Source organism: Poecilia formosa, unplaced genomic scaffold, assembly GCF_000485575.1.
Source record: "Poecilia formosa unplaced genomic scaffold, Poecilia_formosa-5.1.2 Scaffold190, whole genome shotgun sequence".
Taxonomy (NCBI): domain Eukaryota; kingdom Metazoa; phylum Chordata; class Actinopteri; order Cyprinodontiformes; family Poeciliidae; genus Poecilia; species Poecilia formosa.
Genome location: NW_006800129.1, coordinates 937784 through 1007478, shown reverse-complemented (window position 1 = coordinate 1007478; position 69695 = coordinate 937784). Strand labels below are relative to the sequence as shown.

The following is a 69695-nucleotide window of genomic DNA, read 5'->3' as shown; positions in this document are numbered from 1 at the left end:
CAGCTAACAGCTCTGGTGTTTCTTGTGTTTTTAAAAACAATTCCTTGTTAATATGCGTTTACTTGTATTCAGAATAAAACAGATGGACTCCCATGTGAATTAACACACGGATTTCAGATAAAACACACAGAACCAGTTTGTCGAGCAACAGGATGGACTGGTACAGAAAGATTGATATCTTTGAGATTGAGATCATTCTTTAGCTGATTTTGAGTAGAGTTGTACTACATGACAATGTCCGAGTGATTCTTTCAACATCATTCCAATGTCAACTCGAAATAAACAAAACATAAATAAAAAATATTCACCAGTCAGAGTAGTTGGTTAAAAAGGTGTTAAGACTGCCTACCCTACTAAAATAGGTAATACAGACATTTCAAGTATGTATTACCTATTCACAGTCTTTAATAACCATTTTTAGAAAAAACATAGATGGGTTAATTATTTAATAGAATGTGTAAATGAGGCTGGACCAGACCATTCAGAAACATGAACGATAAAAACATAAAATCAGTCTGATCAGATGGGTCAGTGGAGTAATGCCAATTCTGCTGTCCTAAGTAAACGTTTCCCTTTTGTTGAAATACCAGTCTTTCCATAGTAGTCAGTAACTTAATGAATTATTAATTTAGTAAGCCTAACATATCAGGCTTGAGGATGAACAAATGCTTTACTTTTGTCAGTGAAGAGTGTAACGTGAGGCTCTGTGGCAACCTGACACAAGGTCTTGTTGAAGGCCATCTGTTCTTGCAGACATCGGTAGCAAAAACATTTGGTGTGTGTTGACACAGGTAGTTTGTAGTTACCTCTGCTGTGCGATTAAAAAGCTCTAGATTTAAAAATGAGAAGTTTAATGAGATTAGACTCCCACAACTGTGTTGTTAAACATTTCCCGATTGAGTATTTGTCATTACAGCTGCACATTAACACATATTTTGGTTTTCTCCCAGCTGAAGCTCAGTAAAAAATTTTATTTTTTTTTTGTAAGAGATGTGATTTAGATGGAGAAAAACCACTGATGTGACTATTTGGTCCTAATATAAACGATGGCCAGCCCTTCAATAGAGTGAAATATGGTGTTGTAATTAAATCTGTGCACCGTAATTAACCAAAACTTGATTTATGGCACTTACCATGATTGGTTTCATCTGAAATGGCAGATTCCTTGAGTAGGCTTTTCCTGGCTGATGCCAATTTCCAGTTTTATTTAATTTTTTGACCTGCAGGTTGCCAATTTTCTTAGGGTTTTTTTTTCCAGGTTTGTAACACTCAAGAGAAATGTTCTGCAGGTCTTTTGGTAGAAGTTGTGGTTTTGAAATCAAAGAGAATTAAGGCATTGCAACACTATCTGTGTTGATGTAACAAAGCATATGTCGTTTGATGCTTTAATTGAAAATGGTGGAAGTTGTTACAAATCAGTTTTTATTTTAGTATTTAGCCGGTTATTTAACAGTCCGAGTCAATTCAGATAACTGATTAGTGCATCTTTGCCTCTTGCTTCTCATTGAATAGTTATAAGAAGTCTTAACCTTCTGTATGTGTATTCTTATTCTTTCAGGCTTCCAGCACTTACTAAGTGGTACGACAGGAGGGATTTTGTTTGTGTAGAGTTCTGTGTGGCCGACACCAAAGATGTCAAAGTTAACTTTGATAAAACAAAGCTCGGATTCAGGTATGTGACCATATAGTTGGGTGTAGCAATATTATTGTTAAATTCATGCACAAAGCTAAAATTTAACACTTTATCCTTGCAAATTTCTCCCACAGCTGTGTTGGACCTGATGATGATATATTCGAGAACAAAATAGATCTTTATCTCAATATTGATGAAAATGTAAGTTACAGCTTTATTCAATAAATAGACACAGCGCTGAAAAGTTTCATGAAAAGTTTTTTTTCCCTTTCTCTCTTCGATTCTCTTGATGCAGGACTCCAAACATAAACGCACAGATCGTTCGGTCTTGTGCTTTCTACGAAAAGCAGAAGTGGGAATAACGTGGCCAAGACTAACAAAAGAGAAGACTAAGGTTAGTCAAGTGTGCATGAAACGTTGAGAATAAAGCAGGTTCATTCTTACGGAAAAACCTGAGCACTGGTGATTTTCAACTTGCTGAAATTTCTGCACAGTTATCAACCTGAAATTCATAATACCATTACAGCAGTTACTATATAAAAAAAAATTCCTGTCTGAGGATAAGATTGGTTTGAGATGTTGAATAAAAGAAACATCGATTTTATTACTTATATATTTATATGCATCTTTTTAAACAGGCTTAGGGCAAAGATAATAATCCTGGTCTTATTTGTTCACAGTTGTGTTGGCTCTGTGTCGACTTCAACAACTGGAAGGACTGGGATGATGACTCGGATGAGGAGCTGACCAACTTTGATCAACTCTCAAATGTAAGCGCTTTGAGATTACTGCTATTGAGTTGGAACATAAAAGAAAATTCCTCTATTTGGGCTTGTGGGTGCCTTCATATGAATTAGTCCCATTAAGTTGATTTTTTTTAAGCAATTCAGTTTGAATAATAAAACTCTTTCACAGTCTTATATTAAATACCTCAAATGTTGACCTTCAATTTTGATGACATACAGTACAAACCTGTTATTAAACAAATGCATTTCAGCATGGCTGCGTTTTTGGTTATACTTGGTATATACAAATATACTTGGTATATTTTTCTTGCAAACAATTGTACCAGAAATCCTGATCTTGGTGTTATGACAGTATTAAGTTAGCTTTTAAGTTGGTAGCATTAGCTTGTTTGAACAAAAATTAAAAAATGAATGTAATATTGACTTTATTGTTGCAGATGATGGACAACATGAAAAGAGAGGATGATGGTAATGATGATTATACAGATGATGTAAGACTTTATGAATTTTTATTTTACTTTTTATGCTTTATTAGGTTTTCAATCTTTGGTGTACATAAATAAACTTGCTTATCAAAACTCAAACTCAATAAACCTGTGCAATCTGAGTATTTTTGTTGTATTTCTTCAGGTCCAGTAACAGCAAGATTTTCAGACTTTATTTCCTCTTTCTCATTTTCAAATAAAATATCTAGATTTCTAAAAAAAGTAGTTACGGAAAACATTTTCCTTTCATAATCGTACCGATTACGTATACCTATCAAAGCACCAATCCTAAAGATGACATTTGAACCAATATTTTTGTATGACTGGAATTTAAAAAATGCTTATTCAAGGGGGTGGTAGCAAGATTGAAGACATAGTCTGCCATCTGGAAGCATAAAGAAGAGAAATGCTGAGCTTTACCATTAATGAAGATAAATTTATGGCTCCATTTCAACACTTACCAACTTAGCTGCATTATTTAACCATCTTTTTTCCTAAAAAGCAACTAGTGACAAATCTAGAAGTATTTTTCCTGTTATGGACATTTGTGTTGAGTAAATCTGACACTGTATGGCAACCCCTCCCACTGTGCCATTTGCTTAAGCTAACAGTCAAGTTTATGTCTTTAACCTGATCTTTCCGTTTTTGTTTGTCTTTAAACTGTAGGAGGACACTTTTGATAGCGACGACGATGGTAAGTATTAATGAGTACTTCTACAGAGCGCAACCAGAGCGGTGATTTTCTTTGCATGGATTCAGCGACACCTATTTTTCACTTTCAGAAATGCCGGACTTGGAGTAAAGCGTTGTAAAGAAGATGGAAGAACGGAGGATGAGGGAGAAATCTTAACAAAAGTAAATCTTGAAACTGAAGACGGTGACAACTGTTCATATGAGTCGGTAGCCATATTTAAATCCATAGCCTCAGCTCCAAACTCTTTGACCAGACAGTCTACCTGAGATTAATTTGCATGGTATTGTACAGAGCAGCTATCTCCATGTCCATTTGCTGCACTGCACCTTTTTTGGGGTACCTTGTTTTAATGTTAAATATTACAACTAAGCACACATTTTATTTGTTGGGGAAAAACTGCATAGTTGTACCTAACTGAGCAATACATGTTAAAAGTTGCAGTTTTTCAAATGAGTTGCTTGAAAATGATTGGACTCCCCCTGTTGGCTATGTTGTGATTTTATAGGTAGTCAATCAGTGTAGTGTATCTCATGATTTAAGAATTAGATGCATTGACTGATTGGGTCCTCTAAAGACTTCCATGTGCTGTAATTTAGTTATCCAGGAAGCCTGTATCTGCAGCTTACATGTCCCTCTTCCACCTGTTAAATGTCTGTAAACCTGGATCAATCTGAAACAATTGCAGGATGATTTGCTTTTCTCCAGTTGTCAATTGAAACCAAGCAACAACAGCTTGGTTTCCATTAATTGGATGGATTTGTTTAAAGCTCCTCTCTTACTCTGTCATCTAGCTTTCACATATATCTGAGAAGAGGCAAATTAAAGTGTTTTGCAGCTGTTAAAATTAGTTAAGCCTCAGAATTCTGTGGTTTGTTGCTCTTCTACAGTTTTTTTTAACCTGTACTCTCTCATGGTTTTGGACATTGTTGGAACTATAATAAGTAATGACCAAATCATATTTGCACTGCTGAAAATGTAACGAGAAGCAAGTACTGTTCAATTACAGTGAAAATGTTTTTGTTTTTTACTGTCTACATCTTTCTAATAAACAGTTTAAGAATCGATGTCTTTCTTTTTCAGTTTTAGGTTTTGACTTTACACAAGACATTTGATCTAATTAGTTTTGCCTGATGTAAAACCAATTTCTAGCTATGAAATAAAATCTCAGATTATGTTGGGACCTTTTTTTAATTAATTTAAAAAACTTAAGTTGTCAACGAAAGCCCTTTTTCTCTGTAAGTCGGATGCATTATAACCACAAATGTTAATGTATTTCATTGGGATATTACGATGGAGAAAAAAGGTTGTGGAGTGATAAAAAAGATAACTTGTTTACCATTTTGAAAAATTTCCCAAAAGGTCTGGGAAACAACTTTTTTTAATTTATGGATTTATAACATTAAATGGTATTTGTAGAATGGCTCAAATGGCTGGTTGTGAATACGGAAAAGCAGTGGGTCAGCTGAACTGTACAGATTCATTGAAGAATCTCCTGTCTAAATCCAGACATATTCAGCTGAAAATATGTTCAGAGATGCTTTCTATACACCTCTATCTACCTTTAAAGTTAGATTTAAATTTTAAAACCAAATGACAACCTCAATGCTATAAGTACACCTGACCAAATTTGTACTTTGAGAACATTTGGGTAGCACATGTAGGTTCATGTGCACAATAAAATATTTTAGGAACGCAAATCTAGACCAACTTTATTAAATTGAACTAAATGTATTCTACTTGCAGTGCTAATTACCTGAAAATTATTTTTAGTACTCATAATAAAATATGCTTTCTGAGTCGTAGCGCATCGGCGCTAGGACCCAGAAAGCACCTGGATTTAAGGCCTAGAATAATATATTAGCATACTTCCTCTTTAGGCCCGATTTCCTCACAGATTGCCATTTATGAGAAAATTGCCACAAGATGCAATAATGTAGCTTCCTGTTTACACACCCGACTGCAATAAAATAAAAGTTTAGAGCTTCAATAATCAATTTAATATTAAAAACACAACTATTACGTCTTTTTGAAGTGTAAATATTTTAAATAGGAAATATTAAATGAAAGAATTGCTCATTAATACGTGTGTTAGTCGCTAGAAATAATTATGTCAACTGTATTTTACAAATGTATTCTATATTCACAATTATTTTACTTGCTGAATCAAATAAAAATGTTTTTTACTAAGTGATGAAATAGTTTGTGCCGTTGGCTATAATTTAAAAGGATATGTTTTTTGGCTTTATTTCCCTGCTCTGTGTGTATAAACGCGTCTTGAACTTTGTTGAAGTACTTTTACCGGATGTGTGTGCGCCTCATTGTTGGGACGTTAACGCGGCTCCAGCTTCACTCCGTTCTGTGATCATGGCTGCACCGGACCTCAACAGCCATGTTTGCTAATTTAAAACCCAAAGGTTAGGGAATAGTTGTTTATAATTTATCGCTGTGTCATCTTCACCTACGCTTACCCGTTAACACGGAGGGGGTTTAACGCCGTCGGCGCCTCCGGAACCCAAGGACTAAACAGAAAAAAGGTTGGCCTGTTTTGAGTGGAATATCGGTGAAACTTTGGATGGTGGCGGTGTAGGAGGATGATGCTCTGCAGAAATTGTCTGTGTGCGTAAACAATGTAACTTCATCTGGCTGCTAGCTAACGTTAGCCCGTCATCAAATGGGAGTACGCCTCCGTTTATTAATCCGCGAGTCTGTTTTTTGTGAGTTCGTTTTTATTTTTAATAAACCGGCTTGATTTTTTTTGCATTCACCACGGGATGAACCAGCGTGGTTATGGTACCTGCTAACGTCGCAGCCTACTTACTCCGGATAAGGATGCTATTAGTTAGCTTTATCTGTTAGCTTTGTTCTTTTGTGATGATGTAGCTAAATAACCTTGGGGGGTGCTAGGTTGATATTCTCTGTTACATATTCCGGGCATGAAAAGTTGCTGGGAACCTTTCGGACTCGCACTTTAATCTAAGATTAAGGATAAAATGGCCAGCACAGCCGTCTGGCAGCGCTTTAAAGTAGTGGCTGGTTCATTTGAGGGCGCTAAGCTAACGCGGCGCCTGCTGTTGCAACGGCCTCGTTGAATTAGGAAATCAAGATCCCGGAGGACTATCGAAAACTGGTAAACAGCCAGTGCTGTTGTCAACGGTTCTTTAAAATATCAATACATTATTAGTTTATCCCCTCGCCTTCCTCCACTGCCGCCCTGATGATGTTTCGTGCTTGTGTTTGTACCTGTAATGAACATTTTTAGTCTGTGCCCGTATTAGCAGCGCCTCATCAGCGGTAATGATGAGCTCCTACCGTAATATTCGGCTTGTCCATTACACTCGCTCGGGCCTGGCATCTGCTGCTGCTGGCTGCGACATTTTAACGGCTGCTGCCGTTGGTCCCAAAATGCTGTCACAAAATCATTTAAACAGGCTGTATGAAACAAAACAGAAGTTGGTTATTTGTGATTTCTTGAATTTTAATGGAGACTAACGACAGACTAGTGTTGTGATTCTATTTTATTTTATTATTATTATTTATTTTAGATGGACTCGAATAACCATTTCAACTATGGCACCTCAACAAACTCAGGACTGAAACTCTCCTCAGGGGATTCTCTTTATACTAACGGGTCCTCCATGAGTTTTCCTCAACAGGGGAAGAGTGAGTATAACATCATTTAATACACATGTTTCAAACTTAAGGTCTGGGGGCCAAATCTGGTCCGCCCTGTAGACTCTAGAGGGTCACATAAAATCTTCAACATAACAGTTGTGTGCTTAAATATTATTTTGTATTCATCAAATTAAAGCATTTTTATCTGTATTCTGCTACATTGGAAAGATGTTGAACATTATTTTAATAAGTACTCATCGAATGCAGAGGTAGTGACACAAGACTGTGTTGCTCCAAGAATAGGTTGTGATGGTCATATGCGTTTGCCGTTGGAGAGGGGTCAGCATTTGCATCCTGACTTGTCTGCAATTGCAAAAACTGTGACACGTTTGATTTGTTAACTGCTTAACAATTGTATTAAAATTGGGTTCAAAACCTTCCAGAAACTGTCAAGCATGGAAAGTTCATTTGTGCAGCATGTTTCAGCAACAAGGCAATTCAAAGTGCTTTGCAGTAGCTTAACAGGCTGCACCAGTGAGTCTTTAAAATAATTGCTGATGCCCTCCACAATCACATTTAGATAACTGTTGCGAAAAAGGCAAATTAGTATGTATTTTTTACCAAAGCACCAATATAAAAATTTGGCCTAACATTTGATATAAATACTGCAGGTATGGCTGATAACCATTATTTGCCAGTACTGTACATATTACATATATGTCATTGTTCTATTGACACCTTCAAAAAAAAAAAAAACTTCACCCCCTACTTCAGTTAAGCTTCCCAGAATCCTGCACTTCATCACTGTCACATGACCAAACAAATATCACATGACCAACTCCTCCCCCTGCCCTCCGTAGAAACGAATGGCAATAAGACAGAAATCGATATCAGTTGCTGATACCGGCTCAGTTTTATTTATCAGACTGATCTCTCTCTCTCTCTGTGTCTCTCTCTCTCTCTCTCTCTCTCTCTCTCTCTCTCTCTCTCTCTCTCTCTATATATATATATATATATATATATATATATATATATATATATATATATATACACACACACACACTGTGTAGGAAAGCTTAACAAGGGACAAGTGCTGCAAATTACACCATACGAATCATGTGTCTGTCTATATCAAATAAACCTAATGAATAAATGTTTTAAAAAAAATACTAAAATTGTCTGATATCGATGTTGGCGTTAATATTGTGGATCCCTAATTTTTAAAATCTTGGCGCCTTTGTTTGTTGGTCAGTTTATGTATTGTAAAATATAGAACTTCTGGTTAATCAACTACCATGTAAAATTAAATAATTGTCACAACACAGAGAATCATTGCACACATTTCCTGAACTGAACTCCTCTTAATTTATTTCATGGTTTTAGGAATAAACATGTCTTTCTGTTTGAACAGTTTTTTTAAAGCTGTTTCTGCTCTCTAACAGATCTGAATGGCGAAATGAATGTGAATGGCGTCACTACTGTACACGGGTCGAACGTGTCTGGTTCCCACCCCCCGTCAGCTCCTTACCCGCACATGAGCGGCCACCACCAGGGCGGCGTTGGCTACGAATACCTGTGGGGGGGGCTCCCTCAGTATGGCCCCGGCATGGGCTCGTCGTCAGGGCAGGGGGTCCACCAGAAGCAGCCGGCGCCTGGGATTACTCAGTCTCAGTCACAGCACCACTTCCAAAGCCACAGCCAGTACCAACTGAATGGTGGCGTGGAAGCGTCCCACCAGCCCCCCATCGCAGGCCAAACAAACGTCCCTCTAACAGGCAACAGCCAGTATTGGAACAGGAGCAACCCCACCCAACAACAGATGAGTTATAATTCCCCCAGCATGTATGGGAGCTTCCATAGTCAGTCTCATCCTGGCGTTACGCCGTCCCCACATCACCAGCAGCAGACCTTACAACCGCCCGCCCATCAACCGTCTCAGCAGCCCCTCCTCTCCCACCATCAGTCTCACCATCACCACCAGCAGCAGCAGCAGCAGCAGCAGCATTACAGTATGATGACAAATGGGATGCCCTTCTACCAGCCCCCCCAGCAGCAGCTGCCACAGCAATCTCAGTCCCAGACTCGCATAATGCCCCCAGCTGCCCAGAACTTCACCCCACCCCGCGGCAGCCCGCAGCACCACAGCTTGGGCAGAGGGAGCAGCAGCAGTCCTCTGCCGGTGGGGATGTCGCCAACACCAGTTGTGTCACCACCAATACAGGACTGTGGGTCACCCAAAGGTCTCAGCAGGGATCGCAGCCCCCACACTAGCAGTGCAGGGATGTCCTCTCCACTGCAAGGTGACTTTTTCTGATTATGATGGTCATGTTCTCGCTGTTTCCTCAGATCTTCATTTTGATATGTTGCACTGCTGCATGTTGTCATCGCCGCCTTAAGGTTGAAGACATTTTGTGTCTTTGATTTTGATGACAAGTCATACGTTCCTAGTCTACAATCTTATTTCCTCCTTCTAATGTCTGGACATGAGTCATGCTCGTCATATGGTTTTATTTCTGCTTTGCCATTACTGACGTCGTCACCTCTGCTGAAAACTTGCACTTCCTTGTTAACAGAAGCTATAATGGTGATTGTGAAGTCTCCAAAGGAAAAACGGGCTAATTTGTAACTTTAATTGTGCTTCTACTGCATTATTAGGTTAGTTTCAGCTTTTACAGTCTGGCATTGGGGTAGTACCAACATACCACCAGCAGGTGTCACTGTTTTACTTTTGGAAAATAATGTCATCCAGAAGATTTGTTTTTAGGAAGAAGCCTTTTTATTTACAGGAGGGGTGGGCGAATACGGACTTAAAATTTTAACATAACATCTTGTGGTACTATTATGATAACAGCAAAAGTGACAATAAGAGCTGTTTTTGGCTTTTTTAGGGAAACTGTGTTGCGCTACAAGCACAACAACTGCTCTTGAGAAACATTTCTGTTGATAATATGCTTCATTAAAAGTGTGATTTGTATCATTAAGTTGCACAAATTAATTTAATTTAATAATATATTGAAATATATCGGTATTTATTGATGCTCTCATTGAAAAAACATTGAAGAGAAAAAGTAAAAATAACAAACCTGAGCATGCGGGCATTTTTTGCATTGATTAGAATTTATTGTGACAATGATGCATCAAAATTCTTATAAAAAATTTATCATGATAAACAAAATAATGAATACCCATCACTAATTTAGAGTGATATTTAGTTATATTTCTTATAAAGATGTGAAAATCCTTCTGTAAAGGTTGAAAAATCACACTCTAAAATTTTTAGAAAATTAAGAGATAATGAGAAGAGTCTCTCTTCTCCTATGATTACAAATATAAACATGTACAATTTGCTAATCTTCACTAATACCATCAAAAGACTAATTCGAAAATGTTCAACAACAAACCTGCCAAGGAGATTTGCTGATAAAAGATGAAAATGCGGAAAAGCCCCTCATCCCCACTGTTGTTTGATAGAGTATGTAGACGACCTAAGACTTGCTTATGTTTGAAGGACCCTGGCAACCTTGTAAAACTTCAAATTTTAAAACACCAGGACAGTTGTAATAAAAAGCTAAGTGGAGAAAAAAATTAAATTGGGTCATCATGTGATCTTCCAACAGAGAAATTGTTCATGAGGCACAAAGTCAACCTTCTTTCATGACTGTCTCAGTCCAAATACCTAAAACTTGAAGCACAAACCCGAGAAGAGTATGGAGCATAAGAGGCAAACAAGACTTTGACGTCTGTTAAACATTTTAGGAGACTAAATGACGTCCCTTTTTCCTCTCATTGAATAAATGCAACCAAATTATATTATAGATTGAACTTTTGTCTAAATCTTTCAACAAATTTGTCTGCGTCTGCATAATAGGATGTTGTTCATACAGAGATGAAGTACCAAATGTACCATTTATAAATACTTTTGATTGAGTCAACTAATAAGTCAACTAATAATTTTGACATTGTGATTCTCTTCTCCTTTAGGGTTTTCACGTGAAGCTGCTAAGGAAGTTGATGCAAGCCACGCTGGCGGTGAAAAACCACCTATTGTCCTGAGGTCACCAAAGACTGACAGCTACCAACTTAAACCTTCTGCTCCTCATGCGAGTCCTAAAAGCGATTATCGTCAATATTCCGATCAACCAGCAGCTCCGTATCCAGAAGTTACTGCCCCTGTCAGAGATGCAGTCGTTTCCTCACATCTCCAGCATGTGACCTCTCCACTTTCAGCATCAAGTTCAGGGGCCTCGATGTCTCTTATGAAGGCTTCGACTCCACCAGGGGTCTCCACTTCATCTGGATCTCCGTCATCTGCCTCCGGACCTCCTGGAGTGTTAACCGGTGATGTGGACGTGCCCTTCTCTTTGTCTTCTGCTGCTTCTTCAAGAATTTCCTCACCTCCTGTTGTAGTCCAAGGCCTGAGGTCTTCTACTTCGCGAGCGTCGGAAACATCGGCCCTAGGATTCAAGCTTCTGCCACAGGGGCACTCTTCCTCTCTGATTCATTCGAGTGAGAGCATATCTGTTGGCACAGTTTCTTCGGGCCCTCCTGCCTCGTCTTCATCCGAGTTTTTAATTGATCAAACCAAGTCTGTACTTCCTCCTACATCCTCTAAACCTACTTGTGTTTCTTCTTCTGACGTCGTCTCCATCACTTCCCAATCGGCAACCGTCGCATCTCCAGGGTTGCCGATGTCTCACGGGTCCAAGCCAGTTTTGCCGCCATCTATCGCCAATGCATTTGGAGGTCAGCATGACATACCTGCTCCCCCGAGGTTGATATCTGCTCCTTCATCTTTGAGTACAAATTCCTCATCTCCCAGTGTGGCGTCTTTGAAGATTCCAGCGTCTTCACCTTCAACGTTACCTGTCCCCAGCTTATCAGTGTCTGCAGCAGGAACCCCTTCAGTTGGCAGTAAACTTTCTGAACCAACTTCAGCAACATCCCAGTATCGCAAACACACTCCTCCAGCTGTCGACACAAGTCTTTCCACTGCTTTTGCAGCATTGACGCCACCAAGATTGGTGAAAGCGCCTTCTGTCACAGCCCAAACCGGCTCTCCAGTCCGACCTCCATTCACCCTACCTCTAACCACTCAAGCCTCCAGGACTGCACCATTGTCCAGCCCTCCTGCCTTGGTTTACATGCCTCCGCCGATGGGGACGTCTTCTAAAGCTGTCGGAAACTCTGACTCTCCAAACCTCGCAGCTTCTTCTCTGACGTCAGAGCGTCATGCTCCCGGTGAGGAGAAGAGGGAAGTGGAAAATAAAAGGAACAGAAAACCAGAGGAGAGCCTATCCCAGTTGGATTCAGACCTGGTAAGGACTGAATCTCATGTGGCTGCGGTTGAAACCAAGAAGCCGGAAGTCTGCCAGTATAAATCTCCCACTGATCCGCCGGGAAAATCGTTACAAGCGTCTGAAGGAAATCTCCAAAACGCTTCAGATTTAGAGAAGCATGAAGTGAAGAGCAGTATCCTCTCAGGCGCAGCAGACTCTCCTGTGGCGTCTACTCCAATCGGAAAGCCCCCGCATCTCAAAAGCACAAGGTTACAACATCAACCCAATGAAGAAAGCTTTGACATCTCCTCTGAAATTTCTTCTTTTTATGACAAATCAACATTTGACTCCCCCTCTAGACTCTGTGCCAGCTCCATCTTAGAAAAGACCTCTCATATTGATGGCGATGCCTCGTTTTTAGGTGATTCTTCTCAGTTTGACACCTCTCAGCTGGACACCACGTCCTGCGTTGAGCAGGGCCAGTCTGCTACGTTTGACAGCTCCGGAGAAGGCAGCTTCTCGGTGGAGAACTCCAGAGATGACACCATGGAGTCGACCAGGGAAGAGGAAGCCTCCGAGGTGGAGGCGACCAGAAACAGCAGCCAGGTTACAGAAGGTTCAATGCTGGAGTCGTCTTTAGATACAACCACTCAGACCGGAGACTCTGCTGCTGACTCGAGCCACTTGAACAACTCGTGTTTATCTGCATCGTCTCAGCCAGTTTCTCAAGGTACATTGAAACATTTCTGAATTTAAACTTAGATTTTAAGTTTAAAACTAGTTTTTTTCTCTTTGTCTTCATAGAGGGTTCCTAGGTAGACCAGAGAAGTATCACATAGTCTGATATTAAAATATTATCTATATCAAGTGAAGTTTCTGTCTTCAAATCAAATGAAATTGGTGTCAAAATTTTGTGCTGGTTTGTGAAGCAAAAACATTTTTTGTTTATGCCATTGTCACTTTAAAGCTTTTAGTAAATGTTTCCAGAGGTCATAAAAGGTCAACCAGTACCAAACAACTGCTACAAAAATGTGAGTTGCAAAAAGATGGCAAAGTTAATTTATATACATTTTATGTTGTATATATAAAATGTTTTTTTTTTTCCTTAAATCTTAATTATAAGAGCACAAACAAACATTATTGCTGCACCAATGTTCCAATTGTGATTGACAATTTGTTTGATTTTGTAAATAAAGACTGGCCGCTTGTCCTTTAATGACCTCTGGAAATCATTTATTGATAGCAGCACAAACAAAAATGTTTCCTGCACAAACTTTTGACACCAGTTTTGTTTAGTTTCAGGGTTGCAGGGGCGCTTTTAATATCTGTAACGGATTTTAAAAGTAACGGTTTCAAACGGTGCTACCTATCTGTCTTCTGTTTCTATATTGATTTTTAAAAAAGGCTAATTTCATTCTACAAGAGGAATAATTTGTTCTGAAATCTGGAAATAAAAATAAATTTCAGTTGAGATTAAAGGTTCATAATAAAACATTTTTTGTTGTGCATATTTAAAAAAACTTTTGCGGCTCTATTTTGTGTCTTGGATGAAAAGGTTGCTTCAGTCTTATTGGTTGCTCTGTCCACCGCTCCTCCTCTTTTTTTTGTTGTTGTTCATATATTTAAAATCCTTAAATTTTTGCTGTAAATTCAAGGTGAAAATTTCTATTCATGCTTTGAAAATTGCTGTTAAAAAGACAAACTCAGGAAATCTGACGTAAAAATGTGCAGGAACACTGTATCTCCAATATACTTGGATGCTGTTGCTATGTGAATTTTGCAAACAGTTTGTTGTTGTTTTTTGTCTCAGATTCTGAAGGAGGCTGGGAACCGAGCGGACTTGATGCACCAGACTCAGCTGGACCCGTTAAGAGCAGCGCTGACGACGCAACAACCCCGAGTTTCACAGTGAGGGAGGACAACTTTGTCGCCTTTAGTACGCTGGCAGAAAGCGCCGCTGTGCATCCTCTCCAACCGGTAACTGGGCCAACCGGCGAAGCTGCAGGAGATCTTCTGAAGACCACAAGCAAACGACGCAGACCTCGAACTCCAAAGACAGTGCTGGTTACCACTGCAGGTATTCCATATTCTGATTCCTAAGTCAAAGTTAACATCAGATTTCCTTTTACCAAGTAAATCCTGTCTGGGAAAAAAGTTGAAATTGATCAAGTCATTGTTTTAAACTGAAAATTGAATAAAACATGAAAAATATAAATTGTATTAAAATACCTTTCTTAATCATTTATTTTTTGTTTTAATTTTTACTAATAAAAATAGTGGAGCTGATATAAGTTTGCCCACATGCTAAAGAAGTTAGCTTTCTGCAGACCCTGAGGTCATCTACAGCATTCCTTTATTAATTTATGGAATATGCAAGAATGGTAAATGTTGGCAATGCTATAAAAAAGTTTTTTTTTCCTTAAGCTCCTGGGGAGAACTTGCGAAAACCTCGGGTTCGAACACCCAAAGCGGAGAAGATGAAGACCGACGAAGAGGGAGGGATGAAAGAGGAAGGAGCCGTGGGCAGAAAGAGGAAGAAAACGCTCAAGGTTGATGTTAAAGAAACAACAGAGGCGTCAGGGGAGGCTGGCTCTCTCGCACAGGAGGTCGACCCAATAACGGCTGCAATTAATGCCGTTCTGGCCAACGCTTCTGCCCTGAGCACAGTGGTGCAGAAACCCAAGAAGATGAAGCGGGTCAGAAAACAGGACCAGGACGGAAGCGCGGCAGGAGCTCAGAAACGAGATGCAGAGACGACTGCTGACGACGGTGACGAAAACGATGACAGCTCCACTGCAGGTAATGAAGCAAGTCTGCAGATTTGTACGTATTGGGTCACATGGCTCGGTTCCAGGTTTGGTTCTGATTGGGCTCTCTGTCTTAAACAGGCGAATCGAACAGAAGAAGGGTGGCATCAGAAGAGCAGGTCCAGTTCCCGCTGCAGCACGGGTAGCGATCCAATTTTTACAGAAGTTTCCTTTAAATCCTGGGATGAGTTGGAGAATCTGAGTCATTTTATGGAGTCATTTATTTAAACATCATGTAGAAGGAAAACCTGTTTGTTTGCATTAAAATGTCTTATGAGTAGAAACTGTTTCCTAAATGATGCTACTCCAAATTTACACCAACCTCTCTTAATTTTCAGGTGGAAAAGGGAGATTCGTGTGAAGAAAATGGATAACCGCATGAAGGGGGAAACTTGGTATTACACTCCATGTGGAAGGAGGATGAAGCAGTTTCCAGAAATTATCAAGGTGATTTTTTCTATTTTTAAGACGCATGTGTTTTTAAAATCACATGCGTCTTCCTGCTCTTAACTCTGCATCTGTTTTTCCCTAGTGGCCTTTATTTTCCTCTTTCTTCTGTATCGACAAACCTTATTATTCTCTCTCAGTACCTCAAGAAACACTCGGATGGTGTGGTCTCCAGAGAGCACTTCAGCTTCAGCCCACGCATGCCTGTTGGAGACTTTTATGAAGAAAGAGAAACTTCAGAGGTAAACCTTTTTTCTTTTTTTTTTTTGGTTAAATCATACCTTGCAGAAGTATTTAAACCTCTTGAGCTTTTTAATTTTCTTTCATTTTATTGGACTTTTATGTGATGGACATAAACTGAGCATAACTGTGAACTAGAATGAAAATGATTTTAAGAAAAAGCCTAAGGTGCAGCGTTCATTTCCGTCCCATCCCTTTTACTATTGATGTCCCTAAATACAACCAGTACAACCAGCTACCTGCTGATGTCACCTCATGAGTAAGTCAAGTCCACCTTTGTGTAAATTAATCTCTGTATCAATGCAGCTTTTCTGTGAAGGCTTGAAAGGTTCAATAAATAACAAAGGCTAAAAACTGAGGCATAGGTTTTCTGCTAAAGAGCAACGATTCAAAACCTGCAGCCAAAGTCATAATGAAATGGCTTGGATCAGAGATTAAGTCATGTTAGAATGGCCCAGTTAAAGTCCAGACCTGTTTAACTGAAAATCTGTGGTACGACTTGAACATAAATCGGACAAAAGTTGAGTTAATCTGCTAACAAAAATGGTTGAAAATGTATGTTTTTGTGCATTTTTAGCATAATTACAGCCCTGACTGTGTTCTTTCAGTAAATTGTCATTCTTTTGAGTCTGTATCGTCAAGATATGACACAAAAATTGTTTATTAATCAACTACTGAAAAAAATCGATTAATCCGATTTGAGTCCTAAAATGTGCTGTTGAAATACCATCCTTGTGTATGTGTCACAGGGTGTGAAGTGGGTCCTGCTAGCTAACGAGGAGGTCCCATCAATGATCATGGCCATCACCGGTCGGCGTGGTCGACCTCCGAACCCTGACAAAGAGAAACCCCGCCGGATTGGAGCCCTGAAGGCGGGACAAGCGCGCCGCCCGGGTAGACCTCCTAAATTCAACGCCGTCGACCTCCTCAGCAAAGTTGACGCCAAGCTGCTAAATCGTCTGGAGGCCAAGGGTGAGCGAATGTTTGTCGTTTTGGCTCCATTATGCAAGTCGTTCAAAGGAGAGCAGACGTGACTTTCTGCTGTTTCTGGATTTCCAGAAGCTCTCACCGAGGAGGAGAAGGAGAAGCTAGCAAAAATCAAAAAGAAAATGAAAAGAAAGGTACGACCTCCTAGCTGCTTTCTTTCACAGTTGGCTCGTTAAACCGTTCAGATCTCATTATTCTGTTTCTGCTGCTCCGTCGTAGGCCCGAATGAAGAGAAGGGAGGATTTAAAGATTAAGAAGATGAAAGAGGAGAAAAAGAAAGCAAAGGTACTTCAGAACAAGACTAAATAATATTTTGCCCTCCTTTCACGAGTGTCACTTCAGCTTCCTGTCAATATTTTCTGTTGTTCTGGCTTGTAGCTTGAGCAAGACGTCAAACTTCTGGAAGGCGTTGCTGAGCCGTCGGATCCAGCTGCTCCACAGCTCACGCAGTCAGAACCTGCTCCGGAACCCAAAAAGCCCGGCCGTAGGAGAGCAGCCAAAGTTGAAGCCGCTGCACCCGCCCAGCAGCCGTCCGACGAGAAGGTGGTCCAGAGCAACAGAGCGGCCAGCGCCCGGAGCAAAGCCAAGGCCTTGGCTAAAGCCCAGGCGGAGGCGGAGGCAGCAGCGCAGGCCGCTCTGGCGGCGAAGAGGGCGGCGGAGCGGCGAGCGCAGGCCCAGAGACGCCTGGAGGAACGCAAGAGGCAGCAGCTGATTGCAGAGGAGCTGAAGAAGCCCACAGAAGACATGTGTCTCACTGACCACAAAGTGAGTTCCTACTGAGCCCGGTTTAGTTGAACTCTTTGAATCTTTTGAGTTTTTAAACTAAAACTCTACGTCCTCCAGCCTCTGCCGGAGCTGAGCCGTGTTCCCGGTTTGGTTCTTTCTGGAACGGCGTTCGCGCATTGCCTGGCGGTGGTCGAGTTCCTGCATGGCTACGGAAAGATAATCGGCATCAATGTGCCGAAGGACATTCCCAGCCTCTCCACCCTGCAGGAGGGTCTGCTCGGTCTGGGCGACAGCCAGGGGGAAGTCCAGGACCTCCTTATAAAGCTGGTGGAGTCAGCGCTTCACGATCCAGGCCTCCCGTCCTACTACCAGGTGAGTAAGCTACTTTAAGACAAGCATTTTTAACACATGAACAAGCACCAACATGTTTTAATTCACATACTCTAATCCCAATTCACAGTCCGTGAAGATACTTGGGGAGAAGTTGGTTGATTTGGAGCTGACCCGCAACACGGTCTCAGAAGTTCTCCGCATCTATTTGGAGTCTCACGGCTACGAGACGGAAGTGTGCAACACGCTGAGGACCAAAACGTTTCACATCCTTCCTCCTGACACCAAGGCAGCCATCCTGGGTTTCCTGGTGGAGGAGCTGAACAGCAGCAACATCGTGATGAGGTCAGGCCCGCGCAACTTCCTGCTCTAATAACACCCAACACAAGTTCAGTTACTTTCCTCCCATTAGCTTTAAGGTTTTAATGATTCATCTCAACTTATCTAGTATATATTGAAACTTATATAGTATATTTTGAAACTAAGGCGTATATTTACAAGTTTGAATTTATTGTGGGTTTTCTCTAATCCACTACATGCACCCCATAAAACATTTGGTAAAATGTCTTTTAGGAAGAAACCCCAAGCTTTTTGTAGCCATCAGTAAGATTGTTGGTGAAATTCTGACTGAGTATTAGACCACTTATCAGAACTACTTTTAATTTAGCTTTAAAAGTAGTTCAACAGGTCCACGTATCGGAAGCTTAATATTATTCTGCTTCAACCACACCCTCATCTCACCCCGTTTACAATCTACGTTCTTAGGCTGCGATTACCGCTAAATATACCTTGTATTAGTTAGCACCATCTGCTCTACTTGCTGTGGTTTCCTGGTTCTCTTTTGGTTTGTTTTTCTCTCTTTCTGAAGGAGTAGAAGCAGACGTCTATGATGTTTACTTGTATCCTGTTGATTTTTCTTTCTCTCCTCTAATCTCATTTCTTTCTTTTCTTTTGACCTTTTACTCCACCTTTCCCTTTCTTATTATTTTTTTTTCTTTTCATTCTCCACTTCCAGTGCATTTGGAGCGTTGCAGTGAAAGCTGTAATGCTCCACTTAGGAAAGTAAGTTGAATATTTATAGACTTTGAAACAGAAATCCCTAGCAGGAACCCAACCAGTCGAAATGAAAACCAGTTTTCATTTCCAATGGTCAAATATGAAACCAGAATTATGCCGGAAGCTTGAAGGCTTCAAAAATGTCAACTTGATAAATGACATTTGACCACATACGAATGAGCCTGTCTCATTATATTTGAGTCCAAATTTATATTTTTGATCTTGTTTGGATTAGAGAAAATCCACATTGTAATGAAATTAAAGTAAAAGCCGAGAATTAAGGACATCCATGCAGGTTATGGACGTTTGTAGCTATTTTGATGTTCATAACATGGCTGACTTTGTGTGTTTCAGTGACATTGACAACACGTTGGAGAACATGGCAACATACAGGAAGAATAAATGGATTATTGAGCGAAAACTTCGCAAGTATGATCATTTCTCCTCCTCCCCATTTTTTTCTTAAAAAGTGGAGTCCTCTGATTTTATCAGATGTCCATTAAAAACTAAATTATGTCACTGATGTTTGGATTCTCCCTGCCAGACTGAAGCCGGTGCTGGCACGTCGCACCGGACGCTCGGAGGAGGAGCTGTGCTTCGAGGAGAGGCGGCGCAGCGCCAGAGTCGCCGAGGAGGAGAACTTCAGCCTGGAGGAGAGCGGATTGGTCCTGGAGAGAGGAAGCAGGCGCGCTCGCAAAGAAGAACCCAAACTCAGCGATGTGGGCATCTGCTCTTGTGTTTTAGAGTTAAACCTCAGCCGCCATATTTATCCAGTTTTCTCTTTGTTGCAGAGTGAGAGCCCCACCACTGCCAGCATTCCTGAGCTTGAAAGGCAAATAGATAAGCTAACTAAGGTAAGCCTGATACAGCTCAGACACGGCTGCTTTTGTTTTGGCAAAGACTAAATCAGATGTTCTTTTTCTTCTTCCTCTGCAGCGTCAAGCGTTTTTCCGTAAAAAGCTACTCCAGTCGTCTCATTCCATGCGGGTCGTCATGCTGGGTCAGGACCGTTACCGCCGCAGATACTTGGCCCTTCCTCACCTCGGTGGAGTTCTGGTGGAGGGACCCGAGGAGCTGCTGAGTGAGTCCGAGGCTCTGCTGGGCTTTAAGGCTTTACTCTCGTTTTCTACAGGGTGTCCGCACATCTTAAAACCTTCGAAAAAGCCTTGAATTTATGCATGTAAAATTAAGACCTTAAATGTCCTCAATTCTGTAGAAAAAAGTAATTTGGCCGTACATAGCTAAATCACAGGTCATAAATTTTGTCTTGGAACAAATCTCGTATATTATATTTGTATGTTTTTCTCATGAGACTTTTCTGTCGAGCATAAGTTTGCAGGCACCTCATTGCATTCTAGCTCGTTAGCTTTTTTGTGCTCATCATCATGAATGAAGTTTGTACATTTCTTTGGCGATGCAGGTCTGAAATTTCATTCATATTTGCCTTAACGTCTTAGAAAGTCTTACATTTCTTTAATTTTTACACCTCCATCTTGCAGCTTCAGCAGAAGTCTTTGTTGCCGAGGTTCCTGTCACATTCCTGAAAAAGGAGCCCAAAGTGGAAGAGATCCCAGTGCCAACCTCTCCACCCGCTCCCGCTTCGCCCTCTGCCACGCCGAGCCAACCTCAGACCGCCTCTGTGGAAGACGACCCGCTTCCCGGCACCGCGTCCCTCATGAGCACACAGAGGGGCCGCGGACGCCCCCGGAAAATCAAACCGGAAGTCGAGCTGCACCTCCGCACAGCGAAGATCCGCCGGCGGCGTCGGAGCAGCGTCAGGTCTGTGGGAGAGGAGGGGCCGGGGTCGCCCAACAGCGGCCTGCTGGACCTCACTCAGGCGGCGTTCAAGAGCTGGCTGAGCCAGTCGCAGGACGTCATGACCAACGGTGGCGGCCCTGGGCCGGCGGGGGACGCTCCTGAAGGCGGCCGCTCAGAGGAGAGCATCAAAGAGATGGCGGAGAAGCACGGACAGTGGTTCAACCTCCTCCCCAAGCAGCCGTGTGACGATAACTCTCTCACCGAGCCCCAAACGCCGGCGTCACCGGGTTCCCCGCCCAAACTCCTCCCTCAGATCCCGAGTGCGCTGCCTGCGCTTGCTGCGCCGCTCATGGAGGTTCGCCACTGCAGCTCAAACACTTTTTAAAGCAGTTAATACTCGGAGCCGATATTAAAACCAGACCCTCTCTCCTCTTTAGCATGACCAGCTCCTGCCTACTTTGACTCCTGCTGACCCCGTGACCCCAGCAGCACCTCAGGATGGTCCCCCCACCGATCTGGTTCCTGCTGCTCCACCCACAGCCTCTCCGCCTCCACCAGCTGCCATCGCTTCTCCTCCAGCTGCTCCGGTTACTCCCGGACGGCCCGCTCGGAGGCGCAGGCGGGGCAGCAGTCCGGCCCGCAGGGGGCCCCGCGGTGCAGCGGCAAAACGCCGCGGCCGCCCGCCAAACGCCGTGTTCCAGGAACTGGAGCAGCAATACTTCACACAACTAGTGGTGAAGCCCATACCAGCATGTATGTTGGGGTTTTTGTTTGTTTTTATGCAGAATAATGTGGCTGTTAAATAGTTTGTCAAAAGTGAAATATACAAGCTGCTTCAAAAGTGTTTGAATGTTGTGACTTTACTACTTTAGTGCATTTCATTGGACTCTTAGCCAACTTTATTTATATAGCAACTTCCAGCCGATGGCAATTGGAAGTGCTTATACATAGAAGTTAAGAAAAAACTCATCGAAACAGATTTAGATTAAACAGATTTAAATATAAAGTAAATTAAAATCTTGGAAAATAAAAAAAACTATTTTTTAAATAGAACAGGTGACTGCATTCCTGCAGTGAATCAGAAGCTTGTTCCACTTTTCTGGTGTATAAAAACTGAGTGCTGCTTCAGCATGTTTAATTCTGTGTTGGTTTGATTCAGCTGATCTTAAAGGTCTTAATGGTTTATAGCATTGAAGAAGATTAGATATGTAGTTTGGGCTGTTACTGGTAAGTACTTTGTAAACCATTAGTGAGATTTTAAACTCAATTTTATGTGATAGGCCAACACTAATAAGTTAAAAAATGTGGAGTTAAAGTAGAAGAATGCATGCTTTCCAATGCTTGTTGTATTGTCTTCTTACAAATACAAATCTGAGAAGTGTGGAATGGACTTCTGCTCATCCTAGCAGAGTCAGTCCTTCCTAAAATTGCTGTTGTGTTTCCTGATTTGCGTTCCAGCTATGGTGCGAGGATGGTGGTGGATCAAGGATCCAGAGGAGCTCTACCACACGCTGCAGGCACTCCATCCACGCGGCATCCGGGAGAAAGTTCTCCACAAGCATTTGGCCAAACACATGGAGAGCTTAGCTGAGATGTGCACCAAACCCATTAACGGTGAGACCACCTTCCTGTCCGCCTTTCCCTAGTTACCCCCCTGCACACCCGTCGCTACGTCTCCCCTCACTTGTCCTCTCTGCGTAGATCCACTGTTTGAGCTGAAGACGGAGGACAAAGACGTGCTGCTGGAGGCGCTGCAGCAGCCCTGGCAGGTGCAGGAGAAGGCGATGGAAGTGGATGTCAGCGCCCTCCAGTGGGTGGAGGACCTGGAGCAGAGAGTCATTGCTGCTGATCTACATTTAAAGGTTTAAGACAAACTGAAATTCACTTTTTAAAATGGTTTATAAATGTGTTGAGATTTCTAAAAACATAAAATGTAATAGTCGTGTGAAAGTGTTGATGTGTTTTAGTAACTGTATTGTTTGTCTTTAAGGCTCTTCCTCAGGGTGCTCTGAACGAAGCTGAAAACAGCACAGAAACGCCAGTGACTGAATTTCAGGTGAGCTCTCGAATGTTCAGCCCAAAACAACTCGCCGTCTTTCTGCCAGGGTTTCTGTGGGCCTCTGAAATCCTTGAAAATGCTTGAATTTCAAGAAGGTGTTTTCAAGGTCTGAGAAGTGCTTGATTTCTGTATAAAGTCCTTGAAAGTGCTTGATATTTTATCTGCACATTTCTGTAATAAAGTTCAGTTCAGCTGTCAGGAGAAAATACACCTTACAGAAAGTCAAGTTATTATTTATATTGTGTTTTTAAGCATTTACCTCAACAGAAACCAATTTGTTCAATGCAATGAATATTTACTATTCCTAATGGCTCGATGAGTTATTGATCTGTGTAACTGAAATAAAGGTGGTTTTTTTATTTTATACATTAGTTATTGAAATTGGGAGACTTCTTCTTCTTTGTTGTTAAATTTGTGTTTTGTTCTCACACCAGTCAAGAGTTCAGGGAGTGTATAAAACTACATTTTTAAAACATAAAATGATATATTTTAGTGTACATTGTCCCTGCTGTGTAGAAAATCATCACATGACATTAACAGTAATAAATGATGGCTGTGAATTGAAACTGTTTTTTTTTTGTTTTTTGTTTTTTTTAAGTTAATTTGCATTGTTTTCATCTCCAAAGTGCTGGAAAAGTTTGAAAGCTTTCCTTGAAAAGTGCCGTGAATGTTTCCTCTCTTTCCAGCCTTACACCATCCCAGACTCGGACTCCACCCGCGACGACCTGCAGTACTACGAGCACGACGTGGACCCCCGCGACGACTGGATCGTGCGGACCAAGAAGGAGTGGTCCGGTTTGCCCCGCATCGCCACGCACCCGCTGGACCTGGCCGTGCTGCGGCTCGCCAACCTGGAGAGGAACATCGAGAGGCGCTACCTGAAGGAGCCGCTGTGGAACCCGTCGGAAGTGATGCGCCTCGCACCGCTCACCCCGACACCTGGAGAGGAGCTCTCTCTAGACGTGTTCAGGTGGGAAGGAGCGGTTCAGCATCACAGAAGAGTTTAGAGACGCGTGTAAACGATTAATGAGAACAACCGTGATGAATCAGTTCTTTGAATTATTTATTTTGAGAAGGCAAAAAGTGAAAACGGGAAAGAAAAGTAAAACAAATGATCATGTTCCCTGGCATGCAAGATCAAAGATTCAAGATCTTGTGATTTCCTGCCCCTAATTCCTAATCGTCAGTGTATTTTGTAATCAATAAAGTAAACAGACTAATAAAAAGGCCATTTTCTAAAAGAACATGTCAACACTGTACAAAAAATACACAAATTTTATTTTTAATAGAAAAAAGTCCTGCCTATAAATCTGATTTACTCAAAACTCCTCAAATGAAAATTTCAGCATTATTCTTTTTTTTAATCCTATTAAACACCTTTTTGCTATTCAATTAATAATCAGTTAAAATATGAGTTAATAGATCATCCCTTCACCGTATTTAGAAAGTAGAAATGTCTGAGCTTTTCATATGTTCAGGTTAGATTGTTTTTTTTAAGCTGCAGTAGCATGCTTTGCTACAAATGATCAATTGTGCACCAAAGAAATGTCATATTGTTCAATTTTAGACGAAAAATGTTGATTTTAAAAAACAAATGCATCATTTTTATCTCTAATATCTTTTATAGTATCTCTAATATTGTATAAAATAAGCTTAAGTTGTTAAATAAAAAATCTGCAGAATGTTTTTTTTTTTTTTTATACGATTAATCGATCACCAAAATAATCATTAGTTCCAGCCTGATAGGCGTGTTGTAACGGATTTGTGGCCGTTTTCTGTTTCAGTCTGGAGAGTGAGATCACGTCTCGACTGCGGACGTGGCGACAGGCTCTGGACCGCTGCCGCAGCGCGCCGCAGCTCTGCCTCTGCGTGTTTCAGCTGGAGAAGGCCATCGCCTGGGAGAGATCGGTCACCAAAGTGGTGAGAAGACGTGTTTCATTGTGACGGATTAAGACAATGGAGTCGTTTTGGTTGATGGAAACTTGATTCATCCACACCAATCAGGTTTTCAACTGGTGAAGAAAATCATGTGGTACATTTTGACCCAGGCCTCTTCTGACTTTCACTGTAACTGTAAAGGTTCAGGTTTGTGGAGAGTATGAGGAGTAATTGTCCTCAAAAATAGTCTTTTGAAAAAATATGCATAAGTTTCTTTGAATTTCATAGTTGTACATTACATCGTGTTGGTCTACGACCTGGATTTTTAACTAAATGCTCTCAGTCTGTGATTAAATATGAATATTTTTCCAGATTATCTACACACGATTGTCACTCTAGGCTTTTTTTATTATTATTTTTTTATGTGTAGACCTGCCAGGTGTGCAGGAAGGGGGACAACGACGAGTGCCTGCTGCTGTGTGACGGCTGTGATCGAGGTTGCCACATGTACTGCCTGAAGCCCAAAATCACCCAGGTTCCAGAAGGAGATTGGTTTTGTCCAACCTGTGTCCCTAAGGTGATTTGGAAGCAAAGAAAATATCTTTTTGTTTCTATGTCCAACCATACCGTCTCGTTTCTGACATGTTGGATTTTTTTATTTTTTATTTGTTTAAGATGGAAGGGGAGCTGCAGAGCTTGTCCAAAAAGCGCACCAGGACGAAGAAGAGGAGGTATGAAGAGGACAGCAGTGAGGACGAGACCACAAAAAGACGCAGCGGCGGCATGACAACGCGGCACAAGGAGGCCCCTGTGCCTTCATCTTCATCGTCTACCCGTTACTCTGGAGACGGAGGCGGCGGCAGCAGCAGTAGTAGCAGCAGCAGCAGCAGCAAACGCCGGCGCATAACGACACGCAACCAACCCGACCTCACCTTCTGCGAGTGAGTCGCTGTTCAGCCCCGCCGGATTCCTCAAACATTGTTCCTGTTCTTCTTTTAGATTTTAAAATGAAGTCGATGAGATAAGTTGGTGATCGTTGGCTCAATTTCCCACCAGGATCATTCTGATGGAGATGGAGGCTCATGCAGACGCCTGGCCGTTCCTGGAACCCGTCAACCCCCGACTGGTGCCGGGCTACCGCCGCATCATCAAGAACCCCATGGACTTCCTCACCATGAGAGAGAGACTGCTGCAGGGAGCGTAAGAGAAGGGACTCTTGTCTTATAGCTTTCACACACTGGATTTCATTACAGTTCAGATTTAAGGGAAATAATTCCCATAATACTCCATTTGACTTTAACAAATTAATCTGTTAATTCAGGTGGATAATCTACTACTTGTATAAAGTTATGTATGTGAATATTTTTTCAAAAATTATTGGCACCAATAATAATGTTTGAGATTACACATTCTTCATCACTGCCTCCTCTCTCTACACAGCTAACAGGAAGTGGTAAAATATTTCAATAAAAAAGGGGAAGCTGCTGAAACATCCATCGATGGATATTCCTTGCATATAAATATAAATATATTTGACATAATGTCTGTTTTTGTGGTGTTTAACATCCTCAACCCTGAAGGAATCAGCGATTTTTTTATTTATTTATTTATTTATTTTAATTAATTTTTTTATTTTTTTTTGTTTGTTTGTTGAGGGAAAACGAAAATATACTGGTGCAGCTAACTGAAATAATAGTATTGAAAAATTGAACCAGGTGAAGCCAAAACTGTGCAACATGGAGTTTTTTGGTCTGAAATGCAAAATGTTCATATTTTTTTCTACTGTTTTGACTTGATTTCTGCTTTGATTGTGTTGATTTTTCAGCCAATTGCCTTTTTTTGAGTCTGTATGCTCCAGTTAACAATTAATCGATAAACTTAAGTTAGCTGGCGATTATTTCACTAATCGTTTCATCACTGAAACTGATTGTTTCATCCCTGGATGATCATATCCTAACTGAAATGTGCCACAGAGTATGTAGCTCTTCCAAAACGATATTAATCTTCAGACATGAAGGATTTGCTTGTAACTCTTCCTGGTTCACGCCTCACCCTCCTCTCTTCTTCTCCTCTCCAGTTACTGCAGCTGCGATGAGTTTGCGGCCGACGCTCAGCTGGTCTTCAACAACTGCGAGCTGTTCAACGAGGACACGTCGGAGGTGGGCATGGCGGGTCACTCCATGAGGCGCTTCTTCGAGAGCCGCTGGGCGGAGTTCTACTCCAACAAGGACAAATAGGAGCCTGCCAGGTTCGGCCTCAGGGTGGCGCTGTGGACTGTTGCTGCACTTTCCAGTGCTGCAGAGACTGGCTGGAGTCCTGCTCCGGCCTCCTGTATTATCTCATGTATAGGTATATATGTATAGGTTTTGGCTCTTTGTCTGTTATCGTTTCCTGGACAGGTCGAATCTTTTTCTACCACCGTTCCCCCCCGTCTCTCCACCTCGGTCCCTCGTCCCGTGTTCCTCCCGTCGCGTCCCATCAGGCCGCTCGGCCGGCTCCACACTCGCACTGAAGGTCAGAGTGTGACCTTGTCACCGCATCCCGGACCTGCTCGGCGCCGCCCGACGACTGAACGCATCCAGACTCTTCTGAGCATTTCTTACCTGTTGTTTGGAAATGTAATGTAACGTGGTCTTATGCCTAGGAGTAACTTTTTCAATGGCTCACTATATTTTTATTATATATTATATATATAAAGATTACAATAGCTGGGATTATTTAATAGCAATAGCTCGTAGTGAATGTGTACAGACGACCCAATAGAGATGTTTAGACATTTTATGAAAAAAAAAAAAAAGGCCAGTGAAACTTAAAGGAATCTGTTGTTGGACTGTCACCAGTAGATGTTGTATAACCTCCACTTAAAGTCACACACACGCACACACACACGACACCAGTTGTATACGTAATTTTACCCACAACCTCCCCTGCTGCTCTTGTGGGAAACACTCAGAAGCTGGAGGGCTTTTAGATTCGGTCCGTTGTAGACTCGTAGACGTCGCTGTGAAGAGCAAAACGTTCTGCGGCCAAGAAGCGTTCTCGCACCTGTAAATAGGCTGTGCTGATTGGACACTAGGAGGGAGTTTTTGCTGTCGTCGTTTGCAGGTTTTAGGAGCGTCTGTGCATGTTTTACACATCAAGTCCGCAGCTGCAAAGCCCGCTCTGGAGCGGGGTTTAAATTCAAGCTCACATTTTGTTTTTAGCTCATTACATTGGATTAAAAAAATAAAAATATTTAAAGCAGATTGAAGTTTGATTTTAAAGTCTAGAATATCTCAAGAGCTGATTTTTGATGTACTGGGCGCATTTCTGCCTTCTTCCTCTGTCTTACATTCCTTTTCATTGGTTTATTATTGTTTATCTTTTTTTGGGGGCCAATGTATGACGCTGCACGGTTGGTTTGCCACGAAGGTGACGGGATGACTCCACAGTCTGGGTTTATTTAAACTTGCTCCTTACACTGAACTTTATTTTTTTCTTTTGCATTTTTCAGAAAATGTATTAAAAAAAAAAAAAGACATGACAACCAAATGTGGTGTTAAGTGAATTTTTAATAATGTACAGTTTTGGTGACTTTAAATTTGATTCTTTATATTTTTAGGACCAATTCATCATTTTTAAGAGGAGGTATTACAGGACTCTGTTGTATTAAGGTGATGTAACACGTGTGCATCTGTAGAATGTACTGTGAGTTGAATAAAAACACATCTTGTAGAGAGGAGTTGTTCTGCTGCTGTTTCTTTGGTTCTTTTTTCACTTTAATTCTAATCAGGTACCAGAAACCATCTGTAAATAAAGATAAAATAAGAACGCATGTTTTAGCCGTTTTTCAGCCAAGATTGTGTCCAAACAAGAAATTTAACTTTGATTTCAAATCTTCACACACTTCATATTTCTCAAAAAGGAAAAAAAAAAGGAAAATACTTGCAGTGATTCTACTTATTTTTGTCCAAAAAAACCTAGAAATGGAACAGTTCAAATTTTTAGGGGTTATCTTGGATTCACAATTTTTTTTAAATAAGTGAAATCTTGTAAGAAAAATTTTCAATTTACTTGCTAAACATTTGTAAAACCAGCTAAAATTTCAACATTGATTATGTGCAAAGATATCGATTTTATAATTAAAGTATTTCTTATTCCATAGTTTTGTTTTGTGATTTTTATCCCTGCATTTATTATGTGCTTCAACATCAACGCGCCACAGTTCCCACAAGTCTGAACCGGAAGTGATCCGCGCCACAGAGCCGCCATCTTGTTAGGCAAGAGTAGCACAAAGAGTTGATGAACTATGGCTTTCAAAAAGTTTAAGACTTGATAATTGCTCTGTACTTGTATTGTTAGATATGAACCAGGCGGGAGCTAGTTCTTTATTGTTGTCATAGCAATTCCATAGCAACTGTCATGACTGTTACGATACTTACCAAGATGGCTGTCAGCTACGAAAGTTCCCGAAAATATGATGTCACATCAGAGCTATTTATCAGACTAGCTGGAAATTAGCCACCTGGCTATAATCTCATGTATTTACATGTTAGCGTTCATTAATATGTTTTGTCCTTCCATGTTTTATAAACTTTGAACTTGACTGTGGAAAATGTTAAAATTATTTGTGTCCCATAGAAATATTGGGAGCATCTGTTATTTATTTTTTTTTCTTCTTCTTTCTTTTGTTATTTATTTATTTTTTTCATAACATAAAAAGTCCTGCCTGGAGCACATGCTGCTGGAAACATCCTGCCGTCACTTCCAGCTGCTCAACTCTGATGGAGGCTCCAGATTCAAACTCACTAATGAATCTACAATCAAAATCAGGAGAAACAACATGATTTTTCTTTTTCCCTTTTACCTTACATTCATTTCCAGAGTCTGTACCATATATCCAGTGCTTCTATTAATTCCCCGTTGCTCTGTAGCGCAAAGCCCTGAGTTTGCACTTCGAGTGTATGTGTGAAAATAGCGTCAGTGTCAGCACTCTGGGTGAGTGAGGCGGCCTGAAAACTCCTCACGCCAGCGGGTTCCAGAGCGGCACATTTGGGGCTTACCGCCACAAAGGGGGGGATAACAGTCACACAGTTGCAACAGTGAGGAGGGGGTAATCCATGACATAATGGGGCACACCAGCAGAAATCCACCACCATCACGTACCGGTCATTGCTGCCCCTTCACTCGGGTCGGACCCAGAGCGGTTCCTGCAGCATCATCTGATCGAAGCGCCGAAGTGCAGTACGCGTTGATATCAAAGAGGGACAATGAAAAGAGATGCAGCGGTCCACAAGCCTCCATGGCAACAGCATCATGAAAGAGACGGTCCCCATGGCGATCAGAGGGATACCTCACAAGCAGCATGTAGAGAGGCGAAAACGGGCCTTTTGAAACGATTAAAAAAGGTTTTCGGGATTGATCGTGTCTGGCACAGAAATGCTGCATATTAGAGAAACAGATGGTTTGAAATCAAAGCACGAGGTTTGTTCTTGTTGTTCGCCTCACTTCTGCTCACTAATTGGCTCCTTCTGCTGTTACTGGTTTGAAAGTCATGCTGAGCGGCAGTTTCTAGGCGACCAGTTCACACCAAACACAATTTGACAAAAAAAATAATAATTTTGCTATATGGTGTACGTCTGATATCTTCCTGAAGAAAATAAATAAAAAAAGAAGCAAACTTATAAGCCAAATAGCCTTATAAAAAGACACACATACTTTAATGGTTGGTTTAGGTAGAGATCTGTTCTCAAGATTGGAACAGTTCCTTGTCAATTTTATAGACTTGTAAGTGTAATTTATATTTAAAAAGCAGCAATCATTTGATTTTGTGTGCTGCTGGTGTGATCAGAGGGAAGTTAGAGATATTGCTATTGGATAAAATGGATGAATAATTAAACATTCTGTTATTTTTTTAAAACTATTTGTTATATCAACGTCTAATCTCTGAACATGATTTAGTTGCACCTAAACAACAACAAAACAATATAGATTCACTTATTGAACAAAATATATCTATAAGATATATTTAGATATTTTTTTTAGCTGAGGAAAAGTTAGGACATTTTTTTAAAAGTGACCAAAGAATTGTTCTGTGACATGTATGAAAAAATCACAGGTGTGATTTACAGCTTTTGTAAATGTTGAAAATGCAAATGAAACAGATTGTAATATAAATTTTGTAATGTTATAATGCAAATAATGTAATTAATGTTCAAAAGGGTTATTTTCTGCTGTCTGGGTTGGTATTTATTGTAATTTATGATAGGTGACTATTATTGGTATTTTATTAAAATGCTCAAATATAAGGAAACAATCTTTTAAAAGATAAATGGAAACATATAGAGAAAAATTAAGTCTAAATTATGTTTAAATTGTGAAATCCAAACTATGTCGGAAACTTTTACCTAGTTTTGTGGATTTTTGGCAAAATGTGTCGCTTTTAAGTTTTAATCTGGCATTGTGTGTATTTGTCTTTATGTAATTTGGGAAAATATTTAGTGCTGACAAATTGTATCAACTGAGAATTAATATTCATCACCTTCATACGCAGCACATTTTGAAGTTGATTTAATTTATTGAGACATTTTGCATATATGTTAGAAGCCCTGCAGATTTCTGTAGAGGCATAAGGTTGATTAATTTGTTTGCTGGATTTTGGAGGAGAGGATGTTAGACATGCACCCTCAAAGGGACGTCTTTGCTCTGTGTGTGTGTGTGTGTGTGTGTGAGTGTGTGTGAGCAGGGCCTGGAGTGCAGCGGAGAAGGAGAGCGTGAGGCGGAGAGGGAGGAGGCTTGTTCTCATCAAAAGAGCTCTCAAGTTAATGAGACCCCAAAGCCCTCAGACCCCCACAGCTCCACACACAGAAACAGAGATAAACAAGGAGCCGGAGGGAAACGTCTACGCTGGATCTGAAATGACGTGGCGGGAGGTGAGCAACAGGAAAGTTATACATTTTCTTTGTAATCCTGGAAGGAGACGTCATCACAAAGTAGCCCTTGCATGAGTGTATTTGCAATGAAAGTGGCTGTTTATGATGATTTAGTTTATTAGTTAGAAGGAATTTGTAATTTATGAGTTTATGTTGAAGCTCCCGATCACAGGCTCGTGATTTGACCAAATTTATCTCAGGTTTTTTTGATATATTCATGTTTGCTTTTAAACAAAGACTTTCAAATTATTCCAAAATTTGGCACTTAGTTTTTCCCTTAAAGTCAAATCTTTGTTTTTAAGAACCTAGAGTACCAACAGCAGTACGAGCAAAATGTTTCTCCGTTGCATTTGGTTTGAAAGTCCTGCATCCTGAAAACTCAGAACCGTATTATTTTGATAATATCACAGATCATCTGTTCAGCAGACATGTAGTATATGATATGAGCAAAAACAAAACAATCCTGTTCTTATTTTGTCACGATGATGGACATTCTCTAAAACATAACTATCAGCTAAAACACAAATTTCTATTTTTCCTCAGTTTCTCTACGGGGAACCAAACCAAATGTGCCCAGCAAATGACCCAAACAACTCAGGCCACACTTTGTTTACTTTGGATTTATCAAATCTTGTTGTAAAACTGTAGATCACAGCATGATCCTCTGTTTATCATTTTATAATTGATCATTGCCCCACTCCTAGTTAACCTACTTTTTAGGAGATGTTTGTCATTATTTTATTCTTGTGTCATAAACGAGACCTAAATCAGGATATGTTTAGCAGAAAGACGTTTTAACCTGTTTGCAAATACTTGAATTTTGCATTTCAAAGTCCCCCTAATATTTTAGCAAACACATATTTACAAACCTCTGACTTTCAACAACATTTTAGTTTCGTGTTTTGATTCATTGTAGTCATAAAAATCGAATAGAAGGACTAAATACGAGCTAACTTTGCCCTTTTTGCGCCGAGGAGCTCCGCAGTCGGCAGTTCTGGAGCGCCGCCTTGGCAGAGCTGCTTGGCACCCTGGTGTTAGTGAGCACCGTGCTGGGCGCCTCTGTTCCAGGGCCCGGCGAGGCCCCCGGGGGGCCCCTGTATCCAGCTGTGGCAGTGGGTGTGGTCATTGTTGCACTGGCACACTGCTTTGGAGAAATAAGTGGAGCGCAGGTAAACACCGTACAGCAACATTTAGAGAACAGAGTTTTACTTTTTCCACAAAACAGCCAAAAGGATGTTGAATAAATGTGATGAAATTGTCGATTAAATTAAAAGTTGGTAAAAAAAAAAGAAAAAAAAAAGGAGATTTTCTGTAAAGTAAACCAGTTAGCAAATAATTGCAGTTTCAAATGACAAAATCATCAAATGGGGAAAAAAAAGTGGTGTTTTTGTTGTTGTTAAAATCACTTTTAGCAAAAAACAAGGTTTGATCGTCATTTTAGGTAGGTAACAATAATCAATATCAGGATAGAAATTGTTTACAAAAGAAAGCAGAAAATATAGTTATAATAAAATATACACACATGCATCTTATAGAATCCTAAAATATAAAAAACACTTTGTGAAATCTTGTAGTGAATGCTGACAGTGAGGTGAAATTCAAAAATGCTGAATTTGATTTCATTAGAAAGCAGAGAAGCAGTTTGTGTCTGTGTGTCTGACCAGGTGAACCCGGCTGTCACGCTGTCCTTGCTGGCCACCCGGAAGCTGGACGCTCTGCGGGCGCTCGTTTACCTGGTGGCTCAGTGTTTGGGGGCCTGTTTAGGGACCTCGGCCCTCTACCTGGCCCTGCCCCTCAAAGCCACAGCAGAGCACTTTGTTAACAGGGTCAGTTTGCAGGATACAACACAGTTTCTGCTAAATATTTCTCATACTTTCCTTCTTAATGCTTCCTCTGTCTCGACTCCTCTTAAATCTCAGGTTCCTGCAGATTTGAATGCAGCGCAGGCTCTGTGCATCGAGGTTCTGTGCACCTTTCAGATGGTTTTCACCGTCTTCTCAGTGGAGGAGCAGAGACGGAAGGAGAGCGTGGAGCCAGGAAATCTGGCCATTGGGTTTTCTCACACTGCTGGAGTGCTAATAGGGGTAAAAAACAAAACAAAAAACAAGACTCCTGGTGTATTTGTTTACATAAAAATGTTGAATTTTAATAGATAGACCAACAAAAACTAATGCATTAAAACCGAAAGGAAAGAATGCATAAATTTCAGAATATTTTATTAAACAATCTGAAAAGTGTGGAGTGCTTTTTTTATTCAGAACCACTTTTCAAAAACTGCAAATGGCTTTTTTCTCAGGTGTATCACAAACCACTTTCAGATTGTCATTTGTAAAATCACATACACATATCATATTACAATTCGTTTTTGCTTTAACTGAGAAAAGTTAGCCATTAAATAAACACGTCACACCACCAATTAACAACAATAACTATGTGTCAGGCTCGTTTCTCTGGTGCCAGCATGAACCCGGCACGCTCCTTGGGTCCAGCCATCATCACTGGATTCTGGGAAAATCACTGGGTAAGAAACACTTTTCACTCTGTGGCGTGGAGATGCTTCATATTAACTTTTTAAAAATGATTTACAATGAGTAACTACATTTTTATTCTTTGCTTTAACCTTTTATGCTGCATTAAACAGGTTGCATGTAATGTACTACAGGCAGTGAGAGTCATTAAATAATTAGCAAAGGTTTATTGCAATCTAATATGCATAGTCCAGACAATGATCGTACAATTATATGAATTTGTGAATTTTGTTCCGTTTACAAAGAAAATCAGCCTTAGCTCCTCCTGAGGCGCGGTTCGCTATGCTACTCTGCCATCCACCTACAGGTGTACTGGATCGGTCCCATCATCGGTGCTCTACTGGCAGGAGTGTCCCATGAGTTCTTCTTCGCCCGCAGCGCCTCTCGCCAGAAGCTGGTGGCCTGTTTGACCTGCAAGGACATTGAGATCGTTGAGACGGCCAGCATGACCGGCTCGTCTCTGTCCACAGTCACTCAGAACGCCATGAGAGCCAAACATGCCAACAAACAGGAAAGCAACTGAAGACGGACGGTGGTTTAGTCAGGCTTCGATGGTGATGAGCGAAGGCAGGAGCTGAGTTACCAACAGTAAAACTCCTTAAACGTCCTGTGCCAAAAAATCACAAATCAGACTGATGATCTGAAGATTGTTGTGCAATAAATAAAAACAAATCTGATTATGACAACTCGCTTAAAACAGAAGAATCAATCTAAGAGTTTCATATCAGTCAATATTGATAATTATTGATTAGGTTTTTTTTTTTGTTGTTCTAAATATCTCAAATCCTGCCAAACTGGTGGTGTGACGTTTCCTGTTTTTCCTACAGTTTTCACTCCATGCCATTGTTTTTTTGTTTTTTTTTTAAGCAGTTAAGAGGCAAAGTGGTGAAACCTTAAACTGCTGCTGCGGCAGTTACTCAACAGATTGTTGCTAGGAAACCACAAGTTACTCAACAGGTTGTTGCTTGGTAACCACAAGTTACTTAACAGGTTGTTACTTAGTAACCAAAGAGCGAGTGAGCTAGTTGATGCCATCAGTCTTGTTTATCTAGCAGTGAGAGGTTGAGCGGCTAAAGGTTTTCCTCTGCCTACATCCCCCAGAATGCTGTGCGGTTCTGAATCAGAGTTTGGTGAAGTTATTGGATATTTTATCAGACACTCTTTCTATTGAATATCTATTGAATAATCCTTGAGTTTGTCCATTACCGTCTTGTTTTGGTTAACCAACAAACCTTTTGTAATTTTCTTCATTTTATTTCAAAATCTTCAAGAGAGATGATGGTGGAAAAAGGGATTTTACATAAACTTAAAAAACCCTGAGCATCCTCTTCATGAGACTCATTTTTACTCAGTTGTAAAACTTCCTAGGCTACAAAAAATAAATCATCATATTTTTTCATTTTCACAATAAAAAAAAAAGTTAAAACCATTTATATAAGACAGGATAAGTACTGCCTTTATTGCCATATATGGGGCTGGAAGCTAATGTCGCTAGGTTCAGTATTCTCTGTCACATAATCAGAATATGTAAATAAAAAAAGGACTAATTGAAATCCTGCTGAATAACGGTCTGATGTTCCAGATGCATCTTGTGTTTGTGATCGCTTTGAAATGCTAAAGCGGCTCTTCGCCGGTGCTGGGGGTTCAGTGATGCTCTCAAACAGTCCAGCTCTGTCTCTTCTCATACGACCTGCTATTCACAGGAAAATGGACTTTCATACCTCTGTTGTGGTCCAACAGGGAGAACAGAATAAGCTTTGTAATTTAAAATGGAAACAATGGGAGTATGAGCACAGTTTCTGAGGAAATGTTTTGTTTTTTCGTAAAACCTTTAAGAATTGTTGTTTCTCGGTATGAACTGATATTTATCTAATTTAGATTTCTGTTAAATATTAGCTGGTTTTATTTCTAGATTTTTTTCATATGACAAACAAAAATCTCTGTATTTCATTGAGTCGTTATATAATACAAAGCAATGCATAATTGTAAAGAGGAGAGAAAATGATGCGCGGTTTCAAGATGGTTTCAGAACCAGCTTTTATTGCAGTAACAGCTACAAGACTTTAAGATGTATATTTCCACCAAATCTGCATATCTAGAGAGAGAAATGTTTATTTATTCACCTTTGTATAACAGCTCAAACACGTCAACATGTTTCCACACGTCACAACTCTGGTTTGATAAAATGATGCAACAGTTTGGGACGTTTTGCTCTTTTAAATTCCTTATATGAGGCTTTTACTGGTACCGTTTATAATCAGTTATAACTGCAAAAATCAGATTTCATTCACTTTTGTAATTGGAATGTCGATCATCACAAGACTGGACTTTGTTGTTATTTGTGTTGCATAAGAAAGTTTGTCTTGTTATAGTTTAGTGTTAATTTATTTAGTTTATTTCTGGTGAATCTGAGGAAGCCTTTAATATTCTCTTTACTGGCCTCCTTTATATCTAGTTTCTTGTGAAAATCTTCTTCAAATAAAAACTCTTAATAATCGGTGCAGCGGTGAATATTAGAGATCAGATTTTTCTATAATAACAGAACACCTTGCTCTCAGATTTACTCTCCCAGACACATTGTCTGTTTTTACTTTTTTAACTTTCTGATAGAGCTAATAGTCACAGTTGCTGAAATTACACTGAAAAAACGCAGCATCTTACGAGTTTCTAATGCAAATATTTAGGTACAAATGAAGTAGGACAAAACTAACTAAGAAGTAACTGTTTAGTCAATAATTCCTTAAAATTGACAAAAAGTTCCAGTTCCATTGGTCTTTTTTTTTTTTACTAATAACTTGGTTCAAATGTGAAAAAGTCTGCAAGTAGGAACTAATTTTTTTTTAAATCTATTTTAAGATGCTCCTATAAGGAACTGCTGCAGAGTTAACGAGGTGATGCAACTCAGTGAGGAGGGATTGCTGATTCGATAGAAAACCTTTCACCAAACTGAACTCCGCTCCATTTTTTTAAATGAATGATCCAAATGTAAATAATCTGAACTGAACTTGATTTATTTAGGAAACTATTTGAAAAACATGCGTCCTTTTCCTTCTGCTTCACAAATTTTTTGTGCTGGTTTATTACATGAATAAAAGTTTGTGGTAGTTACATGAGAAAATGTTTAAGGAAAACTTCTGCAAGACACTGTATAAGACCGACCCTTTAAAACAAGTTAATATTGACGATTATTGTAAAATCTTTAAATAAAACTCTTGCCATAAATGAGCGTTGCTCTTACTGTGTATATTCTGGTTGCACATACGCACACACACTCAGAAAGGCTTGCAGTTTTACAACACACTACATACAGGAGTTCACACACAGGCGCACAAAATGCACAATATCCACCACAGGACCAGCATTGTGTGTGTTCTTCCTGACATGTATAAAAGGCAGTTAAAACAACAAGATCAGCGTTCTGCATTCATCACCGCCGACACACACACACACACTAACAGCGGCGGCTCTCTGCTGCTCAGCTCTGGTGAGCACCGATGTTACTCGGTGCCGCTTATCCCCCTCATCATGTCTCTACAACACACACACACACACACACACACACACACACACACACACACACACACACACACACACAAACCCCACTGTGATCAGTCAAAGTCTTCTGCCAAGCACAGAAAACAGAAATGCTTTGTTATTTACTGGTGGTATTCCTGGTTGACTTCCTGTTTTGCAGCTCTGTTAGCATTCTTTGTTTACTTTTTGCACAAATCACTTTTCTTTATTAAATATTGTTTGATTTTAAAAGGGTTTCAATCGCTTCACTCATCACATTTCATCTTTAGGTGTGTGTGTGTAGTTATTTTTGCTTCTATTGTTCATTTTCCATCTAACTGTCTCATGCTGTAGCAGAATCAATCAAAACCCAGATAGTCAAGTACAGGTTTTAGATTTCGTCGCCATTTTTAAACCTCAGCGATGGTTTAAATGTCTTTAAAACAACGGCAAAGTGAAGCTGCAAACCTTCCCCTGAACTTCACTGCATTTGTATTTTAGTCTTGTCTTTGAGCATATGTAGCGCCCTTGCTTGTTGCAAACAATGGTTTCACAGGGTCAGGCATTTCAGTGTTAGCGCTGTTAGCTTTGGGGGCTTCAGTGTGGGGCCCCAACTGTATTATCTGCATGCATGTGTACGTGCGTGCGTGTGTATGTGTGTGTGTGTGTGCGTGTGCACACAAGTATGCATGTCTCTTTGTGCACAAGTGTGTGCTTTCTGCCCTTGTCCATCAGGATTTATATCTGCACGTTGTGACAGTTATGATATGTCAACAGATGACATGTGCCCTCAAGAAAATCTTCTCTGAGTTTCAGCTGCTCCTCCCAGTGGAGGTTCGGCTCCGCTTTTGATCTGAATATACAAAAATAACCCTTCTTGATCCTATCCGTTTTCTGACTAGATTGGATTTTATAACATATACTTCATCTGATTTGGCTCTTTTGTGGTTTTAGTGGAGGTGTAAGAAAAGAAGCAACAAAAGGGGTTAAGTTAGTTTGATTTATGATGTTTAGCGCTGAAGTACCTCACCACCTCCCCATCCTCAGGCCAATAGGGGGATTATTACGTCACCTGGGGCCCCCGGAGGGGGTTTTATAAAGCGGCCGTCTGGCCCCCTTCCCTCCCTCACAGAGACTAAAAGGTCCACTGGACAATCCGTCTATCCCCGTCTGTGCTTTACAATCCCCCAGTTAGCATTGATGCCCACCTACTTTTGAAGAATCTAAGCATCTTTGGTCTGTACTCACATCCCACATCATCTCACACCTATGTCTTTGCGACAGGTGGAGAGAGGTGGCAAGCAGCTGAGTTGACTTTACCAGCATAGTGAACAGTTTGGTAAAGACCAGCAGAGTCCAGATTTGCGTTTAAAGCAGCTGTTTTTCAGCTGACACTAAAAAAGGAGATTTTTTTTGTTGTTTTAGCTGTTTTATGAAGGACTGAAAAGGTAAATTACCTTTTCTTGAATCATCAACACTCCTCTTCTCTTGGCTAAGAACTTCAAGCACTCATCATGTGGGAGTTTCGGTCTATGAAATTTTGGCGGGCGGTCTTCGCTGAGTTCTTCGGGACCATGTTCTTTGTATTTTTCGGCATGGGTGCTGCCTTACGCTGGACCACCGGGCCTTATCACGTCCTTCATGTGGCCCTGTGCTTCGGTCTGGCGGCCGCCACCTTCATCCAGTCCATTGGCCACATCAGCGGCGGCCACATCAACCCCGCGGTTACCTTTGCCTACCTTGTCGGTTCACAGATGTCGTTTTTCCGTGCCGTTTTTTACATCTTCGCGCAGTGCCTGGGCGCCGTGGCGGGAGCTGCAGTGCTGTACGGGGTCACGCCTGGGAACATGAGAGGCAACATGGCAATGAACATGGTAAATGTCAAGGCTTAATGTTCAATATCCTATGGGTCGAACATTTGCTGCATCTCTAATTTTTGTGCCTCCAGCTGCAGCCTGGCATGAGCCTGGGGATGGCCACCACAGTGGAGGTGTTTCTCACCTTCCAGCTTGTTGTCTGCGTCTTTGCTGTGACCGATGAGAGGAGAAATGGCCGTATGGGATCAGCAGCGCTCTCCATCGGCTTCTCTGTCACCATTGGGCATCTCATGGGGGTGAGAGTTGCAGGAAAAGGGTAAAAGCATCGCAAAATTGTGCACACAGACAATCTTTAACAATGCATGAATTGTGTTTTAGATGTACTACACCGGTGCTGGAATGAACCCTGCCAGATCTTTTGCCCCCGCAGTGCTCTTCAGAAACTTTATCAACCACTGGGTAAGATCTCAACAACTTTATTGTGTCATTTATCGTTATAAGAATTTTGATTTATCGATGTCATGCTAAATTCTGATTAATTATGTTTAACCAAAACTCTATGTATTACTGTTAGCTTCACTATTTTTTCCAATGTTTGTTTATTGAGAGCATTAATAATTATCAAAAAAAAGAAAGAAAATATGATTAAATGCAATTATTGTGTGCAGATTAGTGATTAAAATCCCACTACTTTATGTAACTAAGTATCCTAAAGAAGCATATCGCACATGGGTATGTTTTTTCAACAGTAGTTTTTGTTTTTCTGGAACTAGAATTGCTGTATCAGCCACACGGTTACCTAAAAAAAGTAATAAATAGTTATTATCATGACTTTTGTCCTTACCACAATACTATAAAATATGGTGAAAAAAAATCCATATCTATCTAAATAGATATATTTCTAGCTAGCTACCTTGTTAACTAGAAAGCTAGCTATCTGGTTAGCTAGCTAGCTTGAAACTTTCTCTAATAATAAAATAACAAACTAAACAGATACATATGTCCACCGTCATCCAAAAATAAGATTACATAAAATTTATTAGAAAATCACCTTAAAATTTAATAACAGACAGCCGTACAAGTGTCTGCACAGCTACGAATGGCATTGTCAACCGTTGACGACTTATATGTCATTTCCTGCAGGTGTACTGGGTTGGGCCTATGATCGGGGGTGCCATGGGTGCCATCTTTTACGATTTCATGCTGTTCCCCCGTATGAGAGGTCTCTCAGAGCGGCTGGCCACACTGAAGGGAAGTCGACCCCCCCAGAACGAGACTCAGCAGGACACTCGAGGGGAACCCATCGAGCTCAAAACGCAATCCTTATAAGCTGACCCAGTCCCCGTTTCTCCGATTTTGAGAGTCTGGGGACGAGGGACAAATCCCTGAGCTACGCTGACCCCCAACTGTTCCCCCTCGACCTCATGCCTTCACATGCTCCTCTGTACAAGACTAACCCAAAATGTTCTCAGATATTCCTAAAATGTTGGTTCGCCACCTTCAACCTCAGCACACAACGAGACTCCTCTGCCCCCCTCTCCTCCAAATAGTCCTCTTTCTGTACTTCCAGCAGGACATTGTGCTTTTCAAAGCCTGAACTATTCGCTGTCTCGTAGTGGAGAAGAGTGATAGAAAGTGGGAGACGGGAGCAGGCTGAAGGTGAGAGGGAATGATAGAGATGGGAGTAAAGCGGGAACGGGGTTTGGATATGACAGAGACGGGAACGTTGTCATTTTTAGGTTGGGTTAGACCAGTGAAGATGGGCTTGCTTTTCAGTATTCATCTGAGCTTATCTCTCTTTTTTTTATTTGTTTCCTGCACTTCAGACACAAGATGTGGATGTAAAAAAAACAACCTTTTGATTTTAACAGGGTTTCAATTATTTCAATCACCACATTTTATCTGTAGGTGTGTGTTTTAGAGAGAAAGAGTGTGAAAGAGATTGAGAGCGAGCGAGAGTGTGTGTGTGTGTGTGTGTGTGTGTGTGTGTGTGTGTGTGTGTTTGGAGGTGAGTGTGTGTATATGGGCTTACTTGTGTGATCAAGTTTGCAGATCCAGTTGTTCTTATTTTTATTTTCATAACCGCTCATCTGTTTCGTACCATTACCTGTGTTCAGTTTGTCATGCCATGATCATTTCTCCACCCCCACCCTGTTTGCTGTCTCACAGTTATTTGCTATTTTATTAATTTTTACATAAATCATCTGCTTTTTTTGTTCTGAACCAGCATAATCCACAACAGATGTTGTATCCCAGGCATTTGGTCTTCTTTTAGTTATCTGGGAGCACACGGTGTTTCAATAAAAAAAAAAAAAACAAACAAACATAAAAAATCAAAACTTTACACAAATCTTGGCTCATTTTTTTCCTTTTTTTAAACCTGCAACTTTTAAGCATTTGAAGTACATTCCAAAAAAGCGTGAAAATAAAACTTCAATGTATTTTGGGAGGATTTTATGTCAGAGAGACTCAAAACTCGGTTCAGACAAAAGCCAAAATTATGCTGACTAATTCAATCAGTGGAACTGAACATAGGCCATGTTTCTTTTCCCTTTTGCTGCACAGTTATTCGCCACTTTGCGTTGGTTTTTCACTTTAAGTTGTGCGCAAACCAAAATTATAAACGCGTCATAATGGATGTTTGGGAGAGTTTAAGTTGCAATGTATGACCGTGACCAGTAGAGGGCACAAACAGCACACGAAAAGCCTTAAACAGGAAATAGAAGCGCTCAGTGACCTCAAACAGAATAAATACGAATAGTGGTGTTTATGGTACACTATTTTGGAAAATATTAAATTAATGTTAAGAAAGAGGGAAGGCTTTTTTAACAATTAAACCAGCTGTGATTTTGGGTAAATGCCACATAATCCAGGTCCCAGGAGCCCAAGATGAGAATAAATCTGCAGCTGGAAAAGGGCGTCAGGCTCGTAAATTAAACAGCATTTTGAGTTTGATTTCAAACATTGACAAACGTTTTGTTTCTTTTAAATATATTGTTTGTCAGTTGTCTTGATAAATAATTTCTCAGGCAAGTAACAGCCAGACAGACCAATTTAGAAAATGAAAGAACATTTTTATAACTCCCCAAAAACCAAAAGAGAGGCTGTAAAGTTCCTCAAAATTTAGTTTCAAAATAGAATGAGGCAAAAATATGCTAATATAATGGCTTTTATATTTCCAGATGAATTAACTTTGTTCTGTTATTCTATGAACTACTGACAACATGTCTCTAAAATCCCAAGCAAAATTTTAGTATTTATTTGCAGAAAATGAGAAACAGTCAAAATAAGAAAAAAGATGCAGTGCTGTCAGACCTCAAATAATGAAAAGAAACCAAGTTCATATTGATTTAGAAACAACAATACTAACGTTTTAACTCAGGAAGAGTTCAGAAATCAATATTTGGTGGAATAACCACAAGGTTTTCAATTGGGTTCAGTGCTTTGCGCTCTTATTTTTTCCAGAGCTGTAAATCTGTAAATTAACATTTGCTTTATCAAATTGTGGGTTCTTGCAAGACAAAGCAAACAGGCTAACTAAGAACAGACATGCTCTGAAATTCATGCTAAAATTCAGAGGTGAAACTAATTTAGCGTCATATTACGTCTCTCCCGCTGTCTTGAAGGGTTTGGATGCATCCGTGCTCTAACACACCTGAATCAATGAGTGGTTTATTACCAGGCATAGTTACCAGAGAACTAAGAAACCAAGAGCCACCCACTTCAAACATTCATTTTTATTTTGCATATTTGTTTAAAATCTGACATATGGCTTGGTTTAGACCACTAACATTGGTTCCACACCAGAAGACTCTGTTATCTTAGCTAAAGAACCTGTCTATATAACGTAGCAAAAAGAAAAAAAAATTGGACAATGGTACGAGAGGCTGGATGAGAGCTGTGCAGCAAGCTGCAGCGCTCTGAGTCCCATTCACACATACAGGCCACCAACATTCAAACACACGTTTCAATGCCCTCCACATATATTAGCAAACCAATATTCTTACCAGTTATTTTGACTAGTTCCTTAGTACACTCGAAAGCAAGAAACTGGAGCTTGTTTTAAGTCAGGTATTCCTTAATATTGATTAAAAAAAAGTACTAGTTCTAAGTGAAATAATCTATCAGTGGACATTTTGGCTTATAAGATGGAAAAAATGTCTTGTTTCACTGGCAGATTATTTCACTTATATAGCACTTTTTAAAAATTTAATATTAAGGAATTATTGACTTACAAAAGCTCCTGTTTCTAGCTGAAAAAGTTGTTTGTAAATTAGTTTTGTTTTACTTGAAGTGTACTAAGATATCTGCACTAGAAACTAGTCAAATAATACTTTCTGTTCTTACAGTGTAACTAATTACTAAATGATACCAGACTGCAAAAACACAAAGTCTTACCAACTACATTTGGTCTAGTTTCTAGTGTAAATAACTTAGCACACTTGAAATAAAACTAAAGTAGTTTACAAGTAATTTTCACTTAGATATGGGAGCTGGTTTTAGCTAATAATTCCTTAATATTGATGAAAAAGTTCCAGTTCAATTGGCAGATTATTTCACTTATTATGACATTTTTTCCCATATTAAACATGAAATAATCTGTCAGTGGAAGAACAAGTACTTTTTCATCAATATTAAGGAATTATTGACCTAAAACAAGCTCCTATATTTTGGTAAAAAGTTACTTGTAAATTAGTTTTGTCTTATTTCAAGTGGACTAATATATTTGGACTAGAAATTAGACCAAAAATATTTTCAGCTCTTTCAGTTTTCTGGGGACGTAAACCAGATTTCTTATATAAAACGCCCCAACATTTGAAAGAGCTCATGATCTCATGCTCTAACAAAGTTCCCTGGGCTTTTATGAGGTAAACAGACCTCCACCATGGTTAACATTGGTGCCTTTTTACATATTAATAATTTAGTTTTTGCTTATTTAAATTGCTAAAGCCATTTACTGACTATTCCTGTCTGGAGAGTGGCTAAGATATGTTAGTTCCTTTCTTGTGTCATATTTAACCCACAAGAAGAAGTAGATTATGCCTAAAAAAGACAGATCAACTTAAAAATCAATGTTAAAATACAAAAAATATATATTACAATTGCATTTAAAGGTCACAGTAAGTCTGGCACAATTATTTTTTCTGAATGTGGGATTTTTTTTTCAACTAAATTGCTCTTGAGGTTCTTTTTTTATTTATTTTTTTACTAAAGCTGCTAATATCTGTGGAGGGCACTAAAATGAAAGAAACATAAAAATGTGTCCAGAAGACAAAGGAAGTAAAATAAAAAAAATTATCTTATGAATGTTTTGTTTAAATCCTGACAGAGTTGTGCTCTGAGTAATGCTCTAGGAATAGAAAAACAACAAAAATGAAATGCCAGTGTTGCCTACCTTATTCTTACTCATCCTTAGTAATCCTAATTGCATATTCTGTCAAGATGCTCATGTTATAACCTCATAGCAGTAGATAACAGGAACAAAGAGGGGTTACAATAAACTTTTTTTTGTTCGTCGCTGAAAGGAGAGAGTAATAAAAATGATAAGTTGGGTGCAGAGAGAAATTGTTCTCTCAGATAGAAAGGTAACCTTGAAGCAGAGGGAACAGGCCCCGTGTTTCAGAGAGAACCTGGCTCTCAGATTGGCTGAAGCCCAGAAATCAGTGCAGTACCTCTGGAGAAAATGCAGCTGCAGCAACATGGCAGAAAGACGGATTTCTCTGTGTCTTTACTTTACGTTCCCTCCGGCCCATAAGGAGCTTGTTGTGATCTAAAAGATCACAACATGGTCCTGCCGGTTCTGGAAAACATTCACAGTGTGTGCTGACGACAACGCAGGATGATCATTATCTGTTACACCGAGGAAAGACAGTTCTCTCAAAAAGCCCTTTTTATAAACCCGGTCCAGTCTCCAGTCCCCGGGTTTTGATTGGCCGCTCAGGTCTGCTCACTGCATCCGGTCGGGCTGGTGGAGGGGGTAATGCAGGAAGGCCGGCGGCGTGGCGGACACGGCGGTGAGCGCGGCCAGGGGAGGATGGATGGCCGCTGGCGGGGTGGGGGGAGCGGTGAGCGCGGGCGTCGGGGTACCTGGGGAGAAGCTGTAGCTGAGGTAGCCTGTGGAGGGCGACGGCGAGGGGACGAAGGGGTACTGCTCCAGTCCCGACGGGGCGTAAGGGCTGTAGGCGGAGCTGTAGGCGGAGCTGTACTCCAGGTAAGGGGAGGTGAGGGCCGTGGCGGTGGGGCTCAGGTGGGACTGCAGCAGCAGGCTGGGCTGCAGGAACGCCTGGGGGTAGACGTACTGCTGGGCGAACCTGCAGGGACAGAGGAGCAGGTTAGAGCAGGGGGACGAACAAGGAAGGCTCTGAGGATGATGATTACCGTCTCTTTTATATTATCTACTGACAAAAGTCAAATGGTTCTTCTACAGAACGATAGGTGGCTGATATAGTTGACAACAAAACAAGCAAAAGAAACTCATAACCTCTTTTAAGTAACAAAAACTAAAAATATATTGGTACATTAATGTATTTTCACATACATCAAAGTATGTGATATCTTTTCTCCCAAAAGCCATTACAGCGTACACTGTAAAAAAAACAACACATCTCTAATTTACATTAAAATACCACCAGAATTTTACTGTATCAATAAGGTAAAATTTTAAATCCGACCTAATTCCTGATATATAGGAATTATATTGTATACCAGGAATTAAGTCGGATTTGCTGCCATTTTTGTTCTAAGATGAGAATTTTAAATCCGAAAATTAACAATGCAGCTCAAAAAATACCCAACAAAAAACCGTAACTGCTTATGTACACAGAAACGTGACAGACATTACAATCTTCTCCTCAACTTTAAGATATAAATGGGTGTTGATATGTTTCCTCCAAAGATGTTTGTGAATTGGCATTTTGTGAACAGTGTTGTTTACAAAATGCTAAAACGAATGGAATGTTAAAACTTTCCATTTGTTCTTGTGGAAGTATTTGTTTCTCTTTCCGTAATCTCTGCTTTTCTTGTTCTTCTTTCCATAGAAAGTGACTCAGAGCTTCTTTGTTTTTCTCCCTCATGGGCAGAGCCAGTGATGTTTTCTTTTTATTTGTCTTTCCTCTGTAAAGTACTCCTTCCGCCGTGTTTTTGTGTCTTATTTCTAAACAATTGGTGCGTCACCTTCATGCACCAACTATACAAAATGCTTCTGGTTTAGTACTTCTGTGTTTAATTATCTAAATTAAAAACTGTCTCTTCACAACACTCAGATTACAGAATTACTTCACAGTTAATGATTCAATGCAATTATATTGGAATCACTAAATAAATTTTACCAACTGCAATTAAACAATAACTATACTGTAATTGAATGTAACTATACGACTGGATTGTAGTAAAATGAATACAACTATTTGATTGCTATTTGGACCCAGTTGGGTTCTATATATTTATAAATGTTGGTACATACTGTATGGAAAGTCCTTTTCATTATATCTAAAATAATGATCTCGTTAGAGGCGTTTTCCTCCTCCCTTAATTGCGGTTCTCATCATTTGGTTTAAAATAGATATTCTCCCCTGAGTTTAAATTTAATTAGCACGCTGACTGAAAAAAACGTCAAACAAATCCTACTTTAATCCAAATGAAACATTTAAACATCATTTCATACATTTCTGAACTGGATGTATTCCAGTTTCTGAACCATTTGCACTCGGAGGCAGAAAGTGCAGCAGTAGCTGCTCTTTATGAGAACATCAACACTCAACAATGAGAGAAAAAGCTCTCTACTGTCCTCCTGTATTCACTCATGCCCTTGCCTGAGGCTGCACACTTAACCTAGACTGCCTCAGTTACATCTGGCAAAAGCAACAGCAATCATGTCAGAAGAATTAGGTTACACCGCGGTGTTAAAACGCTGCTAACAGCAGAGCGAGGCTGTTCTCAATCCTTGCCTTTCCCTTTTCACGCCTGCAGACGTTCCCGTTATCGTGACTGTAGGTTTGTCATTGAATGGGAGCAGGTGAAAGGTGAAAGGTGCTTACCCATAAACACAGTCGGAGCAACGATCAAGTGTGTTTTCACAACAAACACGGCGTCTCGGCCCGTTCTCACCCACTCTGCTGTGTTCACAACACACAGACGCACACCAGAACGCGCCTGTCATCGCTCTCATGAAGCCCGTGAAGGAATCCAACCAAAAATAACTCCACTTTTAACCCCTCTGACCCTGATGGGTCCCAATCAAAAACCAACTAAAAGAAAATGTGTTTAATTTTGCTGATGTAAGTGAAGCAAAACAATCAAATACAAGACCAAAGGTATAGTCATTCTAGGAAGAGTCCGACATCATGTTGGTCTGCGTGCATTCAAGTTGGAAAGATGTCTAAAGTTCAATTCGTATTTGTTTATAAACACAGCAGAAGACATTTTTTCTTCAATCTTTGTTTTCTGTTTCTGGGAAAAGACAAGATGGCGTATTAACCCCCTTATTTGGTGCTTAAAGATATTTCTGAAGTTAGTGTGATAGTTTACAGTGAAAAAATATTAGCAATGACCTTAAAGGAGTAGTTGCTACCCTCTACGTATCTGGTGTAATGTTTTAGTAATTTGAGATCCCTTAAGAATATTTACAAGTGGAAAACATGTGAAACGATAGCCAATAAAGAGTTAGAAAGTGCAAATTAACCCCAAAGAGATTAATCTCAGATGCTATAGGTATGAATTAGCATGATAAATACCAATGTGACTGACAGTTCAATTATAAAAACAAAACAAAACAAAACTATATAACAGTTTGTGTTTGGGTCAAGACAAAAGCCTCTTTCCTCTAAAACAAGAAAAAAAACTATATCCAAGTGCCAAGTGCAGAGAAAGAGGGGCGATGAATTGAATTTGTTTTGTAGCCTTAGGAGCTTCGAATGTTCCAGATTTGAGATGATAATGAACTCCTCTGAAGTATTTCAGAGTCAAAAGTGAGATTCAGCTCAGCTCAAAATACTTTATCAATCCCAAAGGGAAAATAAATAAAATATGGATCATCTCTGTGACAGCTAAAGCACGGCCCAAGTTGGGTCATGCAAGCAGTGAAGCAATTTTGTATAAAGAGCGAGAAAAAAATTCCTCCACAATGACATGAAAGAGTTATAATGCAAAGTTTTTCCACTTTGAAGTTAGATTTAAATAATTCTGAAACAGACTTTTTTAGCTATATTTGCTGACAAGATTCTTGGTTCTTGAAGTTGGATGGCCTCTTTGCCATCACCCTAATCTTTGTAGACTTTAGCTGAGCCACTCCAAAGCAAAAATATTACCTCAGGTCAGAAGAGACATGTTGGTCGAACTAAAATGCTATTTTATAGCTAAATCTGCAGAGATGAATGCATTCACGGCAAAAATTCAGAAGTTTCACCAAGTATTTTTAGTTTCAAGTGCAGATATCTTTACACACCTTAAATAAGACCAAACTAACTTAGAAGTAATTTTTCAGTAGGATATGGAAGCTTTTGAAAAGTAAATAATTTGTTTAATATTGATTTTAAAAAGTAATGTTCCACTAGCAGGAACAAGACATTTTTCCAAAGTGAAATAATCTGTCAGTGGAAATAACTTTCTACATAGAAAGTTATTTTTGTCTTTTTCAAATTGTACTAAGATATTTTCACTAGAAACAAGACTAAAAATCCTTGGTAAGCTTTTGTGTTTGTACTCAGGTGTTTGTGTTACAGGTTTTAATATAATATATGAGATTTGTCCGAATTTTAATCCACTAATCTGACCTAAAATCAGTATTGGTTAGTTAAAACCATTATCGGTGCCTCTCTATTAGGATTTCATAACAGTTCATTAAATACTTTGTTAAATACTCTTTAATTATCCAACTTTCTATTTAAAAAATGTTCAGTCAAAGATGAACATGCTTAATTTGAATAAAATACTGAAACCTTGCCGTTACATTGGACATATTGTGGGCATGTTCAGACCTAAGAAACTGCAAGCTAACGACATCCAGCTACATGTGAAGTCAAAACAAAGCTCCTCCTTGTCCTCCCTGAATCCCGTCTCCCGGAGCAGAAGTGCAGTGTCATTGCCGCGGCCGCCCGCCCGCCCGCCTGACTGATCCGATGTGACAGCACTATCGTAGGGAGGGAGCTGTGCCTCGCCTCAACTCGCCTCGCTCCTTCCCGGGCCTGACATCACTGCAGACTGTCAAACACACACTCACACACACACACTCACACACACACAGTGAAGATGTAAGCACGCTCAGACTCATCAACGTTCAGGGAAAGCGAACAGGCAAGACGGTAATACACACGTCTCAGGTTGTGTGTCGTTAGTTTAGTAGCTTAGAAGGAGATGTGTGTGTGTGTGTGTGTGTGTGTGGTGAATGAGTGGGGGTTCAAGCATGGCAGGACTAATTGGTGCAGCTGCATGGGTGTACGCTCACTAACAGACTCATGAGAGCAGAATAACCTCCCCTGACTCCCAACTCCCTCCCCTCTGTGGACGTTACTCCCTCACAGCCATCTTCCACTAGAAAGCACTCCCCGTCACCGTCCGCGCTCCAACCAGGCATAGGATGAAAGAGACAGCAAACAATGACTACAGAGAATAAACGTGAAAACATCCGCTTATTCCTCCGCTTTTCTTCCCGACGAAGGTCAGGGTTGCGTCTGAGGTGAAGGATCGGCGACGGTATCTCTCACGCCTTGAGCCAGCCGCACTTTCAAGCGTTCGCATGAGGGATGTGAGTCAGTCGAAGAGGCGCACACTCATGACCCTCCGTCCTCATAAACACGCAGAGGCTTGAGGGAGTGTGGGCCGGCGTCGGAGCCGGACGCTCGGCTCAGGCGCTTCTGTCTGTATCACCAATCCCTGTTTCAGTGAGTCAGAGAAAGCAGAAAACAACTGACGGGTTTACTGGATAATATCACAACTCAGTCATGATGGTTTCTGTGCGCCTCAGACTGCACTCTGAAGGGTACGTTACACAGCTGGTGTAATAAACGAGTGAGTAATAACCCTCATACCCCCAAAATTGGTCTTGATGCTCTAAAAACCCAGATCATAAGAAGCTGAAAGTGTTTTTTTTTTGTAAGTATTTGTACTAGAGATCAGGTTTTTATTGGTCAAACTGACAGGTGACTAAAATTAGCTGATTTTTAGTTTGATCTGTGCAGTCTGATAACTCCAAAATGTGATGTTTTTCCAGTCAGTGTGTTCATAATATCAATGCTGAGATCAACAGGCTGAAGGCTTAAAGTTGAATTTTCAATTAGGTTAGATCAGAAGTCTGCAACTTTTACAACGTAGAGAGACACCTTTACTCATAGACCAGCCAAATAAAACTGTAGAACTGCAAACGTCAAGACTTTTTGAAAAAAGACAACCTAGAATTTCAGATAAATATCTATTATAAGAAATTTGTTGCCATTATTTTTCTATTTTTAGGATTTAAAACATGAATAAACATGAAATTTAGCTATTTTTTTCTGTAGGACGGAAAACAATGTGTAAAATAAAAAGTACATAAACTGCCAACTTAATTACAAGAAAAACAGATATAAACGCGTAGTGGTAGTACTAACAAACGGATCTGAAACCTACACTTCGATTTAAGAAGCAAAGTAAAAGTAATCAGTATTCGGTGAAATGTTGAGACAGGTCTGCAGTTTATTCGTTATGAGAAAAAGAAGGAGAGAGCAGCATTTCTAGCAGGTAATAGGAAGGCCAAACCTAATACAGCAAAGTTTCTCTGTTTAATTATTTTGCATGTTATAGAGCATTTTTAAATGCTGGTCATCTCTGGGAAATCTCAGAGTTAAGGTAAGGATTTGTTTATTTAAGTAAAAAAAGAACATTTATTTTTATCTGCTCTATGTATTTGGCTTAAGTACCACATATATAAGAGTTATTAAAGCTCAATGATGTTAACATAGGCAGACACACTGCTGCAGTAAAAACTATCTGAACTGAGCGTATTTATTTTATTTCCCAAGCCATTATGTTCAATGATGTTCATTGTGTTTTTCTTTTAAATGTGGATGCAGTTTCCTTAGTGGTCATCTATAATAGGTTAAAACCCCAAAGCAGCAATGATTACTAGCTCTCTGCTGTTCTCCTCTCTGCTTCAAGTACATCAGTTATTCTAGCAATGACACAAGCAACTCAATATTTGGATGGAATCGGAAAAATGTCTCACAGACCTTCACTTTATATAAATCTGCCTGCAAGCTGTTGATTTCCATTCAGCTGCTCTGCCCAAAGGGCTGGGCTTTATACTAATGTCAGACAAAAACTATTGAGTGGTCTATCATATGTCTTCAAGGGCCTGAAATGGAAAAGACTTCTTCAAGTGCATTGGAGCTGTGAGCTTTAGCTTTAACGAATAAAAACACCGCAGAGCATCCAGAACTGGAAAAAACATGGATCTATACAACAAACAAAGTCAAAAAGTTAGCTTTTAACCAACTTAAACTCTGTTTTGCATCAGTGTTGCTTTTTTTAAACGCTGGTCACCAGAGCCAGCCCAAGACATACGCGAGTTATACAGCTGCTTAGGGCCCCCAAAGGCCACCAGGGGGGATTATGAGAAATTAATAATAAAATTAATTTTTTAACTACTTGAAAGTAACATCAGGATACAGAAGCTAAATTTACAAAAAAAAAAAAAATAAAATAAAAACACACACTTGGAGTAACCGAGGAATTATGACCTGTTGGTATGGGGGCCACCAAATGAAAATCTGCTTAGGGCCCCAAAAAGGTTTGTGCCGGCCCTGAGTTAGGCGTAAACACAGTTCCCCTTCGCTTTTCTCTTCCCCGTTCCTTATCCGCCTGCAGGCGCATGATATATACAAAATCCTTAAGTTAGCCTGGAATACTCAACAGAAACTTGCCTCAACGTATATCTTCAACACCGTTCACATACATTCATTGCTCTGACAGGGAAATAGAAAAAAAAGAAAGAGGTGGCAGCTGAATGTAGCACTTTGACACACACTTCACAGGAACAAAAGCTCAAAGCTGAACAACAACAGGAGCATTTTGAAAAGCTTTCAGCTGTGCTTTGACTGTCAGATTTTTTTTTCTCAGACTTTGTATTTTTTCATCCAACAGAAGGGCCTCCTCTAATTAGGTCCCCAGCTGAGGGAAAGAGAAAACCCACCGGAGGGTTCGCCATCTATCGCAAAGCCCTGAACAAAGAGGAAATTATAACTTTAGATGAAGAGAAATAGGTGAAAGGAAAAGAGAGAACAATCAGGGTGTGACTGTAAAACATAAGAGGAAATATAAGCACTGGGGTTTTGGTATAAATATATGAAATGGGCTCCAGCATTGTGCCCATCACCAGCTCTGGAGCCGTACTGAAGACCCTCGGCCGCAGGTGTGCTACGAGTCTGTCACCCCATCCAGTTCCTCTGCTTCAACAGGAAATCCTCCCCAGCTGCTCTCTCACCGTCTTAAACACGTCTCACCACACATCCATCTCCTTCCTCTCTTAGTTTCTCTCAAGAAATAGAAACATAAAAAGCCTGTTGAAAAAAAAGAAGCTACTTTCTTTCTGCTAAGGAAATGCGTTAACCTTGTCTATGCAGGCAGACAAGCGGGCGACCACAGGCGACAGACGCACCCTCCCTCCAGTCGCTCCTTTAAACTGGAACCACCCAGATTCAGTTTCTATCTCAGAGGCACATTTGGCGTCGAGGCGTACTCCGTCTTCTTAAAACTTTGAGCAAATACGCAGAGGCAGCAAACAGAGCTGTGCCTTGTTTGTCTTTGATATTTGCTGTTTATACTCTGAGTGTTTGTCTGAGCAAACTGGTGGAAGAAAAGGGGTGAAAGCAACCAAATTCCTGCTAACTTGTTTAAATAGAGTTTATGTTTATTTGGGAACTAAATCTGATTAGTTTAAAAAACTCCAGATATTTTTGCATCCTAAATAATTAGACAAGATTAAATTCTTTGATTTCTCTTGAAAATGATATTTTGTTTGTTGTTACAGCTAGGCCTGTCATAATAAGCAATGCGTCAATTAGTTGTGTGATAAATTGAAACAAATTCAATAATTTCTATTTGCATCATTTTTCTACTTTTTTCAGATGACAAAAGTCTTCAGTTTTGGTCTCAACTAGCCCTTTTTAAACTTCACAAGTTGTTTTTATTTCTTGTTTTTGTTGTTTTGTTTATTTATTTTGGATATTTGAAATGTCTTCAGGTTCCAGTGTTGAATGTTCATCAGAATTTAAAGCTTATTGATTTCTGTGAACGTGTCCTTGCATTATTAATTTGTTGTGATCGCATTGCTTGAAAATGGTCTCTAAACAATTCTATCGTTTATCGCAATAACATTTGGGACAAAATTTGTTATTGTGACAGGAATAGTTACAACTCCCAAAGTTTCTTTTTTAGTAAAAATGCACCAATGAACCAGCCAAAGCCTGTTTGTCATCCTATTTGTGTAATTAACAGGTCAAATACAGAAAACAAATGATTTCCCCCTAATTTCCCAACCCTTCCACCTTCCTACAATTAATCATCTGCACCTCTTTACATAAAAAATGTAAACATACAAAAGAATCAGTCTATAAAATGGGTGAATCTGGTGGAATACTGTAAAAATGTCCAATGTTACTACTTTTATCCAAACTGAAAAGCATTCAAAAAAAGTTAATACTCTAAAGGCAGCGATTAAAAATAATACTATACTAATAATACTAATACTAAATACCGCTGAACATGTTTCCCCAACAGTTCGGGAAAAAATGTTGCTGATGGTCATAAATCTGCATTTAAATATTCATAACGTTCTTTGTTGTCAGCCCTGCTTAGCTTGAACCTTTAGCTCTGTTTTCTTACTTTTGCCTCAGATAAAAACCCCAATATGTTGCCAACAAAAGCTGCAAACTGACTGCAGTCATACTGATCATGTCAAAGACACACACAGCCTCAGAGCAAAAACATCTGAGCGGAGACAGATGTGTCCTTTGCACATGCAGAACAAAAAAATAGATATTTTTTTTATTTATTATGTCACAGGTTTTAGGATTCTTTGGTATCATATTTAAACATGAATTTAAAGTGAAAGCTGAAATCTACTTAATTAAATTTAAAACGTTAACATTCGCTCATGTCTCTTTTCATCGGTTTAGCTCTAAAATAACCATTGACTTCCTACATTTATAACAAAGCATCTGAAGTGACAATATTAAATCTAAATTGACAAATTAATGTTTTTTTTTTTCTTAAAGCCCAATAACTCATGCAGCTGTGCAGCACCAAGACCTCTTGAGGTTACCAATGTTGCAAGCTCTGGTGTCACTTCTTGTTTCACAACAGATAAATAAACTGCGGTGAACCACCAACTGATTGTTCGATGTCTATTTCAGAGTTTGTGTTTTAAAATGAAAGAAAACATACAAATATTAAAACTGTTGTCTGGTTGAAGGGGGATTCCGCTCACTTTCACAACACGGATAAACCTTACAGAAGCTAAGAAAAGCAGGGAGTCACAAGTAGTTATCCTGCTAGGCTACATGAAGACAATCTGCTCACCTCCAATCAAAAACAGAATTTATTAACTAATACATGAAACTAAGCAATTAATTAGTAAAGAAATTAACCAATTCTCTTGTTTTACATCTTTGAATTTGAGCCACGTCATCCTTAAGCTGATGAAAGAATGTCAGGAATAGAATCAGAAATATTTTCCTGAAATGATCTCAGATCTGATTTGTTTCGGTGATGCTTTCTTGGAAAAACGCAAGCAAAAACAACAACAACAAAAAAACAAAACCCAGATCTATAAAAATGAACATAATAATATTTGGTTATGTAATTATTTCAAACTAATTACAGTTAGCAAATGAGATGAGATTCAGAAACAGAAACTAATTTCCGAGATTCTTATAGTTTTACTCTCATTTCCGGACAGACATCATCCTGCTCACAACTTTACTTTTTTAACTGTGTTCAGGCTTGCAGCTCTTAATTACGTTCACTTCTATGTAAATAAAGATTGATTAGAGACTTATCAAACCAGCACACTGCAGCGGTATTTAAAAGCTTTTTGTGGTGAGACTACTCTACCTGAATGACCACATATAACAAAAACTGTAACTTTATTTCAGGTCACATGTTAAAAATTTTGCTCCAGTTTGGACCAACAACGTAACTGAAGCAACAGCAACTCCACATCTCTAGACATTTGCTTTACATAATTATGATTCACTTCAAACTTAAGGGCTAGATGTCAAACCACAGATGGTTTTTCTTTGCAGATAGTGTTTTGATTAAATAAAATATACACCAAAAGGTTTCACATTCTGTGTAGATTGCTTGGAAACATTAGTGACGCATTGTAGGTAAGAAACCTCAGCTGAGAAAGAAAGACCATGCAATCTAATCCAACCTGTCTTTATTTATAAAGCACTTTAAATTAACACACGTTTAGTAAAATGACAGAACTACAACAATGAATGCTTTGAAAATGAGAGACAACCAGTCATGCAGTTAAAAACTAAGCTAAAATAAACACAAATTAACATAAACATCCCGTGTGGTGTAGCAGGCAGTTATGTAGCCAGTCTGATGTGGCACTGTTGGTCGTTATCCATTTTAAGAGCTGCCACAGTAAGAGTGATGCTTCCTCTAAGCTTGTGATTAGTTTTTGGCACAACAACCCTGGAAGACCCTCAGGAGCTGAAATGAACTACATTCAGTAGCTGAGTACTTTAATTCTATCAAAAAAAGCACAAAAGTAATGTTTTTTATGAGAACACTACAAAAAAATCGTTTTAACAATGAACAAACCATTTCTAGTTACTAATCTGACGGACAAACCATTCCCTCTCTCTCTCGCTAACGCTAGCCAATCATTTCAAAAACTTCACCATTTCTCCGCAGTTTTTCATAACAGTTAAGATGTCAGATACACAGAAGCACCTGAACAACAGTCCAAAATTATATTTCTGCTTCTCTGCTTGTCACCCATTCAATCTTTCAGCTTCATCAATCCAAACAATACAACATAATCTGGCGCCCCTGGGTGCACAATCTGTGGAAGTATTATCTTCAGAGCGTTCTTTAAAAACTTCCTTTCATGCAGTAGTGATGTTTATCTGCTTATTCAGTTAAGTTTTTATCATAATTGTCCAGCTGCTAGAGAAATAAAACACAAAGTTGTCTTGTAGCTCTAATAGATGTTTCCAGTTAAATCAAAATAAAAATCCAGGACTCTAATTAATAATAAATATTAGCTTTAAAGATTAACGTTAAAAGCAAAACGTTCACTTCGTTTAAACATAGAAAAACTTGTGCTTAACTTCATTTTTTTAAAAAAAGTTAAAAGCAAATCCACGTATTTGATCAATTATTCAGACACCGTAGGAAAATAATCCAAATGCTTGAACTGGGGGTGTTTCTGTGTCTTGTCTGCGTTCGCCTCACGGGTGTGTCTGTTAGTTTTAGCGTACCAGGTGATGTTTGTTGCCTGCTTTGTTTCCATCTGCGAGGTGTCAAACCGCGAGTCTTCCTGGAAGCAGAGAGTAAAAGACCAAAGCCCCCCGCTGTGTTTCGAATGTCTGCCCTCATTCTGGAAGATTTTCTATCAAACCTCATCTCATCACTCATTCATAGGCCCATCTGGGTCAGCTTAAACTCCCTCATCCCTCATTCACAAATTGAGGGCTGCAATATTAATAGCACTCGCAACAGTTTTGGTTTTTAATGGGCTTTTTTGTAGCTGCAGCATGTCGGCCTGTGGGAAGCCGGAAAGGGGAGATATTTTTTTTCCAAATAACTGAAAACTAGAAGATTCAGGTATGAAAAGCATCTTTCTTTTTTAGCTAAAGAATAACTAGCCCTATGAAAACAGTTAATAAGAATCAAAATGTATCCTGATCTAAGATCACTTCATATATTGAATGCGGTCAAAAACAATGACTGTTGCCATGGCGACGACTGTTTGGATGCAGCTGCGACGGCTCCTGAAAATATTTGACGCTTACACTTATACTTATTATTATTTATTCATTTTAGCAATTTGTCATGCTTTTTATTAATTATTTTATGTAGTTCTTTAATATTATCGGAGCCTTGCAACACGCATTTTGCTCAACATGTACAACAATAAAGCCTGTCTATGTTTATGATTACAAATGATCCGATGGATGCCATCTGTACAAAGGTATTAGTCCAGAGAAAAGCACAAAAAGTTCAACGGTATTATCTATGTACCATGACACAAAGTAATCAGTGATTATAGAAAGTGTCAGAAGACTAAAACATTATAAAAAACTAGAAATTTCATTAAAACGATTCAAAAGACGAGCTTGAAACTGGTCAGGGAAGATACCAAGAGGCTGACAGCAGCACCGAAGAAGGATTCAGTTCTCAAAACTTAAACATCCGGATCCAGTGGTTGAACCTCCCTGAAGCCTGATTGGAGAATGCTTTCTGGTCTGATGAAGCCAGTCCTTGTTTTGAGCAATAATGTTTGGCATTAAAACAAAACTGTTATGATGCAACATTGTCAAGAGAACACGTACACCGTCTCAAGTAGTATTTTTGCCCTTGCTGCACAGTCTCCCATTTCATATTCTTTTCATCTGTTTGTGTCTTTTACACCTGAATTTCAACAAATTTCAAATAATCCTCTATTTCGAACCATTCAAATTTATTTTAAGTGAAATATATTTTCATTAATTCGATGATTGGAGCATCCTTTATGAAATTCACATCTTAATACCATTATTTCATTACTTCTGTTTTTTTATGGCATAAATCAAGAGTAGCACCTTCTTTTGTAACTCCCAGCCAATGAAAATACAGGAAATCATCTAAGATAAGTTGGTGGAATCAACTAACTTCCTCAATTTCTGGTTACCTAGCAACAGCTAACACAATCTTTCTTTGGTTACCTAGCAACAACCTGTTGAGTACGTTGTGCAGCAGCAGTTTAATAGCTGCTTAAAAACAAAAACAACAAAGTGAAGTGAAAAAAGAAAATGAAAGAATAGCTGGAAAGGAAACTGTGGCTAAAAGAGGAAAGGTCATGTCTCCAGTTTGGCAGCATTTCAAATAACAAACTAATCAATAATTATTGATATCGACTGACATTTTTCAACCATATCGTCCAGTGCTACCAGCACATCTACAAAACCACAACTAATGACTGTCTTATACACCAAATCTGTGCTTTATTTTCAAAAACAAAAGCCACAGCAACCATTAGCGTGGTAGCACATGTAGCTTAAAGTTTTCCTTATTATTGCCAACAGTATGATGTTACTTCTGTCAAATAAAGATATTTAAAGGTTATCCATGTCTAAGCATCTTTTCTGTCTCTTTCTGCCTCAGAAGACAAGTTTTAATATCAACAGCAGTGCGCATCAAGTGAAGAGGAGTGTGTGTACGATGGGAAGAAGAGGAGGGAGTTTAACTAAATTCCTCTCAGCTTCAGTGAAGCTCAGCTAATGCGTGTGTGAAATTCAGAATTGAGCTTCTCACGCATTTAATGGACCAGAAAGAGAAGCAGACAGAGGATGCATCCAGTTCAAGAGTGTATTTATAGACACAGTCCTCTATAGGCGATTCAGAGTTTAAACAGACATAATTTATTTTGAGTGTTTATGTTCTCCAGCACTGCAGGGCCACAGTATCCAAACCCCAAGTCACAGCAGGATGCAGGGATCCAAATGTCACGAATCAGAGAGAGAGAGAGCGAGAGAAAGAGAGGTGGAAGCAGCCTTATTGATTGTTCTGTGTCTTACCCGTATTGCCTCTGAGCCCACGTAGGAAGGACTTGGTGAACTCCAGCTGAAAGAGCTGCACAGGAAGACAAAGAGAAAGACAGAGGGGACGTTTTATAGCTTCTGATAGCACAGACATCCAGAGCGAGAGCTGCTTTTCTTCCCTGAAGTGTTAATGTTTGTTTCGCTCAGATATTAGCATGCTTATGATGGTATCACAGACTGTTACACCCTCAACATTTACTGTCACACAAATGGAGTGTGTGACAGTTGCACAACATTCACTGACAAACATGTGACCTTGTTGCCTCTAGACTTCATCAGGAATCAATTGGGGATGAGTAAGAAAGGAGAAAGTTGTCCTCCTCCTCTCTGCTCCTCCTCTGCAACTTGTTTTCTTCATTCCTCCCTTAATCTGTTTTTCTTTACCATGCTTGTATGACTTCACCGTTTCTTTTGTTCAAACATATATTTACGCGCACGTTTTCGTTCTTTGGGAGGACAAAGACGAGACAGACATGCTGTTATTTCTTCCCCATTACGGTCCCATCCCCTCTTTCTCTAGGCATTGTCTGCCTCTCTGAAACACAATAACAAAATACCAAGCGCTGCCATCTCCCTTCAGCTGCATGCTCGGGGAGTTGCGTTGCAGTGCCGGGCTCCAGAATAAAGGCAACACAGTCAGTTGTTGTTGGCGCCACTGTTTGTCAATCACACCTACGCTTGACTGTTTTCAAGCCAATTTTTTTTTAAAAGAAGCAGCGAAGGAAAGAGGTTCTTAAGGTCAGACCTCAGAGCGAAAGCATGCAGCATCTCTGGGAAGAAAAAAAAAAAGGCGTCAGGAAAGCTGACGCAAAGACCAAATGTAAGGGTGGAGATGATATATTCAGCTGAGTGACAAGCATACCTGTGGTTTACCAAGTTTTATCCACCTAACCTAAACATGCTCAGATTCTAATAGGGGAAGGTGATATCACTAGAAATTAAACAAATGATTTTTTTTCTTAACAGATTCAATTTCCGATTTTAATCTATTTTTCCCCCTCTCACTTTCTTTTCTCAGAAAGAAATTACAAGTGTCAGAAAATACTTTGAAAAAGTGGCTTTTATCTCAATCGTCTCTTCTGTGAGTTGTACTAGGGCCAGGCTATGAGACTTTTTGATTATTTACAACAATGTAGTCATAATATTAGCACAATAAAGATGCAGTTATACCTGAAAAATGTCTCAAAATTACAACAAAAATGTGTTTTAGTGAAGAAAAAAGCTTTGATAAAAATAGCAGGATTTGGTGTAAGCAGCTCAGTTCATGCAATTCTTTCTTGGAAACATAAGCAGTTGTTTGCAAAATCATCTCTGTTACAAATAATAATTTTATGTGTTAAAAGATTAAGTATTTCTGCAAAGCACTAAAATCTTATACCAATGAGTATCTTTACAAGATGCTCAACATTCCTCATTTTTGTGTTGGAGTTCTCATAAAATTACTACTTTCTTCTTCTAATATTACAACTGTATTATTATAATATTATGACCTTATTCTTCTAATTAAAATAAATAAATCTTAGCCTGACCCTTATATTCTGTCATGAATTCAAACGCCAAATGAATAAAACATGCTTGTCAAACAAGATGGCGGCTCTGGATGGGCTGACAACACTCTGAACTATGGGAAAAAATCCAGAAAAGCCAAATATTTGATCAATTGATGTGATAGGAAAGAGAATTGAGAAAAATATTGGACAATACTGGAAGGAAGAAAACTGTTAGGAGCTGCAAAAGACCTCAGGCTGAGGCGGAGAACAACAAACCCAAACACAAAGCCGGAGCGACAATAGGAGAGTTTAGATCAAAGCACATTACGGTATCAGAATGACTCATTCAAGTGCAGACATGAATCCAACTGAGCATCTGTGGTAAGACTTGAAAACCAACCGATCTTCACACACTTTCTCCATCCAATCAGACCGAGCTTTAGTTATTTTGAAAAGAAGAATCTTCCCATCATTTCAGCCTCTACAGTCGGACTCTGAAACCCGAGGGTCCGGAAACGCAAGTGGCTCTTTGGATCTTCCACAGTGACTCTTAAAAGCTTTCCCTGAAAATGATAAAGGACCAACTAATGTTTTTTAATTATACGTGTAACAACAAACGCAGGTTTTCAGTAGTTTTTGTCATTGAATATTTACTTCGAATTATTCCATCACAAAAAGAGAATATGCCTGTTAAATGTGTAACTTTTCTTTATCTTTAGGCTGAAAACTATGTGTTTTTTTAACATGATTTTCTGCAAATATCAGCATCCGACAGAAAAGAGACTGTATTTTCCCCTTTTTTTTTTTTTTTTTAAATCTGTGTAGATGAGTGAAACTACCACCACTCTTGCACAGAAGATTTGGTATTCAAAAGCAAAGAGAAGCTAATAAACATGATAAGACGTAAAGGCACAGTGAGGGATTTTAATGCATAAATGATGTTACAATCTTAAGCCAGAGGAAAAAAGATGCAAAACTTCTTAGGTTGATATGGAGGCAAAAATCAATTTTAAAACCAATCCTATGTTTTTATGTGTGTTGAATCATAAGGAAAATAAGAATATTGTTTGTATGAGCCCTTCATATAGAGGAATTATGAAGATGAATATTCATATTAATCATCTTAAATCTCCTATCCTTGCCAGTGTATCCTAAATATTTCTCAATTAGCAGAAATTTAAAAAACTAATTTGATCAAATATATACAACATGTTCATTTAAACAAGCTGAAATTTACCAATACACTTCTCTCCTGAAGAGGAAAGATTCAGTCCTTCTTTTGTTATTGTGTTGTCTGTTTTTAAATGACCATCATTGTATAAAAGATATTTGTACAAGCAGATGAAATAAGGCGTGTTCAGCCGTAATCTCACCTGTTTGTGAGCTGCGAGGCTTTGCTCCGAGGTACGCCAGGTTCACGTTGGCCTTCCTGCCGTCGATGATGGGGTTCGGGTCTTTGCACGCCCGCTCTGCTGCTGCCCTGTCCACCATGGTCACCTGCAAACAATGATGCTGATCAATATCCGTTCATAAACTCTCTAAAGCCACACGCTGAAGACAAAAGGGGGCCTGCGACCTTACTGTAAATACATTTAATTTAATGAATTTCCTTTAGATTTTATTCGACCATGGGTCTGACGCCAAAGAGCTCAATAAGCCTCACTAAAGCCATAAATGTTACACGACTTTTTGACCAAACACATCTTATGATTTTTGAAAAAATATCTACTGAAATAAATGTGTTATTATAAAAAGTTTACAATTTTTTTATTTAAGTTTTTAAATTAAGAAAGAAAAACATAAATTTTTTGCCAAAAAGAGGAAAATACATTTTCTTATGTTGTGTGTTTGGCAAATTTTCAAACTAATGACAAAAAAAATTACACAGTATAACTCCCTGGTGCTTTTAATGTTAACATACTGGAAATTGATTCTAATTATTCCATGAAAAAAATGCTAAAATGTGTATTTGGTGTTATTAGAGCTGTTTTTAAACACATTAGCCACTCGTGGTACGGAGCCGCAGGTTGCAGACTCCAGTGATAAATCGACACAAGGTGGTGAACGTTCATGAATTAAGATTGGATAAGATATCTGGTTTTCAACATCTGTAAAAGAGAAACAAAGCTAAAAAATGTAGCATGCCTTTGTATTCAGCCCCCTTTACTCAGGTTCCCCTAAAAAAAGATCTGATGCAGCATCAAATGAGAATCTAAACAAGCGATCTGTGGTGGTCAAGGACCTAATTAAATCAGTGGTTCTCAAATTTTACAGTTTTTGACCCAAGAAATGACTCTGGAAGACTTTCTAAACGTCAATTTTTAGTAAATATACCAGAGTTACTACTGATTCACTACATGAGGTACAATGACAACACAAACGGTTTCAGAAGCCACTATTTTGCTAGTTTTTATTTACAGCATAAACATAAAAGATGTCATGATTTTTATTATTTTGTTTAATTTCTGAAAATGATCTTAAGACTCCACACTTGTTTATTTTCAATCTCAATTACTGTGCAAGAGAACATTAATAAACAAACAGCACTAGGAATATCAAGACAAACACTAGAAAGGTCAGAAATAACATAGTAGGGAAGTTTAAAACAGAATAGGGTTATAAAACTACTCAGCTACAATTAAAATTACCTGAACTTTAAACATCTCACAGGTCAATTATCAAGCAGACAGATTGGGCAAAGATTATTCAGAAAAGTGGCAACAAGATCCTTGGTAACTCTGGAGGAGCTGCAGGAGAATCTGATAAGACCAAAACTATTGCTTTTATGTACGACTGGCAAGAAAACAGCCACTTCTGTGAGACAGGTTTAAGGATTCATGTTTAAAAGTTTGGCTAAAGTTTGATTTGCGTTTACAGTTTGGCCAAGACAGACTTCATTGCTGTAAATTAAAAATGCAGTGTGGAACTCTAACACACCACCTCTACGGTGAAGCACGGTGGTGGCAGCAGCATGCACTGGACCCGGTCAGAGCTAAAAGGAAGATTACTGAAGCTACAAATAGAAAAAAGCCTGTATCCTGTAATTAAAACTGGGGTAGAAGTTCATGTTTCAGTAGGACGTCTTTAAACATACGAAGCTGCAGTAGAATGGTTTATATCAGGGGTTTCCAATACGAGGTCCGGGGGCCATTGGCGGCTCTCGGCATAAATTGATGTGCCGTTTAGATCGGTGCAAATGGAGCTTATCCAGATGAAAACTTTCCATACATGGAAAATGTTGGAATGTCTTATTGCTTTTACTAACCATGTTTTTTACTTTCATTTTTAATATCACATAAATTATTATAAAAAGTTCTTGTTTTTGTTGCTGAGATATGACTAAAAAACATTTTCAATAACAAAAAAATATAAAACAAAAAGTTGGAAACATTCAATCCCTTCTTTAATTAAAGAACCTGCAATAAATGATTCTTTCCTTCTTTGTTTCATGAAAATATTGCATGTTTAAATCACAAATATCAAAAATTGACAATAAAGTTATTTTTGCATTTTCACTGTAGCAAAATATGCCCCAACCGAGTGATTTCAATTTGGTTATTTTCGTTCACAGTGCAAAACAATTGGACATCCTTGGTTTAGATCAAAGCATATCAATGAGATAGTTTGTCCATACTAATGAGAATATGTGGCAAATCTTCCTAATGTTTATCACAGACAATTTCAATCTAATATGACTGAGATTGAGCAATTCTGCAAAGAAAGATGGGCAAAAATATCAGTAAAAGTCTTGGAGCTATAATTACATTAAAGCTGTTTCCATAAAGTATGAGCTGAATATAAACACACGCCGCACCTTTAAGATTTTTATTTAAAGTGAAAGTGTTTGTATTAGTTGGTAAATTCCTGTGTTGACACTGAAGTTGTGGTTGCAACCAACAGAAAATGTTTTACAACCACTATCTGTTCAGAAAATAATTCAGTCTCTTTTCCTCTGTCTTTTTGTGTAAAAGCGAAACAGGACATCCTTTCTGCCTGATGATGAGAGGAGGAATCTGCATTTTTACGCCAGGCGTCGGGTCCGGCGTGGGCTGATCTGTGGTGGGTAGGAGGATGGGATACTGGAATCTACCTTGAGGGAACAAGCTGAGGAGGGAACAGATGGAAGCTGGGCGAGCCGATGAAGGTTAACAAACACCCACAGAGCTGCTACTCTTCATATACAAGGTAAACCACAGCTGCAGATGACTCTACCACCAAGAAGTGGGGCAGTGAAACTAAAAACATACCAGCATTTGGTTTTGCAGCTCCTTTTAAAGGGGCAGTATTATGTGTTTTCCATTATATAGCACTATCAAGTAGTTATGGTGCCTTTAGTTCTTATAAAAGTCCTATATATTTCAAACATGACTTAAAAGAAATTCCAATTTGCAATTTTCTCAAATAAAATTTTCAAATTTTAATGCAATCCAGTCATAAAGTCAGTCAAAGACAAACATCCCAATTCAACTCCATGATGCAAAACTGACAACTGGTAAAAAGTGATTCCAATAGCATTGAATCATTAGATGAGTACTACTATGTAATTTCCTGACACATTCTATCATTTTACAGCAAAATCAAGTAATTACATTTCCTTCAGTTGTTTTAAAAATGCTTTACATATATCAAACATGGCTTAAATTGGGTCTCTGTCTCTTTAAGAAGCTCCTGCTCTTTCCACCAATGTTCCTCCATTAAGCTTTTGACAACATTTTTGCACTGATAAGTAGTTTCTATAAGAGTTCCAAAAGGTGTTTGCTAACTGCTGCTGCTGCTAGTCTGGAGGAGCTGAAACCTCCAGGAAATTCAAGGTTTTCTCAAGCATTCATGAACAAATAAAAGTAGCAACACTCCAAGTATTTTTGATGAGGGGATAACATTTCAGCATGATATAAAGCTAAAGATAAAAAAGTCAATTTCACACAACACTGCTCCTTTAAGAGACAAATTATCAGCCCAACCGAGAGGAAGTCCAATACCCACATCTCCTTCTCATCTTTTATCTGTTTCAGAAACTCACAAACACCCAAATCTGTTAGAAAGAGAGAGAGAGAGAGAGAGAGAGAGAGAGAGAGATGGGGTGGAGGAGGAGGAGGAAGTCATAATGAAACTACAGCAACCTTATCTCGCACAGCCAACCGACATGTCACACCTCTGAGACTGAAGACTCCCTCCTCCCCCCTGCAGAGACATCTGCCCACAGCTGCAGCTGCTTGTTACAAAGCGGAGTGTTTTTGCAGCTCATTTGTAGTTTAGGAGGACGGGGATAATTAATGACACACTTTCAAGAAATAACCTGCTCCTCATGCCGCCAGCATGTGACCGCCAGCATCTGACACGCTGCATGCGGCTGTTGCTTAAACAAAGTGGCAGTGTGTGTGTGTGTGTGTGTGTGTGTGTGTGTGTGTGTGTGTGTGTGTGTGTGTGTGGAGGAGGACCTGACAGGAGCTGAGATACTATTTAAGAAATCAGTTTGCAGTCAGCAAAGTGAATCCGCGTCATTTTAAAACCGGCTGAAAGCCAGATATCAACTCACAAAGCCGTATCCTCTGGATTTCCCCGTCTGCTTGTCCGTGATCACCACCGCCTCGTCGATGTCCCCGAAAGTCTCGAAATATTTCCGAAGTGAGGCGTCGCTGGTGTGGTAGGGCAGTCCGCCGACGAAGATCTTGGTGTAAGTTGTGTCCTTCTCCATGGTGGGGGGCATTATTTCTAGCGGGACCCCGAGCAGCTGACCCAGAAACAGCGGCGAACTCATAAAGCTCGGTGGAAAACCCAAAACTGAGCAGCGAGACGAGAGAAAGGAAGGATAACTTTACGCGCAGCGGTCGCACGAACCTCCTATAATATTAATATTAACAATGAGGGTAAAACCGCGTCCATGCTTCAGCCTCGCAAGGAGTTTGTCGGGAAATGCGGCTCAAGTGGACAGGTGCCTCCAAACCTCCCGTCCTAGAGGAAAAACAAACAAACAAAACAAAACAAAACAAAACAAAACAAAACAAAAACACAAAAATCCCATGCAAAGTCTTTAAGCTCCGGCGGACTCTCACGGCGCTTTCCTTCTTTTGGCTTCTGGTCCAATCGACAGGCGGTGCGTCTGTTCCCGTCGGAGCATCCCGCCCTCAGCTCCACCCTGCCTCCGCTGCACGCGCACAAAGGAAACCCCCACCCCACGGAAACCATAACACGGAACTGTTGAACACTTTGATAGAGAGAGTCATAAATACATGTTCACTAAATGAACCAAGCAACTCAGCAGAAAATATATATTATTTATGTGATGTAACGTTACTTGTTGGCTGCTTCTGCAGGAAAAATGCATAACAGCTTCTTTTTTTTCTGCCATTGTCTCATTTTTGTGTGTGGATATTTTCTGTACAGGATGACTGATATAAAAAGACCTACAATTAATTTATTAAAGGAGTGGGGTGGATTTCGTATTTTCCAAGCAGCGCCATTTTACAGCACAACTATGTTTCCTTCACTTGTAAAAAATAAAAAAAATGCTGTGAATATCGAACATGTTGTAAGAGCCAAATGAATGATTATTGAGGTGACGGGAGTACACGGCTTTGACACTTAGGTGGTGGGTGTGTCGAGGTGGGCGTGGCTGTCACTAAAGGTATGAATGGGAGCCATACTGGCGTGTGCTGGCTTATTATGTTTGAGGAAGCGGGTGCGCCGGGGTGGTCATAATTTCTGTTGACCGTGTTTAATGCCGTTTATTGTTGGCACTATTGGATGGTCTGGCCTGGTCAGTCAGTGTCATTCTGTAAGATCTGAAGTCAGACAATCAAAGTGGAATAAATGGATGATTGCAACAACAAAGAAGCGGCATGGAGTTTTTTGAAGCAAGCGTCGGATAGTTTAAAATTTCCCCGCGTTATCCCAGTGCGGCCCTCATACATTTTTAGCTTTGCCGCACAAAAGAAACTTGAAATTGAATCTATGTCTCTTTATGAAGCTTCTTCTCTTTCCAACACTCCATCTTCAGCACAAAATCACAACAATGTTTCTCCATTATGCCATTTACTATCGTTCTTACCAGCGTTGCACTGAGCTCTGCAGACTCGCAGTTCCAACAGGTGTTTGCTAATTGCTGCTGCTGCTAGTCTGGAGGAGCTGAGTGGGAAGAGGCTTGGCTGGAGACCGCAGCTCTAAGACGGAGCTAATGCTAATAGCAGCGTTTCAAGGATTCCTCAGAATCAAAGCAACACTCCATATGTGATCTTGATGAGGGAATAACAGTATAACATGATGTGAAGTAAAAAAAGAAAAAAAGATTTTCCAGAATAAACTGGCTCTACCTTCCTATTCTGGTCACACATTGCTGTGGGATGCCGTTCTATTGCTTAGCCAGTATTAGTCTAAATTATGTCAATATGGACTTAAAGTCAAAATTGGATGGATTAAATGTGGACAAGCTTCATTAGATGAACAAATAAATTAACCAAACACAAATTTCCACACTTTCTGTGCAAAGTATTTTGAAGCACTGAACATATTCTGCAAAGAAAAACACATTTCATGATGAAGAAACCAGAGAAAATTGGTCTTGCTGGAAAACATGTGTATACAAACATTTTAATAGACCATTATTCCAGAGACATGGTGACTCCAAAGGTTTTGTGTCTTATAGACACAAAAGTAGGTTAATTTGGAGTTTGATGAATAATTTCTTTAACAGGAGAAACGTTCAAGATTTTAAATTTGGATTCTGTGCTTCCAGTTTAGACATTTTTTATTTAGCATCTTCTTTAGAGACTTTAAAATAAACACTCTAACAAAGTTCCCAGTGAATTATCTGACCAGCCTTTTGCATGTTTCTGTATTGATTCACCTTGAATGATAAACTCTAAGTGTTTAAAGCTGGAAGGCCTCTTTACCATCACCCTAATCTGTAACTCCCTCCACATATTCTGTCATTTTCATGAATAACAATATCAGTCAGAAAAAAAAACTATTATGGCAAAAATAAAAGAAAAAAATCCTCCATCATATTTTTGGTAAGTTTTAAAAACAGACAATTAAATGTTTAAATTAAATCATAAGGTGCAAACAGCTTTTGTTTAATGTTGTGCATATTGATGCAAACAGGTTATTGCAGCATCTTGAATTTTATTGTTATTCCAAACAGGTTTGTTTGATTTTCATGTTGCACATATCCTGAATTGAACAGCATATGTGCAACACAAAAGGAGGATAATTTACGACACAAAAAAACTCCAACAAACGAATTTAACACTTTTGATCTGGTATATAGAATTGCAGCAAAGGTTGAGAAGGTCATGCATGAGTGAATGAGTATCAGATGTCATCCTTTGATACAAAGATATTTTGTATTTTAGAAAACTACTTCAAAAGTACTAGAGCTATCAGAGTGTTTATAAAAAAATTAAAATACAGCAGCTTCTGAACTGTAGTATGGTCGGGTTTTTAGAAGTCCTTAAAAGTGGTGTAAGATCCTTTTAGGGTGGAAAATACAAGAAAGGAGAGCGGGTCTCGCATGTAGGAGGGACAGGAAATGAGGAGATGAAAGTGAGTCTGTAGACAACAACATGGACAATGACTCAGGCTTTTTTCACACTCTGATCCCCTTCACATGTTGATAGCCCCTCATCCACTCAAACACACTCATGGTCCCTTTTAGTCCCGGCCAAAATGACCTTTTTCCTTCAGTTTTTTCCTACTAAAAGGAAAAAAACGCAGCTCTGATCCAGCACTACACTGTAAAAACATAAAATCTTACCAAGAATGTTTGATCCAGCTTCTAGTTCAAATATGTTAGTATGCTTTAAATAAGACAAAACTAACATACTTATTTTAAAGGTGACCCATTAGGCTTCCTTGAGCAGTTTGGGATAAGTCTATACAAATCATGTTTACTACATTTTTTGCACAAAATCATT

General features: G+C 39.5%; 5 protein-coding genes across 12 annotated transcripts in view; 4 read left to right on the top strand and 1 right to left on the bottom strand.

The window, feature by feature from the left end:
* The window catches only part of ptges3b (prostaglandin E synthase 3b (cytosolic)), a 5509-nt gene extending 887 nt beyond the window's left edge, over positions 1–4622 (top strand). Inside the window, exons 2-8 of one of the 3 annotated variants that reach the window (XM_007566328.2) lie at positions 1559–1672; positions 1768–1834; positions 1929–2027; positions 2314–2403; positions 2817–2870; positions 3531–3558; positions 3647–4622. In XM_007566328.2, the coding sequence (XP_007566390.1) occupies positions 1559–1672; positions 1768–1834; positions 1929–2027; positions 2314–2403; positions 2817–2870; positions 3531–3558; positions 3647–3666 (472 nt within the window). In that variant the 3' untranslated portion in view covers positions 3667–4622. Of the gene's footprint in view, positions 1–1558; positions 1673–1767; positions 1835–1928; positions 2028–2313; positions 2404–2816; positions 2988–3530; positions 3559–3646 lie in introns of those variants that run through there. The other 2 variants (XM_016678800.1, XM_007566327.2) reach the window with 2 other exon arrangements.
* A 1171-nt stretch (positions 4623–5793) lies between these two features.
* On the top strand, positions 5794–28450 carry baz2a (bromodomain adjacent to zinc finger domain, 2A). Of its 5 annotated transcripts, XM_016678779.1 has the most exons (31): positions 5794–6092; positions 7101–7218; positions 8613–9470; positions 11152–12715; positions 12806–13176; positions 14257–14523; positions 14871–15245; positions 15335–15395; positions 15592–15700; positions 15841–15942; positions 16690–16912; positions 17000–17061; positions 17147–17212; positions 17306–17692; positions 17771–18025; positions 18114–18328; positions 19394–19468; positions 19584–19758; positions 19831–19893; positions 19976–20120; positions 20539–21152; positions 21235–21550; positions 22256–22411; positions 22499–22659; positions 22788–22853; positions 23543–23826; positions 24641–24776; positions 25165–25311; positions 25410–25675; positions 25791–25934; positions 26812–28450. In XM_016678779.1, the coding sequence occupies exons 2-31, from the start codon at positions 7101–7103 to the stop codon at positions 26969–26971; spliced, it is 7941 nt and encodes a 2646-aa protein (XP_016534265.1). In that variant the 5' UTR covers positions 5794–6092; the 3' UTR covers positions 26972–28450. The 5 variants fall into 5 exon arrangements, with proteins under 5 accessions (XP_016534265.1, XP_016534262.1, XP_007566388.1 ...); XM_016678776.1 differs by having other exon boundaries at positions 5795–5972; positions 11152–13176; XM_007566326.2 differs by having other exon boundaries at positions 5795–6092; positions 11152–13176.
* Positions 28451–31020: 2570 nt separating this feature from the next.
* On the top strand, positions 31021–34966 carry LOC103147804 (aquaporin AQPAe.a). Of its 2 annotated transcripts, none has more exons than XM_016678780.1 (6): positions 31021–31645; positions 32620–32814; positions 33310–33471; positions 33565–33729; positions 34086–34166; positions 34481–34966. In XM_016678780.1, the coding sequence occupies exons 1-6, from the start codon at positions 31538–31540 to the stop codon at positions 34694–34696; spliced, it is 927 nt and encodes a 308-aa protein (XP_016534266.1). In that variant the 5' UTR covers positions 31021–31537; the 3' UTR covers positions 34697–34966. The 2 variants fall into 2 exon arrangements, with proteins under 2 accessions (XP_016534266.1, XP_007566387.2); XM_007566325.2 differs by having other exon boundaries at positions 31024–31645; positions 32623–32814.
* A 3830-nt stretch (positions 34967–38796) lies between these two features.
* mipb (major intrinsic protein of lens fiber b) lies at positions 38797–41354 on the top strand. The gene is made up of 4 exons (XM_007566324.2): positions 38797–39560; positions 39635–39799; positions 39882–39962; positions 40647–41354. Exons 1-4 carry the CDS (start codon positions 39201–39203, stop codon positions 40830–40832), a joined length of 792 nt encoding a protein of 263 aa, XP_007566386.1. The 5' UTR covers positions 38797–39200; the 3' UTR covers positions 40833–41354.
* Positions 41355–45224: 3870 nt separating this feature from the next.
* Positions 45225–66946, bottom strand: rbm38 (RNA binding motif protein 38). Its single transcript, XM_007566323.2, has 4 exons — positions 66320–66946; positions 62157–62280; positions 59270–59324; positions 45225–45814 (listed from the first exon to the last, which is right to left on the bottom strand). The coding sequence occupies exons 1-4, from the start codon at positions 66539–66541 to the stop codon at positions 45451–45453; spliced, it is 765 nt and encodes a 254-aa protein (XP_007566385.1). The 5' UTR covers positions 66542–66946; the 3' UTR covers positions 45225–45450.
* Between the last annotated feature and the right edge of the window lie 2749 nt (positions 66947–69695).

Excerpts from the sequence above, each read along its gene's own strand:
- baz2a (XM_016678776.1), top strand. The coding sequence starts at position 7,101 with ATGGACTCGAATAACCATTTCAACTATGGCACCTCAACAAACTCAGGA. Across the intron at positions 19,894-19,975 it reads AAATAGATAAGCTAACTAAG|CGTCAAGCGTTTTTCCGTAA; the intron begins GTAAGCCTGATA and ends CTTCCTCTGCAG. Across the intron at positions 20,121-20,538 it reads GGGACCCGAGGAGCTGCTGA|CTTCAGCAGAAGTCTTTGTT; the intron begins GTGAGTCCGAGG and ends TCCATCTTGCAG.
- LOC103147804 (XM_016678780.1), top strand. The coding sequence starts at position 31,538 with ATGAGACCCCAAAGCCCTCAGACCCCCACAGCTCCACACACAGAAACA. Across the intron at positions 31,646-32,619 it reads CTGAAATGACGTGGCGGGAG|GAGCTCCGCAGTCGGCAGTT; the intron begins GTGAGCAACAGG and ends TTTTGCGCCGAG. Across the intron at positions 32,815-33,309 it reads GAGAAATAAGTGGAGCGCAG|GTGAACCCGGCTGTCACGCT; the intron begins GTAAACACCGTA and ends GTGTCTGACCAG.
- mipb (XM_007566324.2), top strand. The coding sequence starts at position 39,201 with ATGTGGGAGTTTCGGTCTATGAAATTTTGGCGGGCGGTCTTCGCTGAG. Across the intron at positions 39,561-39,634 it reads GCAACATGGCAATGAACATG|CTGCAGCCTGGCATGAGCCT; the intron begins GTAAATGTCAAG and ends TTGTGCCTCCAG. Across the intron at positions 39,963-40,646 it reads GAAACTTTATCAACCACTGG|GTGTACTGGGTTGGGCCTAT; the intron begins GTAAGATCTCAA and ends CATTTCCTGCAG.
- rbm38 (XM_007566323.2), bottom strand. The coding sequence starts at position 66,541 with ATGAGTTCGCCGCTGTTTCTGGGTCAGCTGCTCGGGGTCCCGCTAGAA. Across the intron at positions 62,281-66,319 it reads AATCCAGAGGATACGGCTTT|GTGACCATGGTGGACAGGGC; the intron begins GTGAGTTGATAT and ends CATTGTTTGCAG. Across the intron at positions 45,815-59,269 it reads TGGGCTCAGAGGCAATACGG|GTTCGCCCAGCAGTACGTCT; the intron begins GTAAGACACAGA and ends CTGTCCCTGCAG.